The sequence below is a fragment of the Gopherus flavomarginatus genome, chromosome 1 (assembly GCF_025201925.1).
Source record: "Gopherus flavomarginatus isolate rGopFla2 chromosome 1, rGopFla2.mat.asm, whole genome shotgun sequence".
In the NCBI taxonomy this organism is placed as follows: domain Eukaryota; kingdom Metazoa; phylum Chordata; order Testudines; family Testudinidae; genus Gopherus; species Gopherus flavomarginatus.
This window is the reverse complement of record NC_066617.1, coordinates 148047068-148119156: the sequence shown is the minus strand read 5'-3', so window position 1 is coordinate 148119156 and position 72089 is coordinate 148047068. Positions and strand designations below refer to the sequence as shown.

Here is a 72089-nt window from a genome sequence, read left to right as displayed (position 1 = left end):
TATTTTTCCCATCTATATATTATTTATTTAAAAACGTTTTTGCTGTTAACAAGTATGTTACCGCTGGAGACACAAATCCAAAATTTGAGAACTGCTGAACTAAGCATCTCTGATGGTATCTTCCAGATGGAGCACTGAGTCCCATTGGGTAGATAGAAAGATTAACCTAAATAATCTATACAGAAAGCCTGTGGAACCCCATAAGATTGGGTTGCTAGTCCATGAACTATTGGAACTCATTTATAAAACTTTTCTTAAAAATTACATGAATATATTGTCTCATGCTATAGAATTAGACTTTATAATCCCTATTCCATGAGAAATCTTTGATCTATAATGTATATTAATTAAAACTATCTTTGCCTCAAAAATCTGATTTAAATAAAAAAAAGGTTTAAATAAAAAAATCCCTTTTTTTTTTCTTTTGAAAAATCATTGATTTTTATCCACTCTGACTATAGCTAGGTTGATCTAAATGTTAAGTGTAGATCATGGCTCGGTATATGAATCTACTAATTTCTCTGTTGAGATTGTTCTAAGGAATAATGAGGGATAAATGAGAGCAAGATGCCTGTGGAACAATGACCACTGTGAGTGAGTTTATTGGCCCAGCCAATTGATTCTATCTGCTGGTGACTTCTGATTCTTAGCCCTGATCTAGACTACGAGTTTAGGTCAAATTTAGCAGCATTACCTCGATTTAACCCTGCACCCGTCCACATGACGAAGCCATTTTGTCGACTTAAAGGGCTCTTAAAATCGATTTCTGTACTCCTCCCTGATGAGGGGATTAGTGCTGAAATTGACCCTGGTCGAATCTGGGGTAGTGTGGATGCAGTTCGATGGTGTTGGCCTCTCGGAGCTATCCCAGAGTGCTCCATTGTGACTGCTCTGGACAGTACTCTCAACTCAGATGCACTGACCAGGTAGATAGGAAAAGCTCAGTGAACTTTTGAATTTCATTTCCTGTTTGTCCAGTGTGGTGAGCTGATCAGCATGGGTGACCATGGAGTCCCAGAATCACATAAGAGCTCCAGCAGGGACCATACGGGAGGTACTGGATCTGATCGCTGTACGGGAGAAGAATCTGTGCTACCAGAGTTCTGTTCCAAAAAATGAAATGCTGGAATATTTGAAAAAATCTCCAAGGACATGAAGGACAGAGGTTATAACAGGGACCTGCAGCAGTGCTGCGTGAAACTTAAGGAGATCAGGCAAGCCTACCAAAGAACCAGAGAGGCATATATCCACTCCAGGTCAGAGCCCCAGACATGCCGCTTCTATGATGAGCTGCATGCCATACTAGGGGGTGCCCCTACAACTACCCCACCCCTGTGCTTCCCTCTTCCTCCACCCCTCCTGGGCTACCTTGGCAGTTATCCCCCCCATTTGTGTGACAAATTAATAAAGAATGCATGATTTTGAAACAACAATGACTTTATTGCCTCTGCAAGCGGAGATCAAAGGGGGGAGGGGAGGGTGGTTGACTTACAGGGAAGTAGAGTGAACCAAGGGGGTGGGTTTTCATCAAGGAGAAATAAACAGAACTTTCACATCGTAGCCTGGCCAGTCATGAAACTGGTTTTCAAAGCTTCTCTAAACTTCTAACGGCCCTGGTGTCTGGCTGTGCATAATCAGTGGCCAGGCAATATGCCTCAACCTCCCACCCTACCATAAACATCTCCCCGTTACTCTCACAAGTATTGTGGAGCACACAGCAAGCAGTAATAACGATGGGCATATTGGTTTCGCTGCGGTCTAACCGAGTCAGCACCAGTGAGCTTTTAAACGTCCAAAGGCACGTTCTACCACCATTCTGTGCTTAATCAGCCTACATTTGAACTGCTCCTTACTACTGTCCAGGCTTCATGAGCCGTGGGAGCAAGGGGTGGGCTGGGGTAAGTGTGACCGCGTGGTGCTGCCGAGAGCAGCCTGAAGCAGAAGCCTCCAGCTGGCATGATATTCCAGGCAGGACTGAATCTCCATTAGACGAAACTTAAAAAAGAGAATGACCTGGAGTTATTCCCATTTTTGTCCAGGCACCTCCGACTGACCTCAGCGAGGCTGGCCAGGAGCACCCATATCTGCCCAGGTGCCCCCAACCAACCTAACCGAGGTCGGCCAGGAGCACCCACAGGATGAGGATGATGGTTAGCACTTGAATTGTGCCATCTGTTGTCCACAAGGCAAGACAAGACAAGAGGATGCTGCTGTGTAGCACTGCAGTACCGCATCTGCCAGCAGCACCCAGGGGACATATGGTGACAGTGAGCTGAGTGGGGTCCATGCTTGCTGTGGTATGTCATCTGCATAGGTAACCCAGGAAAAAAGGTGAGGAACAATTTTTTGCCATTGCTTTCACAGAGGAAGGGAGGGAGGGAAGGGGGCCGGATGACATGTACCCAGAACCACCTGTGACAATGTTTTTGCCCCATCAGGCATTGGGAGAGCAACTGAGAATTCCAATGGGCAGCGGAGGCTGCAGGAACTGTGGGATAGCTACCACAGTGCAATGCTCCGAAAATCGATGCTAGCCTCGATAATGTGAACGCACACCGTCAACTTAATGTGCCTAGTGGGGACACACACGACTGACTGTATCAAATCGATTTCTAAAAAATCGACTTCTATTAAATCAACCTAATTTTGTAGTGTAGACATACCCTAAGGATAAGAAACCATTCCAAATCAGCTGTCCGAAGTTGGGAAGGATCAGGGATTACTATAAGTCTGAGAGGACTGGAAACCCTCTAGTGTGAGAGAGGTCTGAAGAAAAATATCAGCTTTCATTTAAATGTAATTTTCATTTGATGAGCAGTGGCAGCAGAACCAACACAGATCCCCACTGGCACAAAGTTTATCACAGTGATTTTTTTCCCCTAAAGATCACAGAGCCAGCTCTTCAGCTAATGCGAATCACTGTAACTCCATTGGCTCAAGGGAAGATGTGCCAAATCACACCAGCAGAGGCTCTGGCTTCATGTGTCCTTCAGGGTTCTCTCCATCCACCTCATAGGCATGGGGTTGGTGTCATAAACAGATAGCTAAGGGTTAATGTCTCTTTCACCTGAAGCACCTGACCAGAGGACCAATCAGGAAACCGGATTTTTTCAACTCTGGGTGGAGGGAAGTTTGTGTCTGAGTCTTTGTTGTCTGTCTGCCTGCTTTCTCTGAGCTTTGGAGAAGTAGTTTTTACTTTCTAGTCTTCTGTTTCTAAGTGTAAGGACAAAGAGATCAGATAGTAAGTTCTATGGTTTCTTTTCTTTGGTATTTGCATGAATATAAGTGCTGGAGTGCTTTGATTTGTATTCTTTTGAATAAGGCTGTTTATTCAATATTCTTTTAAGCAATTGACCCTGTATTGTATCATCTTAATACAGAGAGACCATTTGGATGTATTTTTCTTTCTTTTTATATAAAGCTTTCTTTTAAGACCTGTTGGAGTTTTTTCTTTACTTCAGGGAAATTGAGTCTGTACTCACCAGGGAATTGGTGGGAGGAAGAAATCGGGGAGATCTGTGTGTTGGATTTGCTAGCCTGATTTTGCATTCCCTCTGGGGGAATAGGAAAGTACTATTTGTTTCCAGGATTGGGAACAGAGAGGGGGAGTCCCTCTGTGTAGTTTCACAGAGCTTGTGTCTGTGTATCTCTCCAGGAGCACCTGGAGGGGGGAAGGGAAAAAGGATTATTTCCCTTTGTTGTGAGACTCAAGGGATTTGGGTCTTGGGGTCCCAGGGAAGGTTTTTCAGGGGGACCAGAGTGCCCCAAAACACTCTAATTTTTTGGGTGGTGGCAGCAGGTACCAGGTCCAAGCTGGTAACTAAGCTTGGAGGTTTTCATGCTAACCCCCATATTTTGGACGCTAAGGTCCAAATCTGGGACTAAGGTTATGATAGTTGGTCTTTGTGATTTGTGACACCAGGGACTTGAGAGTTTTTGGAGGGAGAAGTTCACATGCAGCCACTACAGACCACCTGCTATTTAGGAATAACAGGATCTCATGATATTCTCATTTGTCCAAAGTGTATCTGTTTTTCAACGGCTGTAAACTTGTGCTTAATTTCATAAATTGTTTACTTACAGCATTAGACTGCAATTTTTTCCTCATAGTGGTCTGTTTTTACTATTCACTTTGCCTTATATATTTTACTTCAATGTATTTTTCTTAAAGTTTACTTGCTGTTCAGTTTTGTCCATCTTATGTATAATGTTGGCAGTATGGTCGGGCCTTTACAATAACGAGACAATATAAATGTTCTGGAGTTTATGATTCCAACACCTTTAGTGACTAAAACTTTCTATATGATAATTTTTTTTATAAATTTAATATTTTGTAGATTTAATAATAAATAAAAGCAGAATATTTTAACCTTTTGGACACACATACCCTTATGAAGGGTAAAGTAGTAGAGCTGTCCTGAAAGAATACCCCTATAGCGAGTAGATACTGATATATTCCATATATATATGAACACGTCAAGTTGTCTTAATTAAAATTCACATAACTTTCAGATTATTGGACGAAACAGTTCTATCATTCTTTATATCTGAACAGTTTTCCCCCATCTGTTGCCATGAGAATTCAGAAACACATTGTGACAGGTTTTGCCAGGGTGCAACCTGAACTGTTGGACCACTCAGCCCTCTATCCCACAAATCTCTGTGCTAAACCACAAACCTCTATCAGGTACTGCTCTTACATAGACATTCACAGGCAGGGACAAATCCACTGAGTTACATGAATGCTTCTTCCAGCCACTCATAAATGAACAACAGAGAGGCTCCAACCAATTCTCCCCAGTTCCCCAGCTTTGCACCCCAGAACTGTACCGTCATTAAGTTAACCATTTCTACAAAGAAAAATGGATGTGCATCAGCCTTTGTAACCTGAGCAGATTCCCCAAGCACTTCAAGCAAAACACACTGGTTTATGTAAAATATAACACAGATTTATTAATTACAGAAAGATGGATTTTAAGTGATTATAAGTAGTGAGCATTGAGAACCTGGGAAGCTGAATAGCAAATACAGCTCCCTCGGCTGCCCCAAAACTTGCATAGAGCACAATAATAAGTAAAATCCTGCAAATGGCGTCCCACTGCAGCGCCTGTGCCAGGGAAGGTTTAGCCTTCTCTGGCCTATTATACCCATCGCCTCTGGTGCCCTCTAAATCCTACTGTAACACAAACACTAAATAATGTGCTCATCCCACCACCCCAACACACACCATCTGCTCTGGATCCCCACCCAAGCCAGCTCCCCACATCCAACCTGCTCTGGATGCCTCCCTACCCCATGCACATACCCTGTGTTCTACCCCTCCAGGCCCAACCTCACACACACATGCTCTGCCCTGCATTTCCCTCCCCCACCTACACACAGGCTGTGTTCCTGTCAGTTAATGCCTTCTACTTTCATATTTTCCAGCAGCTGCTCTCCTCCACTGCTCCTTCATTATAAGCCCCAACCTCTGCTCAGCAGTCAGGGACCAGGCAAATGGAACTGCATTCCTCTAATCTAATGCAGCACAAGCTGGGAGTGGGACAGTTCAGGTTTGCTGGCACTCACTGCCTTCTTGTTTAATACAAGTTCTCTGGCACCCCTGGTCTCCGCCCCCTCTTGTCCAACAGCTTTCACTCTTTGTTTGCTGTTTGCAGCTGCAGTTGGGGATGAAGCTCATCTTCAGGAAGGGCATTTTATTTTGGAGGAGAGGGGTCATCCTAGTGCAAGAAGAATTTGGGGTGAGGGACTTACCTTCTAATATTTGTACATTTGTATAGCTGTTCAGGAGATGTGGATTGTGGGAGATCCAATATGTACTGATCAAATGTTTAGGGAGCATAGGAATTTAGATCGCAGTGGGGTTTAAGAGTTTTGAGCAGCTGTAGATCAATGTGTCTGCATTCATGCATGTGCACCCCTCCATGCTTGTTAGCTCACTCTCATTTTGAATATTGTTGTGTTAATGGGAACTTTATCCACTCTAATGTATGCAATCTGGACATCAGCTCTATCCTGAGCTTTGTTCATCCTGCTCACTATGTTCCAAAATTTCCAGTTCTAAAGATTGAAGCAAGAGAGTAATACCATCAGCTTGCACTCTTGTGGCTTCTAGAGTAGGAGCAGGAAAAATGAGTTCTGTCCCCTTACATTCTCTGGTGGTCTGATTAGTTCAGAGGCCTAATTCACCACCGCATTATACTGGCGTAACTCCTTTGAAATCAAGGGGATTATATTGGCACGCAAGGGGTGAATCAGGCCCTATGTCTCCAACACTGGGAGGAGTACTTAGAGGTGCTTCCTCATCCTGTGTTTATGGGGAGACAGTGTAGGGAGAATAGAACTAAAGAAAAAAGTGAAAATGAGAAAGAGTGTAAAAGCATTTTGGGGGGCTACTTGTTCCCCATAGACTGTGACAAAGTGGGAATGTTCTTAATATTTTCTCTGAATACTGTATGGGTGCCTCATTTCCCTCTATGCATTTCTTAAGTAACTAGGTGGTGGGATAAGGGTGTGTGATTGTTGCAGAGCCCTAGAGGGGCACGGGTGTGCAGGAGTCTACACAGAAAATGGCTGACACTGTCTCCTGGTAACTGATGGCCTGGGCCCCTCCTCTGCAAGGTGCCAACTAAAGGTGTTGGAGGACAAAGAGATCAGGTGGTCTCCTTGCCCAGGAAAGAGACAAAGGCCAGAGGAGGGTCTGGAGGGGTTTTCAGGTTGGAGCTGGCTGGGGCAATGGAGGGTGGCCCAGCACTGGGGTCTGGGCTCCCTACCCCCCAAGATGGACCTGATTGAGGGGTCCAGTTTTCTGTACCTACAAGCTCTGTTCTGGACTGTGTTCCTGTCATCTAATAAACCTATTTTACTGGCTGGGCTAAGAGTCACAGTGAATCACAGAAAGTGGGGGGTGCACAGCCCTGACTCCCATACACTCCATAACATAGACATTCAGTGTTCTCTATCTTACTAAAGCAAGGAGAGCTTGTACTCAGTGATTGCACCATTTTATTTTACCTTATGTACTTCTAACAGGACAGGTTACAGAACCCATCCCTTGCTGCAACCTGCAGTTCTCTGTTCAGCTGAGCAGCTACTAGCCTTGGAATGACCTTTTGACATCTGCTGCCACCTCATATATCCTTTCAAACAATAAATCTGCTTCACACCATGATGATGGTGAAATAAAAAAAGGTAAATTGGATTAGACAGTGATATTCTTCCCACTCATTTTATGTAGCTTTATTTTAGGGAAAGGAACTTTACTAAAAGAAAATACTTTCCCCTTCAGATCAAAATCTGAAGTCACAGAAGGCCTTAACCACAGCACCTTAAATAGACACAGTCATTTCCTGTAGTGCATAGAGATTTTTAAAAATGGACTGAATGGTATCGGGTGACTGCACTTTTAAGATCTGCAACACTCTCTGATGCAAAGTTCAAAACACCTGGTCAGTCAGTCCTCTGTGGTGATTGGACTGGAGGGCAGCCTGGAAGACAGGCTTTCAGACTCTGCTTACCTGAGCCATTGTTTGATGCCATTTTTCTTCTTTATTTTCTTTTATTCTATTTAAGTAATCTTTGTTTACTGAGTGTATAACTGCCTGATTGGGAATCCCATTGTATTCATCCTCTCCTCCATGCAAACACAAGCTGCTCTGCTATCACAAAACACTCTGATCCCCTTATTCTCCTCTACCCCACACCATTCTGTTAATGCACTTCACAAATGACCTTCTGCCTCCCTCCCCCATTTGACCCTAACCTCTGCACAAACTGCTAGGCCAGTATCTTTCTTTTCAGTGCCGTATCTCTCAGTTCCATCGTTAGCAAGATAGGCAGGTGAGCAGTTAAAATTGACCATATCTGAAAAAGAAACCTCTCTCACTCGGCAGACAAGAGAGCACAATTTTTTTTTATAAAGCTCCTTTGGTGGCAGCTGTTCAGCTCAGCAATCTTTTGCCGTTGGTGTAAGACTAAACCCAGTGCTAAACAGGAAACTGTGGTTTGAAGATGTCAAAGTGATGTCATAGTGATTTCATAGCTTCCTAACCCTAGTGTGATACAAATCCACCGTGCAAACTAGGAAACAGGTTCTGATTTTCTCTTGACTGAGGTCTGGCTTCCTGGGACAAGTAGCAGATGATGGCACTGGATGATGAGGCAACTGTGCAGCCTCATTCCACCTCAGCTGTTTTCTGTTGCAGATGCACAGGCTACAGATATCTCCTTAGAAAATGTACCGACCAGAGTCACCAGTATGGAGACCAGGATGGAGGCCAGGTTCACCTGGCTACGACTCTGACTGTGACTCTGACTCACAGAACGAGAAACCTCACTGGGCTCTTGGCTGCAAAATCTTCAAACTGTGAGTAGCTCTTCAGGGGGTTAAAACTAGACTCAATGAAAGGCTGATCAGCCTTAAGGAAAATACTGTACTCCTCTGGGAAGGTGGAAAAGTTGGAGCCCCATATAGCAGGGGTGGCCAAACTGTGGCTCTTACTGTTAAAGTGTGGCTTGTGGAGCCCCCACCCATTCGTCATCTACCAGACTGGGGGTGATGGAGCTTGGGACCTCTGCCTTGCAGCGGGGTGGTACAATTGGGGCTTCTGCCCATTGAGAAGCGGGTCTTGAGGCTTCAGCTCTGTGGAGTACTCCTTCCAGGGCTCGGGGCTTCAGGCGAAGCGGGGCTTCAGCCCCAGCCCCATCAAGGGCCTCCTGCAGGACTGAAGCCCCAACTCCAAGCCCCTGGCAGGTCTGCCCTCGATCTCAAACTTCTGAAGATTGTTGCATGTGGCTCAGAGGGCCAGTAAGTTTGGTCACCTCTGCCAAATACATGTAATCTGTATCTTGTGCCAGATCCTCAGCTGGTATTAAGGAAGTCAGATGAGCTGTGTCCACTTATATCAGCTGAGGATCCTGCCCCGATCTCTTATCTCTCTCTTACTGATTTTTATTATGCTATTTTAATCTTATTTATCTTTATCTTCTCCATGTCATTGTATTGCTATATCCCTTGTTCTTCCTCACTCCATCCTCTCCCTATATCTTTTTACCCTCACTCTCACCAAGGGACATAGTAGATTCTCCATCACTGACATTTTTAAATCAAGGCAGATGTTTTTCTAAAGAATCTGTTCTAGGGATGATTCTAGGAAGTTCTTTGGCCTGTGTTATACAGGAGATCGGACTGCTACAGAATCAGAATGGTCCCTTTTGGCCTGGAAATCTGTTAATCACATATTTAACATCTACCAGTGAGATTGTCCTTGATCTGAGAGGAGAGCATGTCTTCTGTTAAGCACCTCACATACATCTGAGTGCTAAAGAGAAATAAATAACAATAATAATGAATGTTGGAATCATTAACAGTATTTAAACGCCAGGTCACAGTACAGCTGGAACACTTGCCTAGCTGTGTCTCACACAATACTGTAGGGCAGGGGTAGGCAACCTATTGCATGTGTGCCGAAGGCGGCACATGAGCTGATTTTCAGTGGCACACACAGTGCCTGGGCCCTGGCCACTGGTCCCAGGGGCTCTGTGTTTTAATTTAATTTTAAATTAAGCTTCTTAAACATTTTAAAAAAACTTATTTACTTTACATACAACAATAGTTTAGTTATATATTATAGACTTCTAAAAGAGATCTTCTAAAAATGTTAAAATGTCTTACTGGCACGCAAAACCTTAAATCAGAGTGAATAAATGAAGACTTGGCACACCACTTCCGAAAGGCTGCTGATCTCTGCTGTAGGGGAACTGCTTTCCAGATGCTAGGGCTTTATACACTTTCTCTGTAGCTCTGAGGTTTATCTGTTTTGACACTCAGAATCTGATTGTCTGAGGTGCACCCTCAATTCTTAATGGCTTCTTTGGGATGCTCAGCACCTCACAGGATCTGGCCCTTAATTTGCTGCATCAGATATTTTCAATGTTACTTTCAAATGCTTTTAAAGGACAGTGACTTTTTAATGGTTCTAAATTCTACTAACCAGGACAGAGCATCTGCTAGCTAATTCACACTGCATGATTTTATGTCGCAGCCTTCGGCTTCCCATCCCTCTGTTTCATCTGTCACTGTTTAAAGCCCCGATCCTGCCCATGCTTACTTATACATGTGTGAGCTAGCCCCATGGAATGCAGTAGGAGTACTCACATGCTTAAAGTTAAATATGTGCATAAACATTTGCAGCCCTGAGGCCTAAGATTTGAAGTTTTTTTGGTGCAGGGATCTTGTTTTCCTTATGTCACTAAAACATCGTACAGATTTACAGAGTTACAAAACAATAACAATAGGACCAGGACCAGGAACATATTTTGTTTTACAAATACTAAGAAAAGAGACTGTTCATATGTATTTGTCCTACTGAACATAAAATATAAAACCAGCACTGAGTACCAGTGATATCTGAGGGGCAGACAGTAGCATGAGAATGAAAATAACCTTTAATATCTTCCTTGGATTTAGAAAAACAGGTCTTATGGCATAGGGTAGGTTTTGTTTGGGAGGCTGTTTCATAAGTATCATTGATCTGTTACAAATGCAAATCAAGGAGCAGGCTGTGACAGTGGGGATACTGGTGATTAGAAACCTTCAAAAATTCAAGAAGTAACATGACAAGATACAGTATCATTATAACCTGTTCCGGGGTAAAAGTAATATTAAACACTTACCAGGATGGGGCCTAGGGTGGAAGGGCAAGGGCTGGGGGACTGTCTCCCCCAGCCAACCTATCTGCGTTGCCTGGCCCACTCTGCCCAGTGCTCTGGCTGCGATTTAAAAGGGCCCAGGGTTCTGGCCACTGCTACTGTGGCAGCAGCTGGAGCCCTGGGGCCTTTTAAATCACCAGCCCCAGGGCAGCTGCCCCTTTTGTCCACCCTGTGTCAGTGGCCCGGGGGGGCAAAAGGGGCAACAGTGTTAAAGTGTTGCCGCAGTGCTTTAACGTCACTGCCCCTTTGGCCCCCTTCCCCACCAACAGGGGGTGCAAAATCATCAGCGACATTAAAGTGTTGTCGGCTGCGTATAGGCCGGTACAAGCTTCTTACCAGTACCCTGTACCGGCCCGTAACGACCTACTTTCACCCCTGAACCTGGCATTTGAACACCTGGCCTGCAGGGCCTCACTGCTTACTCTGATAACAAGGAGAGGCTGCCTTGACAGGTGCCTGGGAGAAAATAAACTGTGAAGTTGAAAGTCCAAGCTCCTGGTTAGTTCAGGGCACCATTATAGGAAGCCCCTTGGGGTTATCATTACTGGTATCAGGCTGAAGAGTCTAATGATTCAGTATTGGATACATTATGGGCTTTCAGTGTTTTTCTTTTTAAACAAAAGAAAGTGATCAAGCTGAGGCTGCTCTGTGTGCTAGTGTCTGGTGACAGCTGGGAAGATTTCTGTGCATGGTGAATGATTTTGAGTCAGTAACTCCACTGTCCACTGGTTTTGCACAGTCCCATTTAGTGGAGAAATAACCAATTATTTCTCTGTTCTTAGTAACAGGGGAACTTTCTAGACTGTAGCAGATGCAGTCACTTTTAAAGGATTTTTTTCAGCTTTTAAAAGCACAAAATGCGGCTGTTTATGCTGCACACAGCTTCAGTGTATTGGCTGGTGACTTGGGGCTGTTTCACTGAAATCAGTGTATTTTATATGCACCTCTCTATCACCCCCAGTAAATGCCCCAACCTGACCCTGTATGTACCTCAGTCCATGCCTCCTCCAATATCCTGAACAACCCTTAATTCTCCCTTGATCATGCCATCTATCCTCTGCCTCTACAATCGACCTGCTCTGTATCCTCACTCTTCTACAGACTTGAGTTCCCTGCCCTGTCCTCTGCTCCAGCTTTCCAAAGAGTCCCCATGCTCTGAGGCCAGAGAGTGCACCCAGCTCCTTGCCACCTCGCTATGTTCCCCAGTATATGTCCCTTCTAGTCATCTACATCTACATCCATGCCTCCTCCCAGACTGTTCTATGGTCTCCTAGCCTGTCTATGGCTCCTCATCTATGGCTCAGCTCAGCACCAGCTGCTGCAGCAGCAAAGCCTAAAGTAAACAGCAAGTCAGTTTATATTTACACCTATTTATAGTATTAATAGTTTATGTTGGTCTTTATACACCTAGGCAACACTTTATATTTTTAAACCAGTAACCTCTCACAAAACTACTCAAAGCACTTTCTCGCCATGACCAACAAATCAAGAGGTATTTGGGGTTTGTTGTCCAAGCCACTAATAGCATTAAGCTGTTGCATGTGGGGTACAGAGGGATAAAGTCCTTTCTCCTGGTACTTTTATATAATGGTTTCTGTTTAGTTATTGTTGAGTCTTTGCTGATGCTCTGCATTTCTCTGATATAAATGCTTATCTTCCACAAAAGCCGATTGGATAAATCCTCAAACTCCTCTTCTGTTGTGTACAGTATCTGTTCACAGTGGAAATAGCGGGTACTGTACTTGTATGAAAATTTTCCACGTGTATATTTACAGTGCTGCATAAATGTTACATTATTACAGTAATTTGGCGTTATGGGCACTAATGAAAACAGAAACGTTCCTCTTTGGGGTTGTACAGCATAAAACAATCCAAAAGTTCACTGCAAAGCAATGGGAAGGGCAGCAAGAATCCGCCCCCCATAGCCTAATTCTTATCCCTGCTTCCGTTCCACTGTCTCCTTTGGCTAGAACCCCAAGTACACCACACAGTACTTGGTCCCAACTTACGTTGCTCTTTAGGTTCTGAGCAGGTGAGGCCCTTCCCTTTCAGAGCTATCTTGCTTTAGAAAAATGATAATGGCTGGTCCCTGCCCCACAAGAGCTTACAATCCAAATTAGACAAACAGAAAAAATTGGGTGGGGGGAGAGAATGTTTGAAATCACTAGAGGTGATGGTGTTGATTTAAGTACTTTGGGGGGGCAGTGTCATTTGCTTGGGGGGAGAGGGTCCTTGGTCTTGTTCAGTCTCAGACTTAAGGTCAATTTACACAGCAGGAGCAGATGGTCCTGCACTGGAGGAGTGCAGGGCAGGGGACCTGTAATGCATAGCATATTCTAACTTCTTTGCAGCTCTTTGTTTCTCCGTCCCCAATTACATTTGTGACTCTCCACAATATAGTAACATCATGATTTTAATTAACATACTTTTCCTCTCTCTTTCACACCTAAGAACTGACCATCTCGTTGGGGGACCTCATCGCCATGCATCCATTCCATTGCCATAGGGAGATGGACCATCAACCCATGACGGTATTTATATCCAACTTCAGTTCCGTTTTCAGGTGAGATAACAACACTGAACGTTTACATAAGTGTCTTGGCTTCAGAGTGCTTCATATACACTCACTGACCAAGCTTCCCAGCTCTTCGAGAGGCAGGTCACCATTCCCCCATACACCGGTTGAGAAACTACCGGTGTCGGAGGTAAAGGGCCCATGTCAGAATTCACAGGACCCCAGGATTTTACAGCTATGATCCCTCCTTTGTGTGCAGAATTGTGAGAGTAGCTAGGAAGCCCCTTCCCACAAAGCGCTTGCAGTTGGGATGCGGGACACAGCCCTGCTCCATGTTCCAGGCTGAGCTATTTTCACTGTATTTGAATGATCAGTACTCCAGCTTCCCTTATCCACTAGTATCCGCCCCCTGGCCTCTGCCCTGAGGACGCCAAGCAGAAGGAGGCAGGAAAGCGGAAACTAGGCTAAATGAGCCAAAGCAGGGGAGACGCAGTAATAGGAGGGGGGTCGCCCCCCGCTTCCTCTGGGTGCCTGCCAGGTAAATATGCCTGCGGGAGCCAACCGCCGGGGTCTGCAGCAGCCGCTTGGGGCCCCTTCTGCTTCTCCGGCCACAGTGGGGCGGCGCTGGAGGAGGGGACAGTGCTGGAGACAGAGCAATGTCAAATGGCGCAGGGAGGGACCGGGCAAAGGATGGGCTCATCCACTTGCTGGGAGCAGCTCCAGCGAGTCCAGCACCAGCGGGATGAAGCCGGGGCGAGCGGACCTGTGTGAGTGGGAAGGCGGCTCCTTTGGGGAAGTGCTCAGGCGGATCCCGCACAACCCGCTGTAGCGGCAGGTGAAGAGTCCAGTCCATGCCCTGGAGGTAATGAAGGGGCTAGTGAACGGGCTACCCCAGCCCCGTCCCCAGCCCAGCCCGGACAGCTGAGCCGGGTCGGAGCAGCACCCAGGACTTTCCCGGAAGGATCCTAGCAGGCCAGGGAGCGCGCCGCCCCTGAGACGGGGGATCCCAGTGCAATGGCTGGTGCCCTGGGTCTGGACTCATGTACATCAGGACATCGGACAGACGCTTCCCCGTACATTTCCCTGAGGGAGCCGGGACCCCCGCCTTGAGGGCAGAGAGCCAGAGCCTGCCCGGCCCCACCCTGTTTCTGGGCAATCCCGTGACTGCGATGCAAGGGAAGTCGTGCCTTCTCCCACCAGGGGGCAGCAGATAAAACCGGTCTTGCACTACAGAATTTTGATGACTTAAGTTAAGGTGACATACAGCCACCCCATCCACACTCCTTCTTTGCTTCTTCTGTCTGTCTGTGGTGGTGTCCTCAGCAGGAGTGTGTCCACTCGCTGAAGTGGGGCATTGTGATGCAATCATAGCTGGAGTCCCTACCCTGGGGCTGACAGCCTGAGCTGTGGGCCTGGCATGGGGCTCACACAGCTGGAGTGTGCAGCTAGCAGATTCCCTGCAACACAGCAGCCAGCCTGCGATACCCAACTGGAGACAGGATTCCGGAGGCTGACAGGTTCTCCACACTGCAGCAGCCCTGGGAGCCCATCTGCAGGCAGGAAGCCTACCAGCAGTGAAATTGACATTGTCAGTTTCACAACTGCTGTTATTTCACATTTCCTCTCTGGCTCAGGCTGTCAGCCCCAGGGGACAGAGGGCTCCAGCTGTGAGCCCAGCATGGGGCTGACAGCCAGCAGGTGATGCAAGTAACACAGTGTCTGCACAGACACTGCATTGCCCTAACTACATCAGCCTAAGCACTATGCCTCTCGTGGAGGTGGAATTATTGAGGTGATGTAGTAGACAACTTACATTGGTGAGAGCTACATTTTGGTGTAGATGCTTACAGGGTTAGGTTGTTGACCAGACCACCGCATCCCTCAGCACACATTGGGCCGTGCGGCCAGTTGCATCGGTCTGTGTAAATAGGGTCTGTGTAACTGTTGCCCAAAGATGCTGCATGTGCTGGGCTGGGTCTGGTGGGATGCTCCACGTCTCCCCACTGTATGAGGCCTCCCATCAGAAAGCCCAATTGGCCATTTCAGGGGCAGCGAAAGGGATGGATGGGAAGTGCTGACTGGCTCAGAATGCAGGAATGGAACTTCCAGACTGTCGTGACAGCCTGAGGAAGTTACACATGAGATGGCCCTTTTCCCACTGTGCTTTGATCTAATACACTGAGTGGTGCCTTACTTAAGGTAACCAGGAGAGCCTAGTGGAGAGAGCCCCGTGTAGTTCCTCATGTGACCCCTGCTGGAGTTGCTCTGCCTCCCTCCTACAATGGGCAATACTCACACCTCACAGTCTGTAACTGGTTCCCACAGAATCTCATCCCAGTTCTGTTTAGATCAGCTTTGGAAAGACGCCCAGCTGCATTAAGTTTGGGTAGCTCCAGTGACTAGAATGGAGCTACGCTGATTTACACTAGCAGATCTGGTCTTGTATCTTCTCCAACTGTAAGCTTAAGGCATTATATGCACTTGCCTTGTTTACTCCTGGGGAAATTCTGTGCCAAAAAATTAAAAATTCTGCGCATAATATTTTAAAATTTGGTACATTTTGTTTGGCAAAATAACACTATAAAATCATGTCACTTCCAACTATTTTGGTAATTTATTTAAAAAATATCTGTCAGCAAGGTGGTTTGTAACAATATAGACATACACAAAATTTCCCCCAGGAGTAGAAAGTTAAAGAAACCCCTATGACAACCAAGTTCCTGTTTCTCTGCCCCCTGCCCCTCAAAGCCCAGTCCGGTGGCCAGACACTCACACTTCCACCAGCCATGCCCCATGAGTCCAGAAACTCACATCCTCTATGCTCCAGAGGCCAGCTGCGAAGCCCCCCATCCCCAGCCCAGACACTAACTCCCCCTACCCCCCAGAGCCCAGGGATCCAGTGGGAGAAACAGCCTGATGCTTAGTCCTGGGGTTTCAAGGATTTTCCTGCATACCCATGCCGCTTGGCTTTTGGGTGTGCTTGGAACCTTCCAGTTCCCTCCCCCAGCCTTGTCTTCTATTTGCGAACTGAACTTTGCCAGATTCAGTGGCCCCCAGTGGTGGCCAGCATCTCTGCTGCCCATTTCAGTGGGGGAAAAAAAGGAAATTCTGTGTGTGCAACATTAATTTCTGCAAAATTCTGCATTGTGCAGTGGCGCAGAATTTCCCCAGGAGTACTTATTGTATAAATGCAAAATAATTATGCCTCTTTGTGCTCTGGGCACAGAGGAACAGCAGCAAAATGTAAAATAGTGCAGAAACTGCATGAAGCAGCAGAAAGAAGAACAAGAAATTCCCCCATCTAACACTCACTCTCAGCTTTGTTTGTTTTGCACTCTTCCTGGGGGAGTAGTTTCCTGGAAGTACTTGGTCCCCTGTCCACTAGCTCCTTGGGATTTGAAACAGCAAACTACAACAGACAGATAGTTGGGTCCCTCCTGGTAGCAAGCAGAGCTCGCCCTCTTGAAGTTGGTGGCAGGGAGTGAGGGAAAGAGAGGGAGTCTTTGTGGGAGGAGACTGGAAGTTCCAGCAGCAGAAATTCTGGGCTCAGAGGGCTATAAACAATGACAATCCTTAGTTCCCTTACACACATCATGAACCTTTCACTGTCTTACCCATTAGCTCTGTTCCTTAATCTTTCTATTCCTCTCTCTTCTCTCCCAGCTCAGTCCCCTCTCCCCATGTCCCATCTCTCTCTATTTCACTATTCTTATAAGTGCTGAGTACTGGCATTGCACACAGTTGTTTGTAGTGGATGTTTAGTCTTTTCTTCTCCTAGTTTCAGTAGCCTTTTGTTGTTTTTTCGTTGTGGTTGTTGAATGCAGAAATTTCTACATCTGGGCTTTGCTAGGTTAATTGTCAACTTTTCCAGATCTCCAGCTCTGCTCCTATCCTTCTTTTCGTATGGCTTGGGACTAGTTTAAAGACCACAACCAGTCATTGCATCCTAAACCCCATTCTAGTATGTGGATTTCTTTTAGTGTTCTCAACTTATAATTACGTGATTGTTTTCAGGGCTCTGCTCAAATATTTGGCTCTGGAGGTGCACTACAGGGATTCTTGCTGTTGTTGTGGTTTTGATCTTGTGTATTCACCTTGGTAAGTATTTAAGTACTTTTAAAATAAAGTATTATTTACCTCTACAGTCAAGAGAACTCCAGATTTTCATTTAAAAACCAAAACCAAATTTAGCTTGTTCATAACTCCGATTATCTGAGAGTAGAATAGGTGTCCCTTGAGAGAGACACTTCACTTTGAGACTCAGTTTCAAGACTGGAGAGGTGAAACCAGGGGTGAATATAACTTAAAGGACTCACTGGTTCTCTGGAGTCTTGAGCAGAGGCCATGGCCTCAATCAGAAGCGGTGGGGTCTTTAAATTTCCCGGGCTCTTTAAATCAAGATTTAAAGGCCCCAGGGTCAGTTTAAAGGGCCCAGGGCTCCCACCGCTACCACAGCAGAGCCCCGGGCCCTTTAAATCACTGCCAGAGACCGGTCGCTACTACCCCAGGGCTCTGGCATCAGGGCTCAGGAGACGATTTAAAGAGCCTGGGGCTCCTGCCACTGTGGGGAGCCCCAGGCCCTTTAAATCACCAGCCGGTCTGGTCCGGCATGGCATACTGGGTGATACTGGCTTACTTTCACCTCTGGGTGAAACCCATAGCAGTAGAAATGGTAAGGGCCATATATAGTTGTGGTTTACATGTGACATGGGAATATGCCACCTTGTCTATTTCCAGATTCAAGGAAACACTCCTTCAGTTCACAGGCAGAAGATTTCTCTGGCCCTGACTCTTTAACGTCTGGCCCTGACTCTTTAAAAAATTGAAAGCTAAATTAATGCAGAAACTGATGAGACTGCCAAAAAATGCTGCTCTGGCATAACAGCCAAGGCTGGCTCAGTCGAACACTGAAGTTATCAGAGGTTGGGGAGATTATTTTTTAATTTGGTAATTTGGTCTGTTGCTTTCCCAAAATGATTTGTGGGTATAATTAGACTGTAATCTCTTTAGACCAGGTCTATTTTATGAAGTTGTTCAGCATCTAGCACCCTCTAGGAAACATATCGATGATACAAGCTCATTAAATTTAAATCTCAGCCCAATGTTATATTTGATTTACTGTAATATTTTTAAATGGTCTGAGATATTGTCTGCAGAGGGCATAAATTCAGGGCTGGGTTAGGTAGCTCCAGGAAGCCTGCTCTGGGAGATCTGACTGGCAGAAATGTGATGATTTGTTGTTGTTTTTTAGCGGTAAATAGCTCATCCGGGAAAGGTTCTTATGGCTCTCCTCCTCCGGAAGCCTGCCCTGCTGACTGGCTGTACCACCAAAGGAAATGTTACTACTTCTCTGAGACAGAAAAGGACTGGGATTCCAGTTGGACCTTTTGTTCCTCACACAACAGCTCCTTGACTGTAATTGAAAACCAGCAGGAACTGGTAAGGGAATGAAATATGATAGTTTCACTCCCTCCCATCTCCTGGGATCTATGTGATTCCCCACTCTCTCATTCTGCTCTCTCATCTGAATTGCTGTAAATCCAGTGCAAGGAGTGTGACAAGGCACAGTGCACAGAAATACATGAACATAAGAATGGCCATGTTCTGGGTCAGACCAAAGATCCATCTAGCCCAGTAGCCTGTCTTCCGACAGTGGCCAATGCCAGGTGCCCCAGAGGGAATGAACAGAACTCCTCTGGAGCTACCGTCTTCAATCTTGGTAGTTAATGTTTTAGAAGTTGCCCATGCAATGCCTCATTTTACCTTTGGATTGACCGGATTCACAGATCCTGGTGTCTGAGGCGACTGTTTGTGAAAACAATGTCCTGTCTTTCTTATCTGTAACCAGACATAAATGCTCTCTGAGTTACCAGGACCCACCGAGAACAATTAGCCTGGATACTTGGGTTAGCCCCAGGTTGGGAGTGAGGTAACAATTCTCTTCCACTGAGATTTGTCATTTATCTTGAATTTTAAATTTCAGTGCTGGGATGTTAGAAGTGATCCCACTCCAGCCCAGCTCTGAGATATAGGAAGAGATTCTCTCCTTTCCCTGGTCTGTCCCTTAAATGGAGCTGCAGTAGTGCACAGGGCCCAAAAAAGCCCCATAGCCAGCCAGAAGAGAATTGCCTCAGCTGAAGGGAGTGCTGCAGAGCTCCCATCCCTAACCTCAGCATAGTGGTCATACTGGGGGCAGAAAGGGAGTCTGCAGAGAACAAGCTGCTCTATGGGTTCTGGGCAGCTCCATTTTACAAAGCTGCACATAACCAACCCAGAAAGGTCTGTTCTGAATTAGAGTAGGCTTTTCGGCTGCGCTTAGTTATGCTAGGGGCCACACTGGCCCTAGCCACCACAGAAATTTGCCTCCCTTTGTCTCCACTCTGTCCAGACTGCATCTGGGTGTGCGGTGGCTCCTAGATGGGCAGTACATACTCCCACCCTACACCTTCACTACAGGAAACTTTGCACTGTATTGAAGCTCCTTATCTTCACTTTCAAGACCCTCTCTAATCTGGCGGCTGACTGTATCTCTGCTCTCATTTTCTCCTACTTCCCACCTTGCTCTGTATGCTCCTTCCAGTCTTGTTGCCTCATTGTTCCCTTCATCTTCTTCCATGCTTGGTTTGGCATGGTTTTCTTGCTTCCAACGCTTGGAACAATTCCTCTCTCTTCATTCACTTCCCTCTAGAAAACCTACTTCATCCAGGAATCCTTCTTCTGATCTCTACACCAATGATTTCTCCAACCTGCTTTGCTTAAACTGTTGTCCACTGTTCTGTTGATGTCACACTGCAGCTGTTCAGCACAGAGACATCACTTATTCTCTATTTTGTACAGTCTTGTGCTCATGAGTCTGTGTATACTAAATAATTGTCTATGTTCATCCAGGTTCTATAGTAGACTCTATTCATCACTGCAGTGTCAGAGCACCTCCATGGCTCAATATAAATCTTAATCCATGACAGCCTTTTGAGCAAAGACTTCCAATCAGGCTGAATTTTGGGGTGCTTTTCTTTATGTGGATATCACAGGATCCACACTTATGATTTTGATGTCAGCTCTCAAGAGGTGAAAGGCTAATACATTAAACCATAGTCGTCTGGGAGAAGGGAAAGATCATCCTTTCATTTTCTAGTCTGGGACAAAGATTGCTCCTTGTGGTTTTTTTTCCTACAGAACTTTATAATGAAAATAACAAAGCAAGATCCGTGGATTGGACTTCACAAGACAGGAGAAGAATTCCATTGGATAAACGGGACTCCATTAGATAGAAATCTGTAAGTTGATATTGACTTGTATTGGCCTGGATACATGATAACAGAAGGGTTAATGAAGGGTTCCTGGAATAAGCAGAATTTTTGGAATGATTTGAAGGGGACCAAGGAGAGAAGGCCAAGGCAGCAGAAGCAGACAGCATATCTTAAGGTACATTTACATGGAACACCACTGATGGCAGTGTGTAGGTTGTGTGTAGCTGCATGCTGATGAGGAAAAGCAGGCTGTGTTCACACTGTGGTGGTGTGCAGTCACACACAGCCGTGAAAATCTCTGGTTGGGGGGTGGCAGCGAAGAAAGGCTTTGGCAGTGGGGACTTGCAGTAGCCTTCCCCACTGCTCCCTCTCTATTAGAGGCTTTCACATATGCCAGGGTCTTTCATTATGGCAGGGAATCCCCTTTACTGGAGCCTTTCCCCAGTGCCTTCCCCCCGCCCTTGAATTTCCCTACTGCTGGAGACTTTCCCTGTAGCATGGCTAAGGCAGGCTCCCTGCCTGCCCTGGCTCCGCATGGCTCCCAGAAGCAGCCAGCATTTCCCTGTGGCCCCTAGGCGCAGCTGTGATCAGGAAGGCTCCGCGTGCTGCCACTGCCCCAAACACCAGCTCTGCAGCTCCCATTCTCTAGGAACTGCTGCCAATGGGAGTTGGAAGGGCGGCATCTGAGAGCGCAGGTTATGTTAGAGCACTGCACAGAGATGACTGGCCATCCCTGCACCTGGGAGGCAGATGTGCCAGCCACTTCTAGGAGCCACATGGAGCCAGGGCAGGCAGGGAGTCTGCCTTAGCCCTCCTGCACCGCTAACCACGAGCTGCCTGAGGTAAGTGCTGCCCAGCTGGAGCCCAAACCCCCACCTGCACCCCAACCCCTGGCCCCAGGTTGGACCCCCTCTCCCGTACACTAACTCCCTTCCAGAGCCCGCACCCTAAACCCCTGCCCCAGCCCTGAGCCCACTTCTGTGCTCCAAAACCCTTGACCCCAGCCCCAAAACCCTGAACCCCAAACCCCTCATCCCTGGCCCCACCCCAGAGCCTGCACCCCCTCCCACACCGCAGCCTCCTGCCTAGCTCTGATCCTGGTCCCACACTCCAACCCCCTTGCTCCCAGCATGGAGACCCCACCTGTACCACCTTCATCCTGGCCCCACCCCAGTGCCTGCTCCCTGAGCTGGAACCCTCATCCCCTCCCGCATCCCATCCCACTGCCCCATCCCAGTGATAGTGAGTGAAGGTGGGGGAGAGTGAGTGTTGGAGGGAGGGAGAGGGAAAGAGTGGGAGGTGGGGCCTCAGAGAAAGGGCAGGCCTTGGGGGAGGGATGGGGCAGGGGCTGGACAAGGGTGTTCAGTTTTGTGCAGTTAGAAAGTTGGCAAACCTAACCAACCACCTGAGGTTTAATTCTGGAGACTGTTAGTGTGACTTGATTTCCATTTCTGTGTAACTGCAGGTGAAGAGAAGGGCGAGCGGTTAGGTAGCCAGGTCCTAAGTTCTCTCTGAGCTGCGCGGCGGCAGGGAGAGATGACTCTTCCCCAACCCCGGACCTGCCGTGGCGAGGAGAAGCTCCCCTGCCCCGGCTCCAGGCCAGCTGCAGACCTGCCGCAGCCCCAGCCCATCCCCGGATCTGCTGCAGCCGGGAGCGCAGGTGCCTCTCCCCTGGCCCTGACCTGTCATAGCTGGGGGAGAGGCACCTACCCCCAACCCAGCTCCAGCCTAGACCTGCTGCGGCCACGGGACAGGTGCCCCTCCCATGACCCCAACCCTGACCCAGATCGGACCTCCTGTGGTGAGGAGAGGCTCCTCTCCCCCCACAGCCCAGGTGCTGCTGTGGGGAGAGAGAGCTGGGAGGAGTCCTCTCTCCCCACCATAGCCCCAGAGCAGGCTGCATCCCAAATCCCGCATCCCCAGCCCCACTGCAGAGCCAGTACCCCGAGCCGGAGCCCTCACTCCCAACCTTCTGCCCCAGCCCTCATCCCCACTCCCACACACTGTACCCTCTCGGCCCCATCCCCGCCACATGAAATTTATTATGTGCTCCAATATGGATGATGTCACACATCACCCCCATATTCGTGCACATAACAAAATTAATTCCGCACGTGTGGGAGAAATGAGAGGGAACACTGGCTAGGACTCAAGCCATAAAGGGCTTTAGTCATAGAGTCAACAGCTAAAATATTACCCAGAAGCAAATAGTGAGCTAGTGCGGTTAACAAAGGATTGGTGTACTATGGTGTACTGATTTCCATTTCTGTGGCTGTCTTAGCTAACATAAAGCATTCATGGGTAGCTACACATACAGCTCAATGCATTTATCCAGTCTGGAGGTGACAGGTGTCAAGGGCCACATCTGAGAAAAATGAGACACAGCCTACCCAGCTGCAGATGGAAACAGTACTTTGAGGTTCTTGAGGTGTGTCAGATTCCCCATAGCAAATGGGGATCTATAATCACCCCCAGGCAGTAATCCTCTTTGACAAATTGTGACAAATTCCCTCAGTAATGGTGTGGAACCATCCCCCCAATAACCTGAAGCATCCCAATGCATCCTTCTAGTATTGTCTCCATTTTACCTGACTATTAGCCATTTTGCTCACTGTAGTCCCAAGATCAGCTGGACATTGGGAAACACAAAGGAATGTGCACCATTTGGGCCACATGAGGAAAGACTTTGTGTATCATCTGCATACTGATGACATCACATCCCAGACCACCCCCTATCTCTCTGAGAACCCATACACCTGTGCTGAAAGGAAAAGGATTTCCCCTTAAATGACCCATCTGGGCAGATGAGCAAGCACCCAGAAACACCTCCTTGGGGCTGTCAGACAGGAATGGAGGAATGCCCATATATAAATAGCCCAGTGTGCTGATTGTAAACCCAAGCTATTCATGTCATAGATCGAAAATGAAAGAAGACTTTGTAAAGGTTAAGGAAAACTTGTGTGGGAGACCTGAACTGGAGAGTTTTTGTGTTCTCAGGATCTGCTTCTGCAGTCACTTGCACTGGTGTAACTCCGCTGAAGTCAGTGGAATTGCACCGGTGTAAAACTAGCATGAGTGAGGAGGAGATTCAGCCCCACAGCTTTTTAAGAAGTGTAACAGTAACTATGAATTTCCAGATATGTAGTTTGTTACTGAATTCTTGTAAAATGGTATTTACTGAAATTACTAGTAACTCCATGGTAACTAAGCTTTCTGTCTGGAAATTAAATATATAAACTCTTTTATATTAAGTAAATGCCCATCTTCCTCTTTGCAATAAATGTCATGTAGGGAATTAGGGTGAAACACTGGGGTCTCTCAAGGGATTGTTTTACCACCAGAGGGTTCCCTTGTTCAGTGGAATTATTTGATGGTAAATTTCAAGGTAACAGTTTCTTTCTTTCTCTCTTGCAGGTTGGCAGTAAAGGGTTCTGGAGAATGTGCCTATATTGAATCAGATGTGGTCTCCAGTTCTGGATGCTCATTAACCAGGGGTTGGGTCTGTAAAAAAACCTCTTAGCTCTGTATTCTCATGCTTCACTCAGCCAATTAATCTAAGACTCAGAGTCCAATTGTCACAGTTCAGGGCAACTGCACCTGTGCTTCCCCTCAGTGACCCAGCAAGGGCACCTAGTCTCAGGCTTGCTGCATCTCTCTCCCTTCTGACTGAGGTATTTCCAAGGCTGCACAGTTCCCTGCCTTTACTGTGTTGTTCCTAGCACAGACAGGTTGTCCAAGGACACCTGCTTGCTTTCTCCTCCGAGACAGTTAGCAGGTGTAAATGCATCAGTTACAAGATACCACACAGCACTTCCTATGAGAGCCCACTTAATTCTTATGGTAAAAAATCATTACAGAGAAAGCATTAAAACAATAAAAGACACTACACACATGCTACTAAGCTTCCCAGAGTTCATCCTAACATGGATTCTGACAGGAGCAGTTCTTCCATCCCCCCCACCCAACGGATTCCTTGTGGTTACAAGTTCATCACAGCTTCAGCTCAGAACAAGCTCACTAGGGCTAGTCCTTCCAACCCTACCAGAGGTCCTGTCTGTTTTCTGGATTAGGAAGAAGGCCCTGAAGCTGGTTGAAAATCAGGCTATTTATCCAAAAATCTTTTTTGTCTGTTGGTCCCTGGAGAGTCTAGTTTGAACTAGTGGAGGTGCACTTCTTCAAGTGGTGGTGTCTCTCTGGAGATATTACAACCTGAGTGAATGTGCCTAATTACCCCCTGCTGTTCTCTTATTTATCCTTCCCATGGAAACACATACAATTCCATAGTAATACAGACACAGTTACATTTTAATACAGTGGACCCCAAAGGTATTCACCTAGTTCAATAAGGTGTAGCTTAGCTCAATAAAGTTCCTTCAGGATATTGCAGGAACTTGTCAGTCTTTTACATCAACAACATCTTGAAAGCTATAAATGCAATGTAGCCTCAGTACATTTGCACACATTTCAAAGCACTAACATTTGTAGATTAGCAAAATCTCTTCCCCAAAACACTGACCCACAACCCCCCCACCTGGGTTCAGAAAGGAAGGAGAAAGATTTATTAGCCATTAACTGAGAACTCAGCCACTGGTTTGCTGTGAATGCTGCTTGTCAATCTCATCTCATTGATTCCTTGTGCTCTCCCTTTCCCCCTAGTCTCTTTGGTGTATCCACCTGTTGTTTCTCATCCAATAGTGAGGGTATGTTACGTGTAGATCAAGGCTCAGTATATGAATCTACTAATTACTCTGTTGAGATGGTTCTAAGACTAGTGAGGGATAAACGAGAGTAAGGTGGCTGTCAGACATTGATCACTGTGAGTGAGTTTATATGGCCAGCCATTTGAGTCTAGCTGCTGGTGATGTTTGATGCTTAGGGTAAGAAACCATTCCAAATCAAGTGTCTGCAGTTGGGAAGGATCAGGAGTTACCATAAGTCTAAGAAGACTGAAAGCCCTCAGCTTTCATTTAAAAAAAATAACTGTCCTTTGATGAGCAATGGCAATAAAACCAACACAGAACCCCTCTGACAGTTTGTATGCAGCCATCAGTGAGTGCCCGCTGGTTAGCGAAAAGAGGATCTCTTCATATTCTCATGTGTGTAAAATTAGACCTTGTTTTACAAAATAATTATAGTATTTACACTGCTAATTTCCCCCCATAAGGTTCTGTTGTTACTGTTCTATTTGCCCTGTATATATTTTTCAATGTATTTTTCTTTATTTTATTTTCTTTGTTTATAGTTTATTTGCTATTTAGTTTTGTCCGTCATATGTATAACATTGGCTATGTGTCTTTACTACGACAGGACAATATAAATGTCCTGGAGTTTATGATTTCAATACTTTTAGTGACTTAAAGTTATAAATTTTTTTTTAAATATAAAAAGTCTAATAATTTGTAGATTTAATGATAAGTACAAGCAGATTTTTTTTATCCTTTCTACACACATACCCCTCTGAAGGGAAAACTAGTGCAGCTGTGTTAAAAGTTTTTCTGAGGAATACCCCTATGGCAAATAAATATTCCATGTATGTGTGAACATGTGTTTTGTGTAATTAATTAAAATTCTCATAACTTTCAGATTATTGGATGATAGGTGAATGCCCTAAACATCAGCCTATAGAGTTGTTCTCTCCCTGGCCCTGTGAATATTTAATTATTTGATACAAAGTGGAACAGCTTCAACAAGGGAGACTGAACAAGTCACACTCCAGAATACGCTATAGTAGCCCAGTGGCTAGGGCACTCGCTTGTGACATCCCTAGAATGGAAATCCCAGGGTAAACTCCTTACATTAGAGTTTTGTGTAGACTAGAGTGCTTGGTCCTGTATTTTGGTCCTATAATTAGCAATCAGGTAACTTAATTAACATAATAGTATATTTATGCATGTCTACATAAGATGGTTTGGTCCTAGGATTCAAACAAGATTGAACCAGACCAGCAGGAACAAAGGCTTGTGGAGTATCCATATTTGCATGTATAGCTGTATTAGTTAACTCAAACTGACCGACAAATAATTAACATGAGCTACCACTGGGCCAAAACCTCTAGTCTAGACAAGCCATAGGGCATTTTAATATTACACCTACATTGGTACAACTGCCCCTCCCCCCAGCACAACCATACACACAGGGCCTGATTTGAGACTGGATCACCAGCACTATTGCTTTCCAAAGATTCTGATGATCTGGTGAGAGCTCAGTCTTTAAGGAATTGGCCTTACTGGGGAATTTGGAATCTAAACTGGATCTAAATCTGCTGCCAACTGCCATATTAGCTCTGTACTTTAGAAATTAGCCAGCATGGGGCTATGGATTTGGACCTGTATCTGCATTTAAATTAATGTATTTATACAAAAGAAAAATCCGCCAACATCAGTCTGTGTTCTCCCAGTTGGGGCTGGGTGAAGAAATAATGGCTGGACAAACTTCCCGCCATGGGGTTCTATCACCAAGATATTTGCCAAGCTCAGATCTATAGCAACTTTTTAAGGAAGTAGGACAGATTAATCATCAATTGTTTCTTTAAATGAATTTGAACCACACAAGCTCAAACTAAATTATTTACAGCATTGTTCCCTGCTTCCCGGGTCCTCAAAGTTGACATCCATTTTTCCTGCATTACTTTCTTTACATTCCTCGATCATCCATGGATAGTCTACATCGGGGTAGGCAACCTATAGCACACGTGCAGAAGGCAGCATGCGAGCTGATTTTCAGTGGCACTCACACTATCCTGGTCCTGGCCACTGGTCCGGGGCATCTACATTTTAATTTAATTTTAAATGAAGCTTCTTAAACATTTTTTACATACAACAATAGTTTAGTTATATATTATAGACTTATAGAAAGAGACCTTCTAAAAACATTAAAATGTATTACTGGCATGCAAAACTTTAAATTAGAGTGAATAAATGAAGACTTGGCACGCCACTTTTGAAAGGTTGCCAACCCCTGGTCTACATGCTCAGAATTTATGTCCCCTGCAGATTTCTTTGCTTCCCTGCAGAAAACAAGACTTTCTGATGGGGAAGCAAAAGGAAGCCACAACAGTGGTCCTGCAACCTGACCCAGCAGTATATTTAGGTTGCCCAGGGTAGCCGGCAGAGAGAAATTACTGTGGAGCAGGGGGTAGGACTGGGGAAGACCTGGCTGGTGGCTCCTACTCTGCGCTGGGCTCAGCTGCTAGTCCCAGCTGGGCTGGGGAGGACGGGATTTCCTCTTCCCCTGCACGGCATCTGGGATTGTGTCAGATCCATCCCCAGATTTCTCCCCTGGCTGTAGGCAGCTTGGCAAACTGCCCGCAATCCCATCCACAGCGCTTCCTGCACCCATAGCTCTTAAGCTACGGGGGGGAGGAATTCATGTGCAGGGAGCTGCTCCCCCATCCGCCCAACCCCTGTGCATCCAGACCCCCTCATACCCAGACCCTCCCACCAAGCCTCACCCCCCACACACACCCCAGATTACTGCCTGATGAGCTCCACTCCCACTGCACCTGGACCCCTCCAAGGAGCCGCCTGCACTCTGCCAAGCCCTCGCCAGCTCTTCAGAACAACACTCAGATTTTGCTCTGTGTGTGTGAAACGTGTGACGTTTGTTGTGCTATATACATGACCTTTACTGCTATGAGTCAGAGATGGATGTTGGGTTTTAACAGGAGTAAGAAGCAATCAGGTTTGGGATTCTCCAGCAAATTCACAATGCTTGTAATAGTCTCCTCCACCCCTGCACACTGCCACTCACTCTCTTTTTCCCCTTTCTCCATTTCCTTATGTGAGCTCCTGTCATAAACAGATTGTTAAGGGTCAATGTCTCTTTTACCTGTAAAGGGTTAAGAAGCTCAGTAAACCTGGCTGACACCTGACCAGAGGACCAATAGGGGGACAAGATACTTTGAAATCTTGGTGGAGGGAAGTCTTTGTGCTTTTTGTTTAGGGGATTGTTCTCTCTTGGGACTAAGAGGGACCAGACATACATCCAGGCTCTCCAAATCTTTCTGAATCAGTCTTTCATGTTTCAAAATTGTAAGTAATAGCCAGGCAAGGCGGATTAGTCTTATGTTTGTTTTCTCAACTTGTGAATGTTTCTTTTTGCTGGAAGGATTTTTACTCTGTTTGCTGTAACTTTGAATCTAAGACTAGGGGAGATCTCTCTGGTCTATATGAATCTGAGTACCCTGTAAAGCATTTTCCATCCTGATTTTACAGAGATAATTTTTACCTTTTCTTTCTTTAATTAAAAGCTTTCTTTTTAAGAACCTGATTGATTTTTCCTTGTTTTAAGATCCAAGGGGTTTGGATCTGTGTTCCCCAGGGAATTGGTGAAGTCCCTCAAGGCAGCCCAGAGAGGGGAAAGTTTTGGGGGGACAGGTAGTGCCCCAGACGCTGAAATTTCTGGGTGGTGGCAGTGTTACCAGATCTAAGCTAGTAATTAAGCTTAGAAGTTTTCATGCAGGTCCCCACATTTGTACTCTGAAGTTCAAAGTGGGGGGAAAAACCTTGACATGGTGGGCAGTGGTGTGGGATTTTTAGGAACCAAAAGCCAGTAGGATTTTTTTCTCTCCTTTCTAGCTGCTTAGAAAGCAGCCTGAGGGCAGAGGTGTTAAGTTTTTTTAACAAGGGTCTTTGTTAAGAGGAGGCTTCAAGCTGTGATAGGAGTTTGACAGAGAATACCCAAATGGGTGGAAAAGAAATGGTTAAAGTCAGGACTCTAGACCTGTTGAGCAAATTTAAAGTCTTAGGGGAGTGCTAAGCTGGTGATAATGCCCAGCAGTTATCGATCAGTTTTCATTCATAGATCTCAAAGCACTTTAAAAAGATGGGTGAGTATCATTATCTCTATGTTACAAATGGGGAAACTGAGGCACAGGGTGACAGGTGACTTGCCTGGAGGCCACACAATAGGTCAGTGGCAGAGAAAAGAACATAATCCAAATCTCCTGGGTTGCAGGCTGATGCCCTAGGTATGGAGTTCATTCTGTGACATGCTGAATAGCAGGAAGTTACAGTGTAGCCAGGAGATGAGGGAGTCCAGGCAGACAGACAGCTGTCAGATGGAGGGATTAGTGAGCTGAGGGAGATGTGGAGATATGGAGAGCCCAAGATGAGGCTATCAGTCCAAGACACCAGGGTGAGAAGCTAGAAGCAGGAATATGCTAAAGACAGAGCCACGTAAAGGGAGAGACAAGGGGTACATGCGAATTCTGTCAAACTGCACTGAATAAATAGCAGCCAAAAAAGACATGATTCCCACCAGGAGGCCAGAGAGCTAGAGAAATCTGGAGGAAAGTTGGAGTGGTCAATAGCACTGAAAGCCACAGTGAGGTCGAGCAGGATGAGGAGGATGAACACTAGAAAAAGTAAACGGGAGGTCACTAACTCCAGAGAAAAGCATTGGACAGCATTTTACTGACACATGCTTGTTCTTACAAAATGGAGACCCTGATTTCTATTGGGCAGTATCTCAGGTTCTATCTATTATTGTCAGAAAATAGCATTATCCCATTTAAATATGACTTTAGAGACAGCTCTGAACCAACCCTCTGTGAACTTTGAGGGTGGCTGAATCCCAACCTCACCCTGCGTCTGTATTTTTCAAATGATTCTATTTTATATATGTCTGAACCAAAAGCTTGGGTCTGAACGCTCCTCAGATTTTGAGGAGGAGGGCTCAAAATCCCGATGGAAATTATGCCACTAAATTTTATGCCATAATGTCCTGGGTAATGTGGTAGTTTCCAAAACACCATGGTATGCATCAAGTGCTTCTCTGCATGTTCCATTAACCAGAACACTCTTCCAGCTCACAGCTGTTTCAGACTAGTGCTGAGGTCTGAACTGCGGGAGGAAGCAAACAGAAAATTTCAGCATGTGCTTGCACAAGGTGGGTCCTTTCTCCAGTGGGCTTCGGAACCTGTTTGAAATGCAGAAATAAACCAACCAGCTATTTCCTTTCATTGGAATTCATTAAAGCAAGCTGGGAAACAGAGTCTATATTTCCCATCACACATTTTGCTGCCTCTTCCCATCACATCTGTTCCATATCTTACCAGTAACTCTCCCCGCCCTCCTCTTCTGTTGTTAAGATTAATTATTAAAAGAGAGAGGCTGAGGAAGCCTGGTTTGGGTTTTGCTACCCAAAGACCAATGGCAGGGTTGAGTTTGACTGAAGTCCTGTTTTATCTGGATGACTAATGTATAGGTTCAGTGAAAAGGTTGTCTGCTGGCTGTTCGCGTCTGGACTGTGAGCCACAGCAGCAGAGCATTAAAGGCACCCGGGGTGACATGGCAAGAAGTGACAACCTCTCACTGGTCTGAATAATTGCACCCCAAATCTCACACTTTCCCTGGGTTAGAGAGACAGGAGTTACCATAAGTCTGAGAGGACTGGAAGCCCTCTAGTGTGAGAGAGGTCTGAAGAAAAGTATCAGTTTTCATTTAAATATAATTTTCCTTTGATGAGCAGTGGCAATAGAACCAACACAGATCCCCACTGGCACAAAGTTTATCAAGGTGATTTTTTTCCCTAAAGATCACAGAGCCAGCTCTTCAGCCAATGTGAATCAGTGTAACGCCATTGAATCAAGGGAAGATGTGCCAGATTACACCATTACAGGCTCTGGCTTCATCTGTCCTTCAGGGTTCTCTCCACCCACCTCCATAGGCATGGGGTTGGTCTTTGTGATTTGTGACACCAGGGACTTGAGAGTTTTTGGAAGGAGAAGTCCGTATGCAGCCACTACAGGCCACATGCTATTTAGGAATAACAGGATCTCATGATATTCTCATTTGTCCAAAGTGTAACTGTTTTTGATGGCTGTAAACTTGTGCTTGGTTTCATAAATTGTTTGCTTACAGTATTATGCTGCAATTTTTCCCCATAATGGTCTGTTTTTACTATTCACTTTGCCTTATATATTTTACTTCAATGTATTTTTCTTAAAGTTTATTTGCTGTTCGGTTTTGTCCATCTTATGTATAATGTTGGCAGTATGTTCGGGCCTTTACAATAACGAGACAATATAACTGTCCTGGAGTTTATGATTCCAATACCTTTAGTGACTTAGACTGTCTATATGATCATTTTTTTTTATAATTTTAATATTTTGTGGATTAAATAATAAATACAAGCAGAATATTTTAACCCTTTGGACACACATACCCCTATGAAGGGTAAAGTAGTAGAGCTGTCCTGAAAGAATACCCCTATAGTGAGTAGATATTGATACATTCCATATATGTATGAACATGTCAAGTTGTCTTAATTAAAATTCACATAATTTTCAGATTATTGGATGAAACAGTTCTATCTTTCTTTATATCTGAACAGTTTTTCCCCATCTGTTGCCGTGAGAATTCAGAAACACATTGTGACAGGTTTTGCCAGGGAGCTACCTGAACAAAGAAAAATGGATGTGCATCAGCCATGAGCAGATTCCCCAAGCACTTCAAGCAAAATACTCTGTTTTAGTTAAAATATAAACAAATTGATTAATTACAGAAAAGATAGATTTTAAGTGATTATAAGTAGTGAGCGTAGAGAACCTGGGAAGCTGAATAGCAAATACAGCTCCCTCGGCTGCCCCAAAATCTGCCTAGAGCATAATAATAAGTAAAATCCTGCAAATGGCATCCCACTGCAGCAGCTGTGCCAGGGAAGGTTTAGCCTTCTCTGGCCTATTATACCCATCGCCTCTAGTGCCCTCCAAACCCTACTGTGACACAAACACTAAATAATGTGCTCATCCCACCCCCTCAACACACACCATCTGCTCTTGCCCCCCACCCAAACAAGCTCCCCACATCCAACCTGCTCTAGATGCCTCCCTGCCCCATGCACATACCCTGTGTTCTACCCCTCCAGGCCCAGCCTCACACACACATGCTCTTCCCTGCATTTCCCTCCCCCACCTACACACAGGCTGTGTTCCTGCCTTCTACTTTCACATTTCCAGCAGCTGCTCTCCTCCACTGCTCCTTCATTATAAGCCCCAACCTCTGCTCAGCAGTCAGGGAACCAGGCAAATATAACTGCGTTCCTCTAATGTAATACAGCACAGGCTGGGGAGTGGAACAGTTCTGGTTTGCTGGCACTCACTGCCTTCCTGTTTAATACAAATTCTCTGGCACCCCTGGTCTCCGCCCCCTCTTGTCCAGCAGCTTTCACTCTCCATTTGCTGTTTGCAGCTGCAGTTGGGGATGAAGCTCATCTTCTGAAAGGGCATTTTATTTTGGAGGAGAGGGGTCATCCTAGTGCAAGAAGAATTTGGGATGAGGGACTTATCTTCTAGTATTTGTACCTTTGTGTAGCTGTTCAGGAGATGTGGATTGTGGGAGAGCCAACATGTACTGATCAAATGTTTAGGGAGCATAGGAATTTAGATCGCAGTGGGGTTTAAGAGTTTTGAGCAGCTGTAGATCAGTGTGTCTGCATTCATGCATGTGCACTCCCATACGCTTGTTGGCTCATTCTCATTTTGAATATTGTTGTGTTAATGGGAACTTTATCCACTCTAATGTATGCAATTTGGACATCAGCTCTATCCTGAGCTTTGTTCATCCTGCTCACTATGTTCCAAAATTTCCAGTTCTAAAGATTGTAGTAAGAGAGTAATACCATCAGCTTGCACTCTTGTGGCTTCTAGAGTAGGAGCAGGAAAAGTGAGTTCTGTCCCCTTATATTCTCTGTTGGTCTGATTAGTTCAGAGGCCTAATTCACCACCGCATTACACTAGCGTGACTCCATTGAAATCAAAGGGATTATATTGGCATGCAAGGGGTGAATCAGGCCCTATGTCTTCAACACTGGGAGGAGAAGTACTTAGAGGTGCTTCCTCATCCTGTGTTTGTGGGAAGACAGCTTGGGAAGACGAGAACTAAAGAGAGAAGTGAAAATGAGAAAGGGTGTAAAAGCATTTGGGGGGCTACTTGTTCCCCATAGACTGTGACAAAGTGGGAATGTTCTTAATATTTTCTCTGAATACTATGTGGGTGCCTCATTTTCCTCTATGCATTTCTTAAGTATCTAGGTGGTGGGATAAGGGCATGTGATTGTTGCAGAGCCCTAGAAGGGCACAGGTGTGCAGGGATCTGTACAGAGAATGGCAGACACCCTGTCTGCTGGCAACTGATGGCCTGGGCCCCTCCTCTGCAAGGTGCCAACTGTTCCTAATTATACCTGTAGGCCATGCACTGTTCGTTTCTAGGCTGAGGCACAAAAACCAAAGATTTACAGAGTGTCCAAACAATGAAGTTTTATTGCGCAAGGTTCAAACAATGTTCGAATGTGGTGTCCCCCTGCTAGTCAGGGAGAGACCCAGGCTGCAGATTACATAGAAGTTATATACCTTTTAGGAGTGCATGCTACCCTCGTGGATCGGAAGCCTTAGCCAATAAACAAGCCATTTTCTTATCTTTAGCCTATTACAGCTAATCATTGTCCTCGTGCTGGCTAGTGCACAGTCTAGCTGTTACCTTGCATACTAGAATTTTTCCTTAATTATGCTGTTGTAGCTGTTTTGCTATCCTCTTTCCTGTTTCTGGCTTTATCTTTCTTTAATGCTGCCCTTGGGAGCTTTGTACGTAGTGTGCTCGCTTTTAGTTAATGATGGATACAAAATAGGTGAACTTACAAAATGGAGTTGCTCATGCTAATTACCCTTAACACAACTAAAGGTGTTGGAGAACAAAGAGATCAGGTGGCCTTCTTGCCCAGGAAAGAGACAAACAGTGATTTCCCTAGACCCCCCCAGGGGGGGTGTACACCCCCCCTGAATTTCCTCAACACCCCACCTAGTTTTGTGAGCTAGTTACATACCAACTGTTTGGAAATCTGAATTTAAACTGAAACATTAATACACACTTAAAAGCTTATACAGTGTATGATAAAATATGTGTATCTGAAAAAGTATACTAGATTTGAAAAGTATGAATATAGACTAGCTTCCTTGCTTCCTTATACAGCTGGTTTTTTTTTATGTCAGTGCATTCATGATGTTGGCCAACCTAATAATATCAAATGATGATTTGTAAGCAAAGTCTAAATGAGTTCTCCCTGACAGCTAGTGATGAGCTGGGGCTGTGGGGCCAGATTATATTTACATTCACACCTAATCTACCTAGGTATCCAGCAAACCGATCTGTGTTGTCCAAGTGATAGATTTTGGCTGGGTTTGGGTTACAAACCACTTGAATGTGGGGGTGGGGGGAGGGGATGAAATGTTGTTCTTTTTGTATGAGTAAAGGGCAGTAGAACTGTACTTAGCCTGTGATGATTTCAAGGCATCAAGAGAGAGGGTGGGGATCTGTCCCTCTCCACTGTTTAAAAACAGAGCTGATTAGGGTCCATAGAGAGTCTTTTGTTCTGTTAAGTGACCACTGCAGCTGAAATCACTGACAATCAGGTCTAAGTGCTTAGTCCTGTTGTGGGGACAGTGTTCCTGTGGGACAGTGTTTTTGTGGAAGAGACAGCCCAGACTGCACTAGCAGCGAGGTTCCCCCAATGAGACCTCAGCTGAAATGACTGAGAGCTGGTGGAACCTCAAGAGACCAACTTGCAGAGGTCACAATGGCAGGTGGCAGCAGAAGGTGACTGTGCAGGGCCATTGGCAACAGAGCGGTGGAGTGAACGGTGGCACAACGAACAGCTGTGGCCAGAGCGAACAGTGAGCAGCTGGAGGAACAAGCAAGGTGCCTTCTTGTCCCCCATCTGGAAGGTGTACTCACGTGAAAGCACCTCTGAACTCTGAGTGTACACCCCCCCCCAATTTCAATTCCTGGAGAAACCACTGGAGACAAAGGCCAGAGGAGGGTCTGGAGGGGTTTTCAGTTTGGAGCTGGCTGGGGAAATGGAGGGAGGCCCACCACCGGCATCTGGGCTCCCTACCCACCCAAGATGGATCTGACTGAGGGGTCCTGTTTTCTATACCTACAAGCTCTGTTCTGGACTGTGTTCCTGTCACCTAATAAACCTTCTGTTTTACAGGCTGGGCTGAGAGTCACAGTGAATCACAGAAAGTGGGGGGTGCACAGCCCTGACTCCCATACACTCCGTGACATAGACATTCAGTGTTCTCTATCTTACTAAAGCAAGGAGAGCTTGTACTCAGTGATTGCACCATTTTATTTTACTTTATGTACTTCTAACAGGACAGGTTACAGAACCCATCCCTTGCTGCAACCTGCAGTTCTCTGTTCAGCTGAGCAGCTACTAGCCTTGGAATGACCCTTTGACATCTGCTGCCACCTCATATATCCTTTCAAACAATAAATCTGCTTCACACCATGATGATGGTGAAATAAAAAAGGTAAATTGGATTAGACAGTGACTGATATTCTTCCCCGCCATTTTATATAACTTTATTTTAGGGAAGGGAACTTTACTAAAAGAAAATACTTTCCCCTTCAGATCAAAATCTGAAGTCACAGAAGGCCTTAACCACAGCACCTTAAATAGACACAGTCATTTCCTGTAGTGCACAGAGATTTTAAAAAATGGACTGAATGGTATCGGGTGATTGCACTTTTAAGATCTGCAACACTCTCTGATGCAGAGTTCAAAACACCTGATCAGTCAGTCCTCTGTGGTGATTGGACTGGAGGGCAGCCTGGAAGACAGGCTTTCAGACTCTGCTTACCTGAGCCATTGTTTGATGCCATTTTTCTTCTTTATTTTCTTTTATTCAATTTAAATAATCTTTGTTTACTGAGAGTATAACTGATCTATAGGGGTGGCTCTAGGCACCAGCTAAACAAGCAGATGCTTGGCGCAGCAAAATATATGGGGCAGCATAATGCTGGGGCTTCAGCTCAAATCTGAGGCAGCATCCTGGGCTGGATCCTGACCGCCCCGGGGTGGCGGTCAACAGCTTGTTGTTCTGCTGCTGGGTTGCGGCTGGGCTGGGAGCCGGCTAAGTGGTGACCGTGTCCCTGCTGCTTTAGCATGGGCAGTGGCCACTCCCCCCCCAGGTGGGAGCTGGTAGCACAGCCCTGCCCCAGCTGCAGAGGACGGGCCGCTCCTCCTTGGCTTGTCCCCACTGCAGCAAGCTGAGAAGAAGCAGCCCGTCCTCTGCAGCCGGGGCAGGTCTGCACAACTGGCTCTCACCTGAGGGGTGGCCAGGTGTGAGCTGGTAACATGGCCCTGCCCTGGCTGCAAAGGACAGGCGGATCATGGTGCCCGGATGGGCCTCTCCTCCTTGGCTTGTCCCTGTCTCTGCCTCCTCCTCCTCCTCCCCTCTGTGCCGCCTCCTGTCAGGGGAGGGGAGAAGGGAGCAGAGCAGCAGCCCGGGCTGAGCTGAACTTGTGCCAGGGCCAAGGCAAAGACCGAGGATGAGCAGGGCTGGGATCCAGCCCCAACCCCTAGCCATGGGAGGGGTGGTGATGGGAGATGAATCCATCTCGGGCCAGATCCACTGTAAGGTAAGAGTTGGGCTGGGTGGGAGGGTCCCCGAGACCCCTGGGAAGCTTCTGCCTGCTGGAGCCCCAGAGGCTGCTACCTCCCTCCCTAGCCCCACACAGTGCGCCGGTGCCTGGAGTCTTCTTCTGCCTCCCCCACTGCAGGGGGCAAGCGACCTGGCAGAGAGGGGCAGGATCTGTCCAGCAAGCCCAGCATCTCTTCCTTTGCTCCTCCAGCCCCAGAGCTTTCTCCATCGCATGCCCCTTGAGGTTCCCAGCTGGGCGGCTTCAGCACTGGGAAAATGCCAGCAGGGCTGGGTCCAGTGTGTATCCGAGCTCATGGGGAGCTCTCTCGCCCCAATGACTAGCGCCTTACCTACGGCAGGTACTGTAGTGCAATAAGAGCGTGACATGAAAAATATCATGCCATGTTATGACACAGTCACTCAAATCATGATTACGTGTGTGTACTATGCTGCTCTATCGGAGCCATTCATGCTAATTTCCGTTTTGTGTCGATGCCAGTGGTTATAGGGCTAAAATGCCAGGACAAAAACGAAAACGACTTTCCGGTGCTGCCTACCAACAACAAAGAGAGAGAGAGCAAAAAGAATTAGAAAAACTATCTTGTACTTCAAAAAAGTATTTTAAAAAAGTCGACAATCAAGGAGAAAGCTCTAAGCAATGCATTGAAGGTGATTATTCATCAACTGATAAAGGTAATCTTTGGTTCAATTGGTCTTCATCAACTGATAAAAATGAACAACAATCTGACCAAAGATTATCTTCGCTAACTGATAAAGATGAACAATCACAATCCATCCAAAGATTTACTACTTCAGCTGAAGAGTCCAGAAATGAAGAACTATTATTCAAATCTAAAACTAAAGAATAGTTATTGGAAGGTGGAGAGACTTACATAGGATCGGATCCAAGTACATAGCCGACAATAATTACTGATGCAATGCGAATGATTATTGTGAAAAAAGGTCCTTCAAAACTAGATCCTACATTTGAATATCCATTTAATGAGTCGAATCGTCGAATTATGCCATCCGGTATGAAGAAAAAAAATGAAAAATGGGGAACAAGTTAATAGATTGTGGTTAGTGTATTCACAGACCAAAGATGTCGTTTTTTGTTTTTGCTGCAAACTGTTCTGTAACTCGGACATTCTTCTGGCAACTGCAGGTTTTAATGACTGGTGAAATTTGCATCAGCATTTGAAAGAACATGAAACATAAAAAATCATTTACGCTCATTGACAAATTGGATTGAGCTGTCAAACAGATTACGTTCCGGTACAACAATCGATATGGTACAACAACAGCAACTAAATTCAGAAATTCTATGTTGGCAAGTGGTGTTGGAATGTTTACTGGCAATCATTAATTTCCTAGCCAAACAATGCCTCGCATTCCGTGGATCCTCGGATATTTTATATGAGAATAACAATGGAAATTTCTTAAAATTGGTAGAGTTATTGGCAAAATTTGATAATGTTATGGCTGAGCATGTACGAAGGGTGAAAGATGGAAAGATTCATACCCTTTATTTGGGTAAAAATACACAAAATGAGATAATAGAATTAGTTTCTAATGGTGTGCGTAATGAAATTTTATCGAATTTGAAACATGCCAAATATTACTCAATTATAGTTGATTATACTCAAGATCTGAGCAAAACCAAGCAAATATCAATAGTTTTACAATTTCTGAAAATTGATGAAAATGCAGAAGTGAAAATTTGTGAACACTTTCTAGAATTTATATCAATGAATGAAACTACTGAACATTGTGGAATACCTTTAGAAAATATGCGTGGCCAAGGGTATGATAACAGCTCAAACATGCGAGGATGACATGCAGATGTACAGCAGAGAATACTGAATTTAAACAATCCTTTTTTCATTCCTTGCCATGTGCATTTGCTCAATCTGGTTATCAGTGATGCCGCCAAATCATCTAAAGATGCTGTTTCATATTTTACCACAGTGCAAGCAATTTACAACTTTTTTAGTGCTTCCACACACCGTTGGGCAGTCTTGAAGAAGCATCTTGAATAAAACCTCACACTTAAACTTCTAAGTCAAACTAGATGGGAAAGCAGAATAGATGCTATTAGACCGTTCTGATATTCATCAGGAGAGATTTACGACGCACTATTCGAAATAAGCCAGGATTTGTTGTATGATCCTTCATTTCAACATGAAGCTGAAACATTGGCTCAGAAAATGATGCAGTTTCAATTTTCATGTTGCACGGTTATTTGGCATAATATTCTAAATCAAATTAATTTGACCAGCAAAGTTATGCAGAACATAACCATAGACATATCTGAGGCAAAGACAATTTTGAATAAAACGCTGGAATATTTTAAAAAATGCTGTCCAGATGAAGGATTTGAAGAAACTGTCAAAGAAGCAACAACAATAGCAGAGGATCTTGATTTTGAACCGACGTTTGCACCTCAACAATTCATTCGTCCTCGGAAAAAAACAAGATAGTTTTGTTATGAGGCTCATGATGATCCTATTCTTGATCCAAACGAAAGGTTTAAAGTTGAATGTTTCTATTGTATTTTGGATGTAGCTATAATTTCCATTGAAAAAAGATTTTGTCAATTGCATGGTCATTGTAATACTTTTGAATTTTAATACGATATTGGAAATATTAAAAATCAGTTTTCCAAAGAAAACCTCATGAAGCACTACCAAGACCTACGTTTAGCGTTCAGTACTGATAAAGCTGCTGACACTGATGCAGTAGAATTGTATGATGAATTAATAGTTTTATCTGAGCTAATAAGTCCTAAAACTTCTCCTCTAAAATTATTAGAATTTATAGCAAGAAATGATTTTTTCACTCCAAAGACTGCTATAGCATTACGCATTCTTTTAACATTACCAGTATCAGTGGCTTCTGGTGAGCACAGTTTCTCAAAACTGAAATTACTAAAAAATTATTTGAGGTCCACCATGTCTCAAAATTGTTTGTCAGGACTTGCATTAATTCAATTGAAAGTACTATTGCAAAAATTTTAGATTTCACTGACTTATTAAAAGACTATGCAAGTGTAAAAACCAGAAAAAATCAGTTCATATAAATTCTTTTTTAATTTATAAGAAACTGGAAGACGCTAACGTTTTTCATTTCAGTGTATAGTTGAACTCAAATTGTTTGTAATTGTGTTTTTGTTAAAATTAGACTAATAAGAAATTGTTTTATTTCACTAACTACAAATTCTCTGTTTTCATTTTTTTTAATTTTAAACAGTCAAAACAAAACTGCAAAGTGCAAACATGTGTAAAAGCCAAAAAAAAAAAAAAAAAGCCCGGGGGCGGCCAAAATTTTTTTTCCTTGGGGCAGCAAAAATCCTAGAGCTGGCCCTGCTGATTCGGGAATCCCTTTGTATTCACCTTCCCTTCGATGCAAACACAAGCTGCTCCACTACCAAAAAACACTCTGATCCCTTTATTCTCCTCTACCCCACACCATTCTGTTAATGCACTTCACAAATGACCTTCTGCCTCCCTCCCCCATTTGGTCCTAAACTCTGCACAAAGACCTAGGCCAGTATCTTCCCTTTCAATGCCGTATCTCTCAGTTCCATCGTTGGCAAGGTAGGCAGGAGAGTAGTTAAAATTGTCTGTATCTGAAAAAGAAACCTCTCTCACTTGGCAGACAAGAGAGGAAAATTTTTTTATAAAGCCCCTTTGGTGGCAGCTGTGCAGCTCAGCATTCTTTTGCCGTTGGTGTAAGACTAAGCCCAGTGCTAAACAGGAAACTGTGGTTTGAAGACATCAAAGTGATGTCATAGTGATTTCATAGCTTCCTAACCCTAGAGTGATACAAATCCACCGTGCAAACTAGGAAACTGGTTCTGATCTTCTCTATGACTGAGGTCTGGCTTCCTGGGAGAAGTAGAAGATGATGGCATTAGCTGACGAGGCAACTGTGCAGCCTCATTCCACTCCAACCATTCAGCTGCTTTCTGGTGCAGATGCACAGGCTACAGATATCTCCTTAGAAAATGTACCGACCAGAGTCACCAGTATGGAGACCAGGATGGAGGCCAGGTTCACCTGGCTATGACTCTGACTGTGATTCTGACTCACAGAACGAGAAACCTCACTGGGCTCTTGTCTGCAAAGTCTTCAAACTGTGAGTAGCTCTTCAGGGAGTTAAAACTAGACTCAATGAAAGGCTGATCAGCCTTAAGGAAAATACTGTACTCCTCTGGGAAGGTGGAATTGTTGGAGCCCCATATAGCAGGGGTGGCCAAACTGTGGCTCTTTTACTGTTAAAGTGTGTCTTGTGGAGCCCCTGCCCATTCGTCATCTACCAGATTGGGGGTTGTGGAACTCAGGACCTCTGTCTTGCAGCGGGGTGGTTGCAATAGGGGCTTCTGACCATTGGGAAAGTGGTTCTTGGGGCTGCAGCTCTGTGGAGTGCTCCTTCCGGGGCTCGAGGCTTCAGCCCCTACCCCCATCAGGCACCTCCCACAGGACAGAAGCCTCGACCCCCAGCAATTGTGCCCTGGATCTTGAACTTCTGTATCAGATATTTTCAGTTACTTTCAAATGTTTTTAAAGGACAGTGACTTTGTAATGATTCTAAACTCTACTAACCAGGACGGAGTGTCTGCTAGCTAATTCACACTGCATGATTTTATGTCGCACCTGGGACCTCGGGTGGAAGGAGAGGGGCTGGAGGTCAGCTTCCCCAAGCCATCCCGTCCACGCTGCCTGCCCCACACCACCTGGGGCTCTGGCCGAGATTCAAAAGGGCCCGGGGCTCCGACTGCAGCTGTGGTAGTGGCGGCCAGGAACCCCAGGTGCTTTTAAATCACCGGGCCCAGGGCAGCTGCCCCTTTTGCCCCCCCACCTCCTATCAGTGGCCCAGGGGGGCAAAAGGGGCAACAGTACTTTTACAGCTACGATTCCTCCTTTGTGTGCAGAGTTGTGAGAGTAGCTAGGAAGCCCCTTCCCACAAAGCGCTTGCAGTTGGGATGCGGGACACAGCCCTGTTCCATTTTCCAGGCTGAGCTATTTTCACTGTATTTGAATGATCAGTACTCCAGCTTCCCTTATCCACTAGTATCCGCCCCCTGGCCTCTGCCCTGAGGACGCCAAGCAGAAGGAGGCAGGAAAGCGGAAACTAGGCTAAATGAGCCAAAGCAGGGGAGACGCAGTAATAGGAGGGGGGTCGCCCCCCCGCTTCCTCTGGGTGCCTGCCAGGTAAATATGCCTGCGGCAGCTGCTTGGGGCTCCCTCTGCTTCTCCGGCCACAGTGGGGCGGCGCTGGAGGAGGAGACAGTGCTGAAGACAGAGCAATGTCAAATGGCGCGGGGAGGGACCGGGCAAAGGATCGGCTCATCCTCTTGCTGGGAGCAGGGCTGGGAGCAGCTCCAGCGCGTCCAGCACCAGTGGGATGAAGCCAGGGCGAGCGGACCTGTGTGAGTGGGGAGGCGGCTCCTTTGGGGAAGGGTTCAGGCAGATCCCGCACAACCCGCTGTAGTGGCAGGCGAAGAGCCCTGGAGGTAATGAAAGGGCCAGTGAACGGGCTGCCCCGGCCCCAGCCCAGCCCGGACAGGGTAAATAATCCTGAGTCGGGTTGGAGCAGCAGTCAGGGATTCCCCGAGAGGATGCTAGCGGGCCAAGGAGTGCGCAGCCCCTGAGACGGGGGTTTCCTGTGCAATGGCTGGTGCCCTGAGTCTGGACTCATGTACATTAGGACATTGGCCCTCCCCCACCAGGGGGCAGCAGATAAATCCGGCCTTGCCTGCACTACAGAATAAAGGTGATTTAAGTTAAGTCGATGTACAGCCACTACATCCACATTCCTTCTGTGCTGCTTCTGTCTGTGGTGCATGTCCTCACCAGGAGTGTATCCACTCACTGAAGTGGGGCATTGTGAGGCAATCATATCTGGAGCCCCCATTTCCTCTCTGGCTGAGGCTGTCAGCCCCCAGGGACTAAGGGCTCCACCTGTGAGTCCAGCATGGGGCTGACAGCCAGCGGATGATGCAAGTAACACAGTGTCTGCACAGACACTGCATTGCCCTAACTACATCAGCCTAAGCACTATGCCTCTCGTGGAGGTGGAGTTATTAAAGTGATGTAATAGACAACTTACATTGGTGGGAGCTACATTTTGGTGTAGATGCTTACAGCGTTAGGTCGTTGACTTAACTCTGTAGTGTAGACCAGACCACCGTGTCCCTCTGCACACACTGGGCTGTGTGGCCAGTTGCATCGGTCTGTGTAAAAAGGGTCTGTGTAACTATTGCCCAAAGATGCTGTATGTGCTGGGCTGGGTCTGGTGGGATGCTCCACGTCTCCCCACTGTATGAGGCTTCCCATCAGAAAGTCCAATGTGTCATTTCAGGGATAGCGTGAGGGATGGATGGGAAGTGCTGACTGGCTCAGAATGCAGGAATGGAACTTCCAGACAGTCGTGACAGCAGGAGGAAGTTACACATGAAATGGCCCTTTTCCCACTATGCTTTGATCTAATACACTGAGTGGTGCCTTACTTAAGGTAACCAGGAGAGCCTAGTGGAGAGAGCCCCATGTAGTTCCTCGCGTGACTCCTGCTGGAGTTGCTCTGCCTCCCTCCTGCAATAGGCAATACTCACACCTCACAGTCTGTAACTAGTTCCCACAGAATCTCAACCCAGCTCTGTTTAGATCAGCTTTGGAAAGATGCCCAGTTGCATTACGTTTAGGTAGCTCCAGTGACTAGAATGGAGCTACACTGATTTACACTAGTGGATCTGGTCCTGTATCTTTTCCAACTGTAAGTTTAAGGCATTACATGTACTTGCCTTGTTTACTCCTGGGGAAATTCTGTGCCAAAAAATTAAAAATTCTGCGCATAATATTTTAAAGTTCTGCAAACTTTATTTGTCAAAATAACACTATATAATCATGCCACTTCCAACTATTTTGGTAATTTATTTATAAAATACCTGTCAGCAAGGATGTTTGTAACAATATAGACACATAAAATTTTCCCCAGGAGTAGAGAGTTAAAGAAATTGCTATGACAACCAAGTTCCTGTTTCTCTGCCCTCTGCCCCCCAGAGCTCAGCCTGGTGGCCAGACACTCACACCCCACCCCACCATGCTCCACAAGTCCAGAAGCTCACACCCTCTATGCCCCAGAGGCCAGCTGCAACCCCCCCCATCCCCACGCCAGACACAAACTCCCCCTAACCCCCAGAGCCCAAGTGTGCCCCCTCTCCAGCCCAGACATTCACACCCCATAACCCTGAGAGCCCAGCTGTTCCCTCCCCAGTGCAGACACTCACATCCTATCTTCCCCTTGAGCCCAGGGATCCAGAGAGAGAAACAGCCTGATGCTTAGTCCTGGGGTTGCAAGGAGTTTCCTGCATGCCCATGCTGCCTGCATTCAGGGCATGCTGGAAACTCTCCAGTTCCCTCCCCCAGCCTTGTCTTCTATTTGTGAGTTGAGCTCTGCTGGATCCAGTGGCCCTAGTGGTGGCCAACATCTCTGGCTCCCATTTCTGTGGGCACAGAGGAACAGCAGCAAAGTGTAAAATAGTGCAGAAGCTGCATGAAGCAGCAGAAAGAAGAACAAGAAGTACCCCCATCTAACACTCGTTCTCAACCTTGTTTGTTTTGCACTCTCCCTGAGGGAGCAGTTTCCTGGAAGTACTTGGTCCCCTGTCCACTAGCCCCTTGGGATTTGAAACAGCAAACTACAACAGACAGATAGTTGGGTCCCTCCTGGTAGCAAGCAGAGCTCGCCCTCTTGAAGTTGGTGGCAGGGAGTGAGGGAAAGAGAGGGAGTCTTTGTGGGAGGAGACTGGAAGTTCCAGCAGCAGAAATTCTGGGCTCAGAGGGCAATAAACAATGACAATCCTTAGTTCCCTTACACACATCATGAACCTTTCACTGTCTTATCCATTAGCTCTGTTCCTTAATCTTTCTATTCCTCTCTCTTCTCTCCCAGCTCAGTCCCCTCTCCCCATGTCCCATCTCTCTCTGTTTCACTATTCTTATAAGTGTTGAGTACTGGCATTGCACACAGTTGTTTGTAGTGGATGTTTAGTCTTTTCTTCTTCTAGTTTCAGTAGCCTTTTGTTGTTTTTTCATTGTGGTTGTTGAATGCAGAAATTTCTACATCTGGGCTTTGCTAGGTTAATTGTCAACTTTTCCAGATCTCCAGCTCTGCTCCTATCCTTCTTTTCATATGGCTTGGGACTAGTTTAAAGACCACAACCAGTCATTGCATCCTAAACCCCATTCTAGAATGTGGATTTCTTTTAGTGTTCTCAATTTATAATTATGAGATTGTTTTCAGGGCTCTGCTCAAATATTTGGCTCTGGAAGTGTACTAGAAGGATTCTTGCTATTATGCTTGTGATCTTGTGTATTCTCCTTGGTAAGTATTTAAGTAATTTTAAAATAAAGTATTATTTACCTCTACAGTCAAGAGAACTCCAAGTTTTCATATAGAAACCAAAACCAAATTTAGCTTGTTCATAACTCCAATTATCTGAGTAGAATAGGTGTCCCTTGAGAGCGACAATTCATTTTGAGACTCAGTTTCAAGACTGGAGAGGTGAAACCAGGGGTGAATGTAACTTAAAGGACTTACTGGTTCTCCGGAGTCTTGAGCAGAGGCCATGGCCTCAATTAGAAGTGGTAGAGTCTTTAAATTTCCCGGGCTCTTTAAATCAAGATTTAAAGGCCCCAGGGTCAGTTTAAAGGGCCCAGGGCTCCCACCGCTACCACAGCAGAGCCCCGGGCCCTTTAAATCACTGCCAGAGTCCTGTCGCCACTACCCCAGGGCTCTGGCATCAGGGCTCAGGAGACGATTTAAAGAGCCTGGGGCTTCGGCCCCTGTGGGGAGCCCCAGGCCCTTTAAATCACCAGCCAGTCTGGTCCGGCATGGCGTACTGGGTGATACCGGCTTACTTTCACCTCTGGGTGAAACCCATAGCAGTAGAAATGGTAAGGGCCATATGTAGTCATGGTTTACATATGAATGTGCGACCTTGTCTGTTTCCAGATTCAAGAAAACACACCTTCAGTTCACAGGCAGAAGATTTCCCTGGCCCTGACTCTTTAACTTCTGGCCCTGACTCTTTAAAAAAATGAAAGCTAAATTAATGTAGAAACTGATGAGATTGCCAAAAATGCTGCTCTGGCATAACAGCCAAGGCTGGCTCAGTCGAACACTGAAGTTATCGGAAGTTGGGGAAGGCTTTTTTTAATTTGGTAGAAGAATGCCAAGGGACTCAACTAAATCCCTCACTCACCATCTTTGTTCCTCACCTTAATGGAAAAATACATAACGACTACAGTGGTGGAGATGCAATCAGAGGTGTGCAGGAGCAAGTGCACATAGCAAATCTGTGTGATGGTGTCATCTAACCATTGTGACCCTCATCCCCAACTTCTCTTGCTTTCACAAGCTGTCTTGTGGTTATAATTAGACTGTAATCTCTTTAGGCCCGTGAACAAGTCTATTTTATGAGGCTGTTCAGCATTTAGCACCCTCTAGGAAACATAAATGATAGAAGTTCATTAAATTTAAATCTCAGCCCAATGTTATATTTGATTTACTGTAATATTTTCAATTGTTCTGAAGTCTTGTCTGCAGAGAGTATAAATTCAGGGCTGGGTTAGGTAGCTCCAGGAAGCCTGCTCTGGGAGATCTGACTGGCAGAAATGTGATGATTTGTTGTTGTTTTTTAGCGGTAAATAGCTCATCAGGGAAAGGTTCTCATGGCTCTCCTCCTCTAGAACCATGCCCTGCCGACTGGCTGTACCACCAAAGGAAATGTTACTACTTCTCAGAAAAAAATGGACTAGAACTTCAGTTGGAGCTTTTTTTCCTCACACAACAGCTCCCTAACTGTAATTGAAAACCAGCAGGAACTGGTAGGGGAATGAACTATGATAGATCCCAGGAGATGGGAGGAGTGAAACTATGTGATTCTCCACTCTCTCATTCTGCTCTCTCATCTGAATTGCTGTAAATCCAGTGCAAGGAGTGTGACAAGGCACAGTGCACAGAAATGCATGAACATAAAAGGGCCAAACTGGGTCAGACCAAAGATCCATCTAGCCCAGTATCCTGTCTTCCAACAATGGCCAATGCCAGGTGCCCCAGAGGGAATGAACAGAACAGATAATCATCAAGTGATCCATCCCCTGTCACCCATTCCCAGCTTTTCCTCTGAAATTGTCGTCTTCAACCCTGGCAGTTAATGTTTTAGAAGTTGCCCATGGAATGCCTCATTTAACCTTTGGATTGATCACATTCACAAATGCTGGTGTCTGAGGCAACTGTCTGTGAAACCAATGTCCCGTCTTTCTTATCGGTAACCAGACATAAATGCTCTCAGAGTTACCAGGACCCACCGAGGACACTGCATACTTGTGTTAGCCCCAGGCTGGGAGTGAGGTAACAATTCTCTTCCACTGAGATTTGCCATTTCTTTTGAATTTTAAATTTCAGTGCTGGGATGTTAGAAGTGGTCGCACTCCAGCCCAGCTCTGAAATATAGGAAGAGATTCTCTCCTTTCCCTGGTCTGTCCCTTAAATGGAGCTGCAGCAGTACACAGGGCCCAAAAAAGCCCCATAGCCAGCCAGAAGAGAATTGCCTAAGCTGAAGGGAGCGCTGCAGAGCAGCCATCCCTGACCTCAGCATAGTGGTCATACTGGGGACAGAAGAGGAGTGTGATGAGGCAAGGCCAGATGGCTACAGTAAAGTAGTAAAGAACTGATATGTTAGCCCCAGGCTAAATGAATCCCTGGTACCATGGTAACCAAACGGCAGTTGCTCCAGGTTAATCAAGACACCTGGGGCCAGTTAAGATCCTTCTAGAAGGCAGTGGAGATGTGTCCCAATCAATGTAGCTCTGAAGCCAGTCAAGAGCTGGCTGGAACTAGTTAAAAACCTCCCAGTTAGTCAGTGAGGTGCATGTGTCAGGAGCTGGGAGCAAGAAGGTAAGAGTGAGAGGGTGTGCTGCTGGAGGACTGAGGAGTACAAGCATTATCCGACACCAGGAGGAAGGTCCTGTGGTGAGGATAAAGAAAGTGTTTGGAGGAGGCCATGGGGAAGTAGCCCAGGGAGTTGCAGCTGTCATGCAGCTGTTACAAGAGGGTCTATAGACAGCTGTGATCCACAGGGCCCTGCGCTGGAACCTGGAGTAGAGGGCAGGCCCAGGTTCCCCCCAAACCTCCCAACTCCTGATCAGACACAGGAGGAGCTGACCCAGACTGTGGGTTCCACCAGAGGGGAAGATCACTGAGGTGAGCAAATCCACAAATAAGTGCAGGACCCACCAAGGTAGAGGAGGAACTTTGTCACAGGAGTCTGCAGAGAACAAATTGCTCTGTGGGTTCTGGGCAGCTCCATGTTGCAAAGCTGCACACAACCAACCCAGGAAGGTCTGAATTAGAGTAGGCTTTTGAGCTGAGCTTAATTGTGCTAGGGGCCACGCTAGCCCTAGCCACCACAGATGTTTGCTTCCCTTTGTCTCCACTCTGTCCAGACCGCACCTGGGTGTGCGGTGGCTCCTAGATGGGCAGTACATACACCCACTCTACATCTTCACTACAGGAAACTTTGCCCTGTACTGAAGCTCCTTATCTTCACTTTCAAGACCCTCTATAATCTGGCTGCTGCCTGTATCTCTGCTCTCATTTTCTCCTACTTCCCACCTTGCTCTGTATGCTCCTTCCAGTCTTGTTGTCTCACTGCTCCCTTCATCATCTTCTATGCTTGGTTTGGCACCATCTGTTTTCTTGCTTCCAACACTTGGAACAATTCCTCTCTCTTCATTCACTTCCCTCTATAAAACTTACTTCACCCAGGAATCCTTCTTCTGGTCTCTACATCAATGATTTCTCCAACCTGCTTTGCCTAAACTGTTGTCCACTCCTCTGTTGCTGTCACACTGCAGCTGTTCAGCACAGGGACATCACTTATTTTCTATTTTGTACAGTCCTGTGCTCATGAGTCTGTGTATACTTAATTGTCTATGTTCATGCAGTTTCTTATAGTAGCCTCTATACCAAGGCTGGGTGAACTTTTTGGGCAGAGGGCCACATCTGGGTGGGAAAATTGTATGCAGGGTTGGGGTGCAGGGTGTGTGTGTGGGGGGGGGGGTTGTGGTGGGCAGGAAGGGGCTTAGCGAAAGGGATTGGGGCAAAGGAGGGGTGCAGTGTGTATGGGGGGCTCAGGGAAGTGGGTTGGGGTGCAGGGTGTAGCAAGGGGCTCAGGGCAGGGGCTTGGGGTGCAGGAGGGGTTTGAGGTGCAGGCAGAGGACTTAGGGCAGGAAGTCAGGAGTGGAGTGCAGGAGGGGTTTGGACTCCAGGGTAGCAGTGGTGTGCACCGGGGCCAGGGTAGGCTTCCTGCATGCCTGCCTTGGCCCCATGCCGCACCGCTCCAGGAAGCGCTGCGGCCCCTGGGGGAGAGGAAAGGGAGGGCTCTGCATGTGCTGCCCTTGCTGCACCTCCAGGTACCTCCCCCAAAGCTCCCATTGGCCATGGTTCCCTATTCCCGGCCAATAGGAGCTGCGGGGGGTGGTGCCTGGAAGCAAGGGCAATGCACAGAGCCCTCTGTCCCCCAACCTGGGGACTGCGGTGCCAGCCACTTCTGAGAGTGGAGTGGGGCCCGAGAGGGGGCAATCCTGTGGGCTGGATCCAAAGCCCTGAGGGGCCGAATCCATCCTGTGGGCCGTAGTTTGCCCAACCCTGCTGTATACATTGCTACAGTGTCAGAGCCAGGGCTGGCTCCAGGCACCAGCTGAGCAAGCAGGTGCTTGGGGTGGCCAAGTGGAAGGGGCGGCATGTCTAGCTCTTCGGTGGCAATTCAGCGGCGGGTCCCTCGGTCCCTCTCGGAGGGAAGCGGGGCGGCTCCAGGCACCAGCATGCCAAGCATGTGCCTGGGGCGGCAAGCCATGGGGGCCACTCTGCTGGTTGCCACGAGGGCGGCAGGCAGGTTGCCTGCGGAGGGTCCGCTGGTCCTGTGGCTTCAGCAGACCTCCTGCAGGCATGCTGCCGAATCCCCTGGACCTCCCGCAGGCAAGCTGCCGAAGGCAGCCTGCCTGCCGTGCTTGGGGTAGCAAAATACCTAGAGCCACCCCTGGAGGGAAGGACCTGCCCCCAAATTGCTGCCGAAGAAAAAAGCGACGTGGCAGAGCTGCCGCTGATCACAGCTTTGTTTTTTTTTCTCCCACCGCTTGGGGTAGCAAAAACCCTGGAGCTGGCCCTGGTCAGAGCGCCTTCATGGCTCAATATAAATGCTTAATATAAGTCCATGGCAGTCTTTTGAGCAGAGACTTCCAATCAGGCTGAATTTTGAGGTGCTTTTCTTGATGTGGATATCACAGGATCCACACTTATGATTTTGATGTCAGCTCTCAAGAGGTGAAAGGCTGATACATTAACCCATAATCGTCTGGGAGAAGGGAAAGAGAATCCTTTCATTTTCTAGTCTGGAACAAAGATTGCTCTTTTTTTCCCTACAGAACTTTATAATGAAAATAACAAAGCAAGATCCGTGGATTGGACTTCACAAGACAGGAGAAGAATTCCATTGGATAAACGATACTCCATTAGATAGAAATCTGTAAGTTGATATTGACTTGTATTGCCCTGGATACATGATAACAAAGGGTTAATGAAGGGTTCCTGGAATAAGCAGAATTTATGGAGTGTTTTGAAGTTAGTTAAAATGCTGGTGATACAAGTAACATTCACTCTGATGCATCTGAGATAGAGACTGGGGTAGGCAGCTAAACTTTTGTTTTTAAATCTTTTTCATGTAGCATTGGTAAAATCATAGGCAATGTTAAGGTGGAGAGAAAAGCTAAGAACACAAAGGACAGAATCCTAAGAAGCAAAGAGGAGGAAGAGAACTTACTAAAGTTGATGCTGAGGGAGTGGTCAGCAAAGCAGGAGTTAATCCAAGAAAGCCCAAATTTACAGAGTCTGAGAGGAGAGAGATCAGTGGTATAAAGGCAGCAGGCACATCAGAAATACTGACAGAGAAGTGCCCATTTGAATTAGCAAATCAAAGGTTCTTTGTGACCTTGGTTAGGCATTTTCACTGGAATGGCAAGGGCTAAGGATAGACTGGAGGGGACCAAGGAGAGAAGGCCAAGGCAGCAGAAGCAGACAGCATAACTTAAGGTGCATCTACATTGCACACCACTGGTGACAGTGTGTTGGGTGTGTGTAGCTGCATGCTGCTGGGGAAAATCAGATTGTGTCCACACTGTGGTGGTGTGCAGTCACACACAGCCATGAAAATCTCTGGTTGGGGGGTGGCAGCGGAGAAAGGCTTTGGCAGTGGGGACTTGCAGGAGCCTTCACCACTGCTCCCCCTCTATTAGAGGCTTCCACTTCTGCCAGAGTCTTTCATTATGGCAATCCCCTTTACTGGAGTCTTTCCCTAGTGCCTTCCCCCACCCTTGAATTTCCCTACTGCTGGAGACCTTCCTTGTGGCAGGGGAAAATAGCTGCTAAAGATAGCAGTGTAGACAGGGAAGGAACTACTTGGGCATGTAGAGAGCTTGTAGGGTAAGAGTGCAGGTGTATTTAATTGTCTAAGCAATGCTTCACTATTTGGGAAAAGGGGTAAAAAGTGAGGTGGCAAAACTTGCAGATACAAGACTACAAAGTGATGGGGGAGCACGGGGGGGGGGATTGGATAGGCATGGGAGTCCTGGGGGGCCTGTCAGGGGACAGAGGGGTTGGGGCAGTCAGGAGACAGAGCAGGGGGGGTTGAATGGGGGGGTGGTTAGGGGCAGGGGTTTTGGGAGGGAGGGCAGTGAGGGGACAAGGAGCAGGGGGGGTTGGATGGGTTGGGAGTTCTGAGGGGGGCAGTTGGGGGCAGGGTACAGGCTGTTTGGGGAGGCACAGCCTTCCCTACCTGGCCCTCCATATAGTTTTGCAACCCTGATATGGCCCTTGGGCCAAAAAGTTTGCCCTACCCTGTGTTTACTCTCTTTTTTTATAACACAAGAACTAGGGGTCACCAAATGAAATGAATAGGCATCAGGTTTAAAGCTAACAAAAGAGTATTTCTTCACACAATGCACAGTCAACCTGTGGAACTCCTTGCTAAGGATGTGGTGAAGGCCAAGTCTATAACAGGGTTTAAAAAAAAAAACTAGATAAATTCACAGAGGATAGATCCATCAATGGCTAATAGCCAGGATGGGCAGGAATGGTGTCCCTAGCATCCATTTGACAAAAGCTGGGAATGGGCAACAAAGAATGGTTCACTTGATGATTATCTGTTCTGGGGCACCAGTATTGGCCACTGCCAGAAGACAGGATACAGGGCTAGATGAAGCTTTGGTCTGACCCAGTTTGGCCATTCTTATGTCTACACTGCTATCTATACTCATGCTGAGGAGCGTGCTGCCTATGTACTCTGCACACTCTTTACAGTGGCATGTAGCATAGGCATACCCTTAGTGTGGTTACATGTAGAATTCTCTCATTAGTACTTTTCTGAGGCCTGGCTGTTAACTCAGCTTGATCTACAGGGCCTGAGCAGCAGGTTCCAATCTCAAATATTTCAATAAAGTTATTTCTTTGCTATATTGACCATGTTTGTTTTTAATATTGCAATTTAGTATTTAGTCAATTTGGACCTGACAAGGTTGCTTCCATTCGGATAAGAAATGGATGGTAGGAGTCAGGCATATTCTTGGTGTCATCCCGTTTAGTCACAAGTAGACACACTCAATCCTGTTTCCTGAACACCTCAGAAACCAACAATAGCATGTAGTGCTTTGGGCAATCACCACCATTGCCTGTGGCAATTTTTATTATATAAAATGTCTAGATTGCACCTTCTGCTGCTATATCTACACAGGCTTCAGATCCTGAGTTGCAACTTGAAAGCGTTGTCTGCACAGTTATTTTAGAGCACTAGTGTGAGACTGTTGACTAGTGCAGGGAGGCTCACCAAAATGCTGTGTAGACATATCTAAAGAGTGCTTGGCACATCCATTGGTTTTAATGAGGTCTGAGATTATCTTTGGATCCAAGGCCTGGTCTACACTACGCTGTTAAACCGATGTTAACAGTGTTAAATCGATTTAACGCTGCACCCGTCCATACTACACTGATCTTTATATCGATTTAAAGGGCTCTTTAAATTGATTTCTGTACTCCTACAAAACGAGAGGAGTAATGCTAAAATCGATATTACTATATCTGATTAGGCTTAGTGTGGACGCAAATCGAAGTTATTGGCCTCATTATTTTACAGTAGCTACCAACAGTGCACCGCTCCAGAAATCGACGCTAGCCTCGGACCATGGACGCACACCACTGAATTAATGTGCCTAGTGTGGACGCGCACAATCGACTTTATAATATCTGTTTTATAAATTCGGTTTAAGCTAATTTAAATTTATCCTGTAGTGTAGACGTAGCCCAAGATTCCTTGATGACAGCCATTAACACCTTTTTAGAGTGACATTATTTAACTGCCCACCTTTATAAAATATACCCAGTTACAAGAAGCTTCATAGCACACAGCCACATTTTAACACAAGAACAGATTTGAAAAATAAATAAAGTCTGAGGCCCTTCTCCACCAGGCACGGTAATGCATAGTCTTCCCCAACTCTACCTCCAGAAAAAAAGGGTGGTCTGCTGAGCCTTCAAAGGCTGGTCTGTCCAACCAGCACTGAATCCCAGCACTGATGGCCCAAACGTGAGTGGCTTGCTACCAACCACATGATGTTTAATTCTAGAGACTATTAGTGTCAGTGCCTGACCTGCTTTCCATTTCCATCTCACCACGGGTGAGAAGGGTGAGCAGTTAGGTAGCTACAGGGTATCCAGATGTCCTGATACTTAACACTTTGCCCTGCATCCCAAGCTATGTATAGGGGGGAGGGATAGCTCAGTGGTTTGAGCATTGACTTGCTAAATCCAGGGTTGAGTGTTCAGTCCTTGAGGGAGCCAACGGGAGGCAAAAATCAGTACTTGGTCCTGCTAGTGAAGGCAGGGGGCTGGACTACAATGACCTTTCAAGGTCCTTTTTTTCTTTTTTTAATTTTATTTTATTTTGGGAGGGATAGCTCAGGTTTGAGCTTTGGCCTGCTAAACCCAGGATTGTGAGTTCAATTCTTTAGGGGGGCCATTTGGGGATTGGTTCTGCTTTGAGCTAGGGGTTGGACTAGATCTCTTGAGGTCCCTTCCAACCCTAATAATCTATGATTCAATCAGGAAGCCATTTGTCCTGATATTGTAAAGTTGCCAGGTGTCTGGTTGGCATGGTGCTGGTAGGTTCCCTACCTAGTTTCACACAGTTCCATGGAAGCGGTGACATCTCGCTCTGGGTCCTAGGCACAGGGACTGTCAGGGGGTCCACAGCTAAGAAAAATGGGGCAACAGCCTTGCCAGCTGCAGATGGAAACAATTCTTTTGGGTTCTTGAAGTGTGTCAGATTCTCAGTAGCAGACAGGGAATAATTGCCCACAGGCTGTAGTCCTCTTTGACAAATTCCTTCGGTAATAGTGTGGAAATCTCCACCCCACCCCCCATACCCATAAGCTCCTTTCCCAACATAATCCCTCTAGTATTGTCTCCATTTTACCAGAGTATTGGCCATTTTTCTCACTCTAGTCTCAAGCTCAGCCAGACATTGGAAAAACCAAAGGAATGTGCACCATGTGGGCCACATGAAGAAAGATTTTATATATCATCTGCATATTGATGACATCACAGCACAAACCACCCCCTGTCTCTCTGAGAACCCATACACCTGTGCTGAAAAGAAAAGGAATTCCTCCTAAATGACCCATCTGGGCAGATGAGCAAGCACCCAGAAACACCTCCTTGGGGCTGTCAGACAGGAATGGAGGAATACCCATATATAAATAGCCCAATGTGCTGATTGCAAACCTAAGCTATTCATGTCAAGGATCAAAAATGAAAGAAGACTTTGAAAAGGTTAAGGAAAACTTGTGTGGGAGACCTTCTGCCTTCAGTAGCAGGACCAAGTACTGATTTTGCCCCAGATCCCTCAATGGCCCCCTTAAGGACTGAGCTCACAACCCTGGGTTTAGCAGGCCAATATTCAAACTACTGAGATATCCCTCCCTCCTTAAGTAAATGCCCATCTTCCCTCTTGCAATAAATTTTGTGTAATGAATTAGGATGAAACACTAGGATCTCTGAAGACACTGTTACCACCAGAGGTTTCTCTTTGTTCAGTGGAATTATTTGATGGTAAATTTCAAGGTAACAGTTTGTTTCTTTCTCTCTTGCAGGTTGGCAGTAAAGGGTTCTGGAGAATGTGCCTATATTGAATCAGATGTGGTCTCCAGTTCTGGATGCTTATCAATGAGGAGTTGGGTCTGTATAAAAAACAAAAACCTCTTAGCTCTGTGTACTCAGGCTTCACTCAGCCAATTAACATAAGACCCAGGGTTCAATTGTCACAGTTCAGGGCAACTGCACCTGTATTTCCCCTCAGTGACCCAGAAAGGGTACCTAGTCTCAGGCTTGCTGTGTCTCTCTCCCTTCTGACTTGGGTATTTCCAAGACTGCACAGTTCCCTGCCTTTACTGTGTTGTTCCCAGCACAGACTGATTGCTCAAGGACACCTGCTTGCTTTCTCCTTTGAGAGAGTTAGCAGGTGTAATTGCTACAGTTACAAGAAAGCACACAGCACTTCCTATGAGAGCCCACTTTATTCTTATGGTAAAAATCATTAAAACAATAGAAGACACTACACACATGCTACTAAGCTTCCCAGAGTTCACCCTAACATGGATTCTGACAGGAGCAGTTCTTCCATCCCCCCTACCCAACAAATTCATCACAGCTTCAGCTCAGAACAAGCTCTGTAGAGCCAGTCCTTCCAACCCTACCTGAGGTTCTGTCTGTTTTCTGGATTAGAAAGAAGGCCCTGAAGCTGGTTGAAAATCAGGCTATTTATCCAAAAATCTTTTTTGTCTGTTGGTCCCTGGAGAGTCTAGTTTGAACTAGTGGAGGTGCACTTCTTCAAGTGGTGGTGTCTCTCTGGAGATATTACAACCTGAGTGAATGTGCCTAATTACCCCCTGCTGTTCTCTTATTTATCCTTCCCATGGAAACACATACAATTCCATAGTAATACAGACACAGTTACATTTTAATACAGTGGACCCCAAAGGTATTCACCTAGTTCAATAAGGTGTAGCTTAGCTCAATAAAGTTCCTTCAGGATATTGCAGGAACTTGTCAGTCTTTTACATCAACAACATCTTGAAAGCTATAAATGCCATGTAGCCTCAGTACACTTGCACACATTTCAAAGCACTAACAACTGTAGATTAGCAAAATCTCTTCCCCAAAACACTAACCCACAACCCCCCCACCTGGGTTCAGAAAGGAAGGAGAAAGATTTATTAGCCATTAACTGAGAACTCAGCCACTGGTTTGCTGTGAATGCTGCTTGTCAATCTCATCTCATTGATTCCTTGTGCTCTCCCTTTCCCCCTAGTCTCTTTGGTGTATCCACCTGTTGTTTCTCATCCAATAGTGAGGGTATGTTACGTGTAGATCAAGGCTCAGTATATGAATTTACTAATTACTCTGTTGAGATGGTTCTAAGACTAGTGAGGGATAAACGAGAGTCAGGTGGCTGTCAGACATTGATCACTGTGAGTGAGTTTATATGGCCAGCCAATTGAGTCTAGCTGCTGGTGATGTTTGATGCTTAGGGTAAGAAACCATTCCAAATCAAGTGTCTGCAGTTGGGAAGGATCAGGAGTTACCATAAGTCTAAGAAGACTGAAAGCCCTCAGCTTTCATTTAAAAAAAATAACTGTCCTTTGATGAGCAATGGCAATAAAACCAACACAGAACCCCACTGACTGTTTGTATGCAGCCATCAGTGAGTGCCAGCTGGTTAGCGAAAAGAGGATCTCTTCATATTATCATGTGTGTAAAATTAGGCCTTGTTTTATAAATTTATAGTATTTACACTGTGAATTTTCCCCCATAAGGCTTTGCTGTTACTATTCTCTTCGCCTTGTATATATTTTTTCAATGTATCTTTCTTTGTTTATTTTATTTTCTTTGTTTATAGTTTATTTGCTATTTGGTTTTGTCCATCATATGTATAACATTCGCTGTATGTCTTTGCAACAACAGAACAATATAAATGTCCTGGAGTTTATGATTTCAATACCTTTAATGACTTTTTGAAAAAAATTTAAATATAAAATAAGTCTAATAATTTGTAGATTTTAATAAGTAGAAGCAGATTTTTTCATCCTTTGGACACACATACCCCTCTGAAGGGAAAACTAGTGCAGCTGTGTTGAAAGTTTTTCTGAGGAATACCTATGGCAAATAAATATTCCATGTATGTGTGAACATGTGTTTTGTGTAATTAATTAAAATTCTCATAACTTTCAGATTATTGGATGATACTATTCTATCATTATTTATATGTCTAACTTAGTTGTTCCCCTCCATGTGTTGCCATGAAAATTCAGAACCACATCTAACGCAAAGTATTAAAGTGTCTTACAAAATATATATTTATGGTAACATAATTATGGGGCATATTAGAATTTACTTCTGTTTATTCATGTGGCAGAGTTTTCAAAATATTGGCATTTTACCACCATACATTTAGAAACTTAGTAAAAGTATGTACAAGTCAAAAAGGTTATTCATCCACTATGTTTCATGTCTTAAAGTCTCATGATAAGCAGATTGAACTGAATAGTTCTTAACAATAGGACAATGTACATTTTTTTATGCCTTCTCATAATTTAATTAAGCCTTCCAAAAAATTCAGCTCTGGGCAGAGACCAAGCATGGAAAATTTCAGCTGTTAAAGGGGAATGTTTAGAAAAGTTCTAAGAACAGGTAGGTTATAATGGAAACTATTTTGTGGCCTTGACTCTGGCAGGCACAGCCACTGTTTGCTCCCATATCTAAATGCTGTGGCATTAGGTAACTTTGGGCCAGATTATGAGCAGTTACACAAGTAGTTCCATAGCAATCTCCCATATCTTAGGATGAATGAAGTAATTTAATATTAACTGGAGCATGGACAGGAATTCAAGTCAACACCTCCCAGCTGAATGCCCTAACCATCAGGCTATAGAGTTGTTCTCACTCTCTCTGGCCCTGTGAACATTTTAATTATTTGATACAAAGTGGAATAGCTTCAACAAGAGAGATTGAACAAGTCACACCCTAGAATATGCTGTAATAGCCCAGTGGCTAGGGCACTCGCTTGTGACATCCCTAGAATGGAAATCCCAGGGTAAACTCCTTACATTAGAACTTTGTGTAGACTAGAGTGCTTGGTCCTGTATTTTGGTCCTATAATTAGCAATCAGGTAACTTGATTAACAAATAGTATATTTACGCATGTCTATATAAGATGGTTTGGTCCTAGGATTCAAACAAGATTGAACCAGGCCAGCAGGAACAAAGATTTGTGGAGCATCCACATTTGCATGTATAGCTGTAATAGTTAACTCCAAATTGACTGACAAATAATTAACTTGAGCTACCACTGGGCCAAAACCTCTAGTCTAGACAAGCCATAGGGCAGGGGTCCCCAACGCAGTGCTTTTGGGCACCATGGCGCCCGCTGGGGCATCTTAATGCGTCCACTTCCTGGCCCCCAGGAGAGCACCCACTGAAATGCCGCAGCGGCATTTTGGCGGGGATGCCTCTCGATGACGACGCTTGTCGATGGCAAGCAACATCACTGAGAGGCGTCGCTGCCAAAATGCCGCTGAAATTCGGTGGCATTTCGGCGGGTGCTCCAACGCTGCAGTGGCCCTTCGGCTGGTGCTCGCCAGCCAAAAAGGTTGAGGACCACTGCCATGGGGGTTTTAATATTACACCTACATTGGTACAACTGCCCCTTCCCCCAGCACAACCATACAGACAGGGCCTGATTTGAGACACGATCACCAACACTATTGCTTTACAAAGATTCTGATAATCTGGTGAGTGCTCAGTTTTTAAGGAACTGACCTTACTGGGGAATTTGGAAACTAAACTGGATCTAAATCAGCTGCCATACTAGCTCTGTACTTTAGAAATGAGCCAGCATAAGGCTATGGATTTGGACCTGTATCTGCATTTAAACTAATGTATTTATACGAAAGAAAAATCCACCAACATCAGTCTGTGTTCTCCCTGTTGGGGCTGGGGGAAGAAATAATGGCTGGAAAAACTTCCAAGATATGTGCCAAGCTCAGATCTATAACAACTTTTTTTTTAAGGAAGTAGGACAGATTAATCATCAATTGTTTCTTTAAATGAGTTTGAACCACACATGCCCCAACTAAATTAATTACAGCTTTGTTCCCTACTTCCTGGGTCCTCAAATTTGACATCCGTTTTTCCTGCATTACTTTCTTTACGTTCCTTGGTCATCCATGGATAGTCTACATGCTCAGAATTTATGTTCCCTGCAGAAAATGACTTTCTGATGGGGAAGCAAAGGGAAACCACAACAGAGGTCATGCAACCCTCTCCGGCAGTATATTTTGGTTGCCCAGGGTATCTGGCAGAGAGAGAAATTACTGTGAGGCAGGGAGTAGGACTGGGGAAGACCTGGCTGGTGGTTCCTACCCTGCATCAGACTAAGCTGCTAGTCCTGGCTGGGCTGGGATTTCCTCTTCCCCTGCACAGCATCCAGGATTGTGCCAGTTTTCTCCCCCGGCTGTAGGCAGCTCTGCAATCTGCCCCCCACTCCCATGCCCTGCCTGCAGCGCTTCCTGCACCCATAGCTCCTAAGCTACAGGGGGAGGGATCCGTGTGCAGGGAGCTGCTCTCCCATCGGCCCAGCCCCCATGCATCCAGACCCCCTCATACCCAGACCTTCCCACCGAGCCTCACCACCCCCACACACCCCAGAACACTGCTTGATGAGCTTCACTCCAAGGAGCTGCGTGCACCCCACCAAGCCCCTGCCAGCTTTTTGAAACAACACTCGAGTTTTGCTCTGTGTGTGTGAAACGTGTAAAGTTTGTTGTGCTATATATATGATTTTTACTACTATGAGCCAGAAATGGGTGTTGGGTTTTAACAGGAGTAAGACGGAATCAGGTTTTGGATTCTCCAGCAAATTCACAATGCTTGTAACAGTCCCCTCCTCCCCCTCCCTGCACTGCCACTGCCTCTTTTTCTTCTTTCTCCATTTCCATATGTGAGCTCCCTCTAAGTTCACAAATATGTACTGCATTTGCTCTCTTCTATTCACTTCCATCAGACTTTGACATAGCAAGAGCAAACCCAGAACCTTTTATCTGAACCTATACTTTAGTCATCCAGATAAAACAGGACTCCAGTCAAACTCAACCCTGCCATTGGTCTTTGGGTAGCAAAACCCAAACCAGGCTTCCTCAGCCTCTCTCTTTTAATAATTAATCCTAACAACAGAAGAGGAGGGTTGGTAGAGTTACTGGTACTGCATTGAACAGATGTGATGGGAAGAGGCAGCAAAATATGTGATGGGAAATTTAGATTCTCTTTCCCAGCTTGCTTTAATGAATTTCAATGAGAGGAAACAGCTGGCTGGTTTAGTTCTGCATTTCAAACAGGTTCCAAAGCCCACTGGAGAAAGGACCCGCCCTCTGCAAGCACATGCTGAAATTTTCTGTTTGCTTCCTCCCTCAGCTCAGACCTCAGCACTACTCTGAAACAGCTGTGAGCTGGAAGAGTGTTCCGGTTAATGGGACAGGCAGAGAAGCACTCAATGTATACTGTGGTGTTTTGGAAACTACCACACTACCCAGGACATTATGGCATAAAATTCATTAGTATTACAGATAGGCTCAAGTGGCATAATTTCCATCGGGATTTTGAGCCCTCCTCCTCAAAGTCTGAGGAGTGTTCAGAGCCAAGCTTTTGGTTCAGACATATATAAAGTAGAATCATTTGAAAAATACAGACACAGGGTGAGGGTGGGATTCAGCCACCCTCAAAGTTCACAGAGGGTTGGTTCAGACCCGTCTCTAAAGTCATATTTAAATAAGGTAATGCTATTTGACAATAGTAGGCAGAACCTGAGATACTGCCCAGTAGAAATCAAAGTCTCCATTTTGTAAAAACATGCATGTGTCAGTAAAATGCTGTCCATCTACTCACTTTTCTCCTGTGATTAGTGACTTCACTGTGGATTTCAGTGCTATTGATCACTCCAGCTTTGCTCCAGATTTCTCTAGCTCTCTGGCCTCCTGGTGAGAATCAAACCTTTTTTGGCTGCTATTTATTCAGTGCAGTTTGTCAGAGAATTTGCATGTTCCCCTTGCCTCTCCCTTTATGTGGCTCTGTTATTAGCATATTCCTGCTTCTAGCTTCTCACCCTGGTGTCTTGGACTGATAGCTTCATCTTGGGCTCTCCACATCTCCCTCAGCTCACTAATCCCTCCATCTGACAGCTGTCTGTCTGCCTGGACTCCCTCATCTCCTGGCTACACTGTAACTTCCTGCTATTCAGCATGTCACAGAATGAACTCCATACCTAGGGCATCAGCCTGCAACCCAGGAGATTTGGATTATGTTTTTGCTTCTGCCACTGACCTATTGTGTGGCCTCCAGGCAAGTCACCTGTCACCCTGTGCCTCAGTTTCCCCATTTGTAACATAGAGATAATGATACTCACCCATCTTTTTAAAGTGCTTTGAGATCTATGAATGAAAACTGATAGATAACTGCTGGGCATTATCACCAGCTTAGCACTCCCCTAAAACTTTAAATTTGCTCAATAGATCTAGAGTCCTGACCTTAATCATTTTTTCCCACTCACTTGGGCATCCTCTGTCAAACTCCTATCCCCAAATCTAAAACACATGCACAAATCAGTCTCCCCTTATTCTTCCCTTTGCTGAAATCTGTATTCATATGGTAATCACTTCCTGACCAGCTCTCAATATTCTCTATTGTATTCTTAAAAGGCCATGCCTCAGGCAGACCTCAGGGAGTCAGGAATAATGTAGCCAGATGACTGTTTGATGCCAGGAAGAGGGAAATCTTCATCTAGGAGTCCAGCTCAGAACTGTCTTTCTGGCTCTCTAAACTGTCTCTCAAGGTTCATTCTACCTCTTTAAATGCATTGACTGAATATCCTCCAACAGCTCCTTTCTATGCCCTCCTTCATCCCTCCCCCATTCCTGCTCCTCCCTTTTCCCCCTCACTATCATGCTGACCCCCCCTCACCTTCCCCTCCCTCTTTCCTGCCCTTCTACCCCCTCACTGTCACACTCACTCTGTTCCCCCCCATTCCTGTCCCTTTGAGTGGAGCCATCTTCCCCTGTTGTGTGTATGAGACCGTTGCTGTAGTTAACCATGCAGACCATATGTATTATTTTACCTCTCATGGCAGTAAGGTTCAGGAACAAAGTGTGAAGGATGCTACAATGAAGAACTGTTCTGTGTAGATTTCCATTCTGCTGAATTTACTGCACCAAAAGGCAGCGTTGTGGCCACCGCAGCATATTTTACTGCTTACCACATGGTGATGCTCTTGGACACAAAAACACTGTTCCATTGCAATGATGGCCAGCACAGCCACATTTTCCGGAAGGGACCACTAATGTTGAGCGACTGTGTTATTTGGAACCCAACCATATATCAGTATTAAGCTGAGACCCCAAAAATCAGAGGCTGCTTTCACAGTTTTGACTATAACATTGTGAACCCTTCATATGCTCGAGAAAAAACTTCCATTTCCGTTTGTTTTGTACCCTTTCTCTAGGATGGCATTTTGTCTCCTCCTTTGCTTCATCTTTTCTTATTCTTCCCTTTCTTACTGTCCTTTGGCTCTTCCTCTTTTCAAAGTCTCTTTCTTTTGTATTAGTTTTGCTCTCTTTTTATACTCTTCCCACATTTACAATTGTTCCCCTCCACACACCCCTTTCACACTGACTTTCCCACTTCTTTCCTCCTCTTCCTTTCTCTCTTCCCACTGGTCTCTCTAGAGTTTACACTGCATTCAAATCCACATGAAGTCCTAAAAGGCACTCAACACAGGGGTTAGATTTTGCTTGAAATTGCAGTCTCTCTCCTCCCTCAGCATTTGCTGCAGTCCAGTCATTTTGCATGAAAACAAAAAATCTCTTTTCTATTTCATTCTTCCTCATTACTCATTTTCCAACCATGCCTTTGTGAACTGGCAAGTGTAGCATTAACACCCCATCCATTGCAAGAGCTCCAGTCTAGAATGGCCCAGAGAATATGCCACCTCCCCCTGGACACGTGACATTACCACGGAGAGAATTCAATGAGCCCCCTCTAAAAAATTCTCAGGTAGATAGTCATTGGGAGCACAGTGCAAGCTTCACTTATTGGGTGTGCGATCTAGCAGTCAGAGCAAAATGCAGCTGTGAGTGCCACGGGTAAGGCTGGAACATTAACAATATTACAAAATACTTAATAATGATACTATGCTCTTAGGAAATGCTTTTCATCTGAGGATCTTTATAAAATGCTTCTCAAAGGGGAAGTATCATTATTCCCACTTTAAAGATAGGTAAATAATTTCCCCCTCTGAGCCTCAGTTTTCCTAAGGTCATCAAATAAGTTATTAAGAGAAATAGAAATACAGCCCTGACTCCCAGACCCCACCTCCCAAATACTAGAACATACTGTTTGTTATAGTATTGGTAATACAAAACTACATTGAAGCAAGTTATCTCTGGTGGTTAGAGCAGGGGATTAAGAGTCAGGGCTCTTGGGTTCAATTCTCAGCTCTGACACTTTGTTATGTGTGACCATGGACAAGTCACTTTACCTCTTTGATCCTGATTCTGCTCTCATTCATACTGATGTAATCAGGTATTACACCATTCTTGAGTGAGATCAGAATCAGTCCCTCTGTGCTTTACTGCAGTGTGATTATAGTAATACTGACCCAGAAGGACATAGGGAGAATTAGTGAATGATTGTAATGTGCTTTGAGATCCTTAGATGATTGGTGGGAGAAAATAGTGATAGATTGTCTCTCTCCAGCTTCTTCTGCTTATGGATCTCAAAGTGTTCAGTTCACATTATTAAATTTCAGCTGCCCTGTGAGATAATTAAGTTAGGCAACACATCCATGGTCAGGTAATTCATGATTGTCGCTACACTGTGCACCCAGGGTCATTCAGAACTTCATAGAACTCAGATCCTCTTGTTCCAAAAGCAGAAGCTTCTGCCACTTGAGTTAAAAGAGGCTCTCTATTACTTATTAGCAGAGTAGGGGTTATGAAGCCCTGTTGAAGAGTTCCGATTGGGGTCAGTAGAGAAAACACATACATTAACCGGTACATTCAATTATTTTTAGCACGAAGTCCCCACTAGAATCATGTCTTATACAACTCTGTGAGTACAGAAAAGACACATTACTTCAGAATATCTCTGTAGAGGAGAGAACTGCTGGGGCTTGAATTTGCCCATGGGCTCTACTACTGTTCTTGGGTTTGGTTTCTTCTTGATTGGGGAAAAAATTAAGTGGTGGTCTTTCTCCAGCATCAAATCCTTGCATCACCAGAATGAGACATCACTCATAATAAGTTGTGCAGATCTGTCATTCCCTCCTTTCTTCTGTGGGGGATGAAATAGTTTACAGTGACATTTAAATAAACATCTCCAGGCCTCAAAATTAACACCTCACTATGATGAATGGGGCAATTCACCCCTTCAGAGCTGTTCTTCCAGGTTCTCTGCAGACACAGATGTCTCTGCATCAGTTGCACTTGGTTCTTTTTATCAGTTATGGTTATGAAGAAAATCTCTGAGAGTCTTACATTTTGTTCAAAAATGGAAGCAGAGATTCTGGAGAACAAAACAGTAGCTTCAGAGAGGTGCTGGTATGATTGGTGCAGGGGTGCATACCAACTGTATCTGAGACCTCTCTAGCATCACACATACTGGCAATGTGGATGATTTAGAGGAAGTTGCAAAAGTCACTAAAATGCACCTGCCCAATTTGCAATGCTAAAGTGACAGGGAGGGGAAATTCTCCCACAGCTCATTGAATCCCTTAAGGAGTAAGAGGGGTTAGTAAATTTGCCGGTTGAGCTCTAGACCGGGCAGTGAACTTTGCACATGCATGCACACAACCATTTTGTGTAAAGGGCCTTGGATTCTGCCTGTCTCAACCTGGTCATACTTTGGCTCAGTGCCAGTCTCACATTCTTCACACCATGTGAGGTGAAGGAGAAAATGAGCAGGGGGACCTCAAAGAAGCTGGAAATCTGGGTTCTATTCCCAGCTCTTCCACTGATGTGCAGTGTGATCTTGAGCAGACCATGGTCTTGCTTTGTACCTCAGTTTCCCTGTTAATGAAATGCTGATGATAATAATACCCCCTCCCACAAGCAACATGGTGATTTATTAACATAAGAACATAAGAACGACCATACCGGGTCAGACCAAAGGGCCATCCAGCCCAGGATCCTGTCTACTGACAGTGGCCAATGCCGGGTGCCCCAGAGGGAGTGAACCTAACAGGCAATGGTCAAGTGATCTCTGTCCTGCCATCCATTTCCATCCTCTGACAAACAGAGTCAAGGGATCCTGGCTAATAGCCATTTATGGATTTAACCACCAGGAATTTATCCAGTTCTCTTTTAAATGCTGTTATAGTCCTAGCCTTCACAACCTCCTCAGGTAAGGAGTTCCACAAGTTGACTGTGCGCTGTGTGAAGAAGAACTTCCTTTTATTTGTTTTAAACCTGCTGCCTATTAATTTCATCTAGTGACCCCTAGTTCTTGTATTATGGGAATAAGTAAATAACTTTTGCTTATCCACTTTCTCCGCATCACTCATGATTTTATATACCTCTATCATATCCCCCCTTAGTCTCCTCTTTTCCAAGCTGAAGAGTCCTAGCCTCTTTAATCTTCCTCGTATGGGACCCTCTCCAAACCTCTAATCATTTTAGTTGCCCTTTTCTGAACCTTTTCTAGGCCAGTATATCTTTTTTGAGATGTGGAGACCACATCTGTATGCAGTATTCGAGATGTGGGCATACCATTGATTTATATAAGGGCAATAATATATTCTCAGTCTTATTCTCTGTCCTTCTAATGATTCCTAACATCCCGTTTCCTTTTTTGACTGCCTCTGCACACTGCATGGACATCTTCAGAGAACTATCCACGATGACTCCAAGATCTTTTTCCTGACTCGTTGTAGCTAAATTAGCCCCCCTCATATTGTATGTATAGTTGGGGTTGATTTTTTCCAATGTGCATTACTTTACATTTATCCACATTAAATTTCATTTGCCATTTTGTTGCCCAATCACTTAGTTTTGTGAGATCTTTTTGAAGTTCTTCACAGTCTTCTTTGGTCTTAACTATCTTGAGCAGTTTAGTATCATCTGAAAATTTTGCCACCTAACTGTTTACCCCTTTCTCCAGATCATTTATGGATAAGTTGAATAGGATTGGTCTGAGGACTGACCCTTGGGGAACACCACTAATTGCCTCTCTCCATTCTGAGAATTTACCATTAATTCCTACCTTTTGTTCCCTGTCTTTTAACCAGTTCTCAATCCATGAAAGGACCTTCCTTTTTATCTCATGACAGCTTAATTTTCGTAAGAGCCTTTGGTGAGGGACCTTGTCAAAGGCTTTCTGGAAATCTAAGTATACTATGTCCACTGGATCCCCCTTGTGCACATGTTTGCTGACCCCTTCAAAGAACTCTAATAGATTAATAAGGCATGATTTCCCTTTACAGAAACCATGTTGACAATTGTTCAACAGTTTATGTTTTTCTATGTGTCTGACAATTTTATTCTTAACTATTATTTCGACTAATTTGCCTGGTACTGACGTTAGACTTACCGGTCTGTAATTGCCGGGATCACTTCTAGAGCCCTTTTTAAATATTGGTGTTACATTAGCTAACTTCCAGTCATTGGGTACAGAAGCTGATTTAAAGGACAGGTTACAAACCTTAGTTAATAGTTCTGCAACTTCACATCTGAGTTCTTTCACAATTCTTGAGTGAATGTCATCTGGTCCTGATGACATGTTAATGTTGAGTTTATCAATTAATTCCAAAACCTCCTCTAGTGACACTTCAATCTGTGACAGTTCCTCAGATTTGTCACCTACAAAAGCCAGCTCAGGTTTGGGAATCTCCCTAACATCCTCAGCCGTGAAGACTAAAGCAAAGAATCCATTTAGTTTCTCTGCGATGACTTTATAATCTTTAAGGGCTCCTTTTGTATCTCGATCATCAAGGGGCCCCACTGGTTGTTTAGCAGTCTTCCTGCTTCTGATGTACTTAAAAAACATTTTGTTATTACCTTTGAAGTTTTTGGCTAGCCGTTCTTCAAACTCCTCTTTGGCTTTTCTTATTACACTCTTGCACTTAATTTGGCAGTGTTTATGCTCCTTTCTATTTGCCTCACTAGGATTTGACTTCCACTTTTTGAAGGAAGTCTTTTTACCTCTCACTGCTGCTTTTACATGGTTGTTAAGCCACAATGGCTCTTTTTTAGTTCTTTTGCTGTGTTTCTTAATTTGGGGTATACATTGAAGTTGGACCTCTATTATGGTGTCTTTAAAATGCGCCCATGCAGCTTGCAGGTTTTTCACTTTAGTCACTGTACCTTTTAACTTCTGTTTAACTAACCCCCTCATTTTTGCATAGCTCCCCCTTTTGAAAGTAAATGCCACAGTGTTGGGCTGTTGAGATGTTCTTCCCACCACAGGGATGTTGAATGCTATTGTATTATGGTCACTATTTCCAAGCAGTCCTGCTATAGTTACCTCTTGGACCAGCTCCTGCGCTCCACTCAGGATTAAATCTAGAGTTGCCTCTCCCCTTGTGGGTTCCTGTACCAGCTGCTCCATGAAGCAGTCTTTTAAAGTATTGAGAAATTTTATCTCTTCATTTTGTCCTGAAGTGAAATGTTCTCAGTCAATATGGGGATAATTGAAATTCCTCAGTATTATTGAGTTCTTAATTTTGATAGCCTCTCTAATTTCCCATAACATTTCATCATCACTATTACTGTCCTGGTCAAGTGGTCAATAATAGATCTCTAATGTTATATTCTTATTAGAGCATGAAATTTCTATCCATAGAGATTCTATGGAATATATGGATTCACTTAAGATTTTTACTTCATTTGAGTCTACATTTTCTTTCACATATAGTGCCACTCCTCCCCCTGCACGACCTGTTCTGTCCTTCCGATATATTTTGGACCCCGGAATGATTGTGTCCCATTGATTGCTCTCAGTCCACCAGGTTTCTGTGATGCCTATTATATCAATATCCTCCTTTATCACGAGGCACTCTAGTTCACCCCTCTTATTATTTAGACTTCTAGCATTTGTGTACAAGCACTTTAAAAACTTGTCACTGTTTATTTGTCTGCCCTTTTCTGATGTGTCAGATTCTTTTTCATGTGACTGTTTCTCATCTGTTCTGGCCCTTACATTATCCTCTTCCATCCTCTGCTCCTGACTATAACCTGGAGATTCTCTATCATTAGACTCTCCCCTAAGAGAAGTCTTGTCCGATCCACATGCTCCTCTGCAGCACTCAGCTTTCCCCCATCTCCTAGTTAATTAATTATTAATAAATGTCTGTAAAGTGCTGTGAGATCCTCAGACAAAAGGTGTCACAAAGGAGTATTATTAAAAGAACAGAGCAAGACTCTTCGTTTATTGTGTGCTGTTATGATTAATCAATATGTTTTATTACATATATTACAGGAATACAGTGTTAATTAGAGTTGATTAGTAGGATTATCAAAGTATAAGGTTGATCAATAGTTTTAGGACCTATGTAGTAGACATGAGTAAGACAAGCTGAAACACAAAGAACCTGTTGGCTGAGGCCTACAAGACTTTAGCTTAGCTATTTTAAGCCTTGGGGACAAGAAATGATGGTGCAAGTCAATGACCAAGAAATAACCCAAAAGATAATGGGAAAGAGGTACCAACAGGTAATATTACAAAAGTATAGCTGGGAAGGTTAGATTTAAATTATAAAATGCTGTAACCAGAAGTATTGTCTCTAACACGTGCCTTAACCGCAAGATAAAGGTGGTACGTCAATGGTAGCAAGAACCTACCCAGCCGGTAGAATTCGGGATCCTTTGTGTTTCCATGGGACACAGACCAATAAGAAAGGGAGGGTTGATACTTTCATGTACATGCACAGAATGTAGGTATAGACAGAATCACAGTATAAAAAAGGGTGCTCAGAGCAGGAAAATTGAGCTTCCTATGGGCAACTCCAGCAGGAACCATTCCCATACTGATGATCAATCCACGTGAGGGCCAGCAGGCTCTGACACCATCTAGGAGGATGTGAGTATAACTGGTACATTATACTTATCTTTAGGAATTGTATATGCTGTGACATTTATAGCTTTGTTGGTAACTTTAATAAAACTACTAAAAGATTGATGCTATTATAACTGTATGTGTTATTTGCCTATGGTTTCATGTGTTTCTATGAACTCTAGCTCCAGAACGAACAGAGAGAACTCTGTTGAGCTTGAGACTGTAGCCACCAGAGCTGATCCCACTGAAGTATGATTCACATTAAATAGAATAAAAGGCTACAGCTGCTCATGCTACTTGGCTTCAATCCAGTGGGTTTTAAGAGACCACAGGGAGACCTGTTAGAATTTAAATGGACTGAATATGTCTTTGAGCCTCCAGAATAATGAGTTTTTCCCTTTCTTTACCATTTTGGATCCGGATGAAATGCTGTTCAGTCAGATACAAAAAATGGTACTCAAATTTTATAAAAACTACATTCTATTGACATGTCAAGCTCTCAAGGGCTGTACCTAATTTCTAATTGTCCCTGTGTGCCGGGGAACTCTGGGATGTAGTATGTCTTCTTGATCTCTCCCTCAGCTGCACCATCCCCAACATAGGTCAGCTAGGTGCAACCTACCTCACAGCTGTTAGTGTGTTCTTGGACAAAGGCCCAGGAGCCAGACATTTGAATCCAATCTCGGTCATGGACCCCTTCTGGGGTTGGGGTGTCTATCTGTGGCAGGAGGAAAATGTGTATTTGATTAGGGATCAGAATGTTCTCCCTGAGCCTGATTAAATGGAGTGTTTCAGTCCAGCCTGTTGCTATGAGGGGGTCAGGGCTGGCCAGGGGCTGAGTCAGGGATGGGGCAGGAGCTGGGGTTGGGCACAGGCATTGCTAGCCAGGGGCTTGGGGTCACAGTTACCTCTGGCTGCGAGAGCCAGCCAGCTGCAAAAATAGGGTGTGGGGGGCAGAGGGGCTGCCTCCCCGCAGTACTGTGCGGCTCAGTGCCCGCTTCCCAAGCATGTGCTGTTAAAGGTGTCTGAGTGTCCGAGTGCCTAGGCGAGGCAGTTCTTCCCTATCCCATGGGATGTACTGAGGGATGTAAAGGAGACTCAGTTCAGTGGAATAGTTTACATTCAACCCCCCAAATTATCATTGTCACACCTGCCTTAGTGTTTAAGAGAATCTCTCTCCTTTTCTATGTCTGCATACAGCCTTGTAGTTATCCAAACTTTTGTCTTAGCTTCTGCTGTTCTCATTGCCTGCCTTGGGCTTCCTTTTTCTTGTAATTCACTGTCAATATGGTTTCACTCCTGTAAATTATTTATTTTTGTTATTCTTAGCTCTTCGTCATGTACCTTTGTTAACATTGTGCAGCTGGATGGCCTGCTGGATTTTTCATTGCAAATAATCACAGAAGATATTGATAGTTGCTAGTAGCTTCAGCAACCACATATCACAGTGTTTCTAGTGTAGCACTTCCTGTTTGTATTTGCATTACTGCTATGTACACTCTTGCTAGTTCAATGAGAGCTAGTGTGAATATGTGTCCATGAATAAGGGAATCACACCCCTAGCTTGTAGTGCAGAGCTTTCATCTGAACTGGCTTCATCTGAAACATGGTTCAGGACCAAGTGTGGACTTGGCCCAACTTTCTAGTTCGCAGAGTAAGCAGAATATTGATCTCCTCTGTGCCATGTACCATATACATAGGATGTCTCATTAGGAAGTCAATGACCTCAAACTTTGGATAAAAATGGATCAGGATTCAATCATCTTGGCTTGAGCATCTCTCTGTGTATCACTAAGCATTAGTCAGGAAGAAGCAAGAGGTAAGTTTAAATTAGCTGTCAGGAATGCATTTAGAGCCATTTAAAAGGTGCAGGAGGAAGAACCTGGAGCCCTGAGCTCACCAGACCCTATCTGTAGAGTTTTGTGACAAGAGGTGTTAATCTTTACATTGCTGCTCACACTCTGCTGTCTTCTGTCGTGTCTTTGGCTCCGCACACAGTGAAGGACACATTTTGCACTCACAGAAGATGTCACTTGCAGGTACTAGTCCTGTGTCCTGTGTGACCAGTTGGAGCTGGTCAATATGGTAAAGCAGGAGAACTGTTAGCTGACAGCCAGAGGTGTAGCGAGCACCCTCCGTACCCTCCGACCGGAGGGAGCCCTGGAAGGAAGGGGGCCCCTAAAAGCGGCAAAAAAAATGTAAGGTATAACTAGGTAAGTGACATTTATTGACGCTATTGCACAATCCATGTCGGTTTTACTGACAAAACCGTGAAGTCATTATCATACATCATAATGCTATTGGCTACATCAGTTGTCTGTCGGTCAGTTTCGAATTTTAGTTGGACCCATTCAAAGAATGTGTATTTGCGTTTATAATGGCGGTCGGCGGATAAATGTTATTAATTTAGTTGTTTAGTTTTTTATAGTTTCCAATGCAGAAGCATGTTTTGTGATGTCTAAGAGAATGTATAAGAGCGGAGCTAGTAAACGAAAGGCAGCAAAAGATACCGAGAAGGAACTTGAGAAAATTCCAAAGTTGTCAACGTATTTTGCGCTGCAATCCAACGTACAGGTACAGGCACATGAAATGGACAGCACTAGCAGCGACGAATCGTATGCAGAAGTATCCATAAGTGCTTCAAGTGAGGTCGAAGGTGAAGCCAGTTGTTCTACCAAACAAACTGTGACAGATATTCCAGCTGCTGCTGGGAAAGAAGTATCTGAATCTGAACCACTGACTGATGATCCAGGAGATTGGCCGTCTATAATATCGGACAGGCAAGTGTGTGACATTGTTGCACGTGGCCCACCGCAGCTGAATGAAAGTTACAAATTTCCATTTAACGAGGAAAGACGGAGGTTCACAAGTACTCATTTCTATCGAATCATGGCAAATGGCGAGAAAATAAGACATTCATGGTTAATGT

At 45.2% G+C, this 72089-nt stretch overlaps 1 protein-coding gene and 1 pseudogene across 1 annotated transcript; both read left to right on the top strand.

Annotated features, from left to right (window-relative positions):
• The first annotated feature begins 13284 nt into the window (after positions 1 to 13284).
• On the top strand, positions 13285 to 57256 carry LOC127047042 (C-type lectin domain family 2 member L-like). Its single transcript, XM_050944873.1, has 6 exons — positions 13285 to 13763; positions 17240 to 17323; positions 18477 to 18664; positions 20402 to 20502; positions 23890 to 25295; positions 56544 to 57256. Exons 1-5 carry the CDS (start codon positions 13694 to 13696, stop codon positions 23993 to 23995), a joined length of 549 nt encoding a protein of 182 aa, XP_050800830.1. The 5' UTR covers positions 13285 to 13693; the 3' UTR covers positions 23996 to 25295; positions 56544 to 57256.
• LOC127043028 (C-type lectin domain family 2 member L-like) lies at positions 42041 to 57310 on the top strand (annotated as a pseudogene).
• The last annotated feature ends 14779 nt before the right edge of the window (positions 57311 to 72089 follow it).

Excerpts from the sequence above, each read along its gene's own strand:
- LOC127047042 (XM_050944873.1), top strand. The coding sequence starts at position 13,694 with ATGAGCCAAAGCAGGGGAGACGCAGTAATAGGAGGGGGGTCGCCCCCC. Across the intron at positions 13,764-17,239 it reads TTCCTCTGGGTGCCTGCCAG|GGCTCTGCTCAAATATTTGG; the intron begins GTAAATATGCCT and ends GATTGTTTTCAG. Across the intron at positions 20,503-23,889 it reads ACTCCATTAGATAGAAATCT|GTTGGCAGTAAAGGGTTCTG; the intron begins GTAAGTTGATAT and ends TCTCTCTTGCAG.